Below are 72,089 nucleotides of genomic sequence, written 5' to 3' on the forward strand. Positions count from 1 at the left end.
TTTATTTTGTTTTCTTTCCTGACAAAACGTATGTAAGTTAGTCATATTTACCGCCAACAGGTTCATAAGTCATGTGACAGATTTATAAATATACTAATATTGTCAGGCATCTCTACAGAGCACATGTGGGCTGAGACCAAGTTTAAAGCAAGTCACTAACAAATTACTAGCGGGAGAATATATAGGTGTTGCCTGAGTGAGTTAGCATCAAATGAGCACACGCCCCAGAAACACCATCACCCGGACTTGGGAGGTTGTATTTCATGATCCCTACACGAATAATCTCTATTACGGGCTCACCATAGCCCGTGCTACATGGACACTTCGTCCTGAGTAGCTAAATCTTTAACAACAACAACAACGAATAATCTCAAACAAACACACTCCCCTCGGCAGGTTACATTTCATGCTCCAGACACGAACACTCTCAAATATATATATAAGCCAGAGAGAGCCACACACACACACACACACACACACACACACACACACACACACACACACACACACACACACACACACACACACACACACATTAGGAATGCATTAGGAAGTGATGTGGTGGAGGCTGACTCCATACACAGTTTCAAGTGTAGATATGACAGAGCCCGATAGGCTCATGAATCTGTACACCAGTTGATTGACGGTTGAGAGGCGGGACCAAAGAGCCAGAGCTCAACCCCCGCAAACACAACTAGGTGAGTACACACCTACACCTCTGGGTAACAGAGCCGAAGCAAACAATGGAAGCGTTTCCAGGCTGTCACGAGCGATAATGGCGTGGCTTACACCCCGGCCACACCATGATGGGGGCGACGTAAGGCCAGTGTACCGTGCCTGGAGGACCTGGTCCACACACACTCAAGAACCAGACGGCTCTCGCCTCCTTGCTCAGGATTTAAATATTACGATATCTCGAGCGACACGTTATCGGTGTTCCGACGAAGTGAATTAATGGAGTACCAATATCGGGGCCGTATATATTGACATGCAAGCGGAGTGTTTTCATGCTGTGAACCGCAGTCGTGTGTTCGTAGGGCTGGCTGGAGTGTTTCAAGCGTAGGATAGACGAATGGATGGATATACATATTGCCGCCACGTATAGGCCAATAGCAGCTTTGGAGAGTCTTGTATTCTTTTGTTCTTAGTGTATGTGTATTATTGATTTGCTGCCGGCTTTATTGCAGGAATGTATAATACATTTTATACATGATTAAAGTATGGAGAAGAATGAGGAGGACGAAGTAAAGATAGCAAGATCAAACAGAATGCAGGCGAAGACAAACGTGTCTACAAGAAATACGATAAAACTAATGAAAGATAAAAATGAATGGAAAAATAATTCATACAAAAAAAACTATTCCAAGCCTAATAAAAAAAAAAAAATAAAAAAAAAAAAATAAATAAATAAATAAATAAATAAATAATATAACGTAGTTACTACTAAAGGCCATGAAGGACCTACAATAATAATACAACATGTCAACAATACCCATAACAAAGTATGAATAGCGTACATACTCTATACATGTTCAAAGGACATACTCATTAATATGTGTATACATAAGCACTACTATGCATACTCATTACTGTCTATAAGTATCAGAATACAATCGTTAAAGTACAATTGAAATAGCTAATTTGAATGTGTATGTGTGTATTTACTATATATTTACGATTTATGTCTGCAAAATCGGGCTACTAGCTCTTGGACCGGGCCTCTATGCCCATTTGTTTCCGCCTCCGCCGGGAATCGATTCCGGGCCATTAGGACTACGACCCCCGAATGCTGTCCACTCAGCCGCGGGGCTCTAAATTATTATTATTATTATTATTATGTGTGTGTCTGTGTGTGTGTGTGTGTGTGTGTGTGTGTGTGTGTGTGTGTGTGTGTGTGTGTGTGTGTGTGTGTGTGTGTGTGTGTGTGTGCGCGCGCGCGCGTTTTCGCCTGTCTGGATATGTGCTGAGCATCCACGATCAAATATGCAGCCACGCACATACGCCAAATTTACAACAACACCAAATTAGCATATGTAACATGACTATATAACAGCGTTGCAATAATGCAAGTGGGGCCCCTCTTATGGGGGGGGTCCACAGGGCGCCCAGCCCCCCTAAACACTGTAATGCACAGCAATAAAGCATAAATCACTCTTATCGGTATCCCAAACCGCGTTCACTACGAGGGCGTCCAGTGAGGCGGGCCAAGGAAAGCATTAAGACACATCACGAAACTCCGGCTAAGACTCAACGTCTCCATTACTGCTATCAAGATGATAGCAAGTTACCCCATGTTATCGGGAGGCTGTTATGTCGACACCTTGTTAATGTAATCAGAAAAAGAAACTTAACAAATAAGTTTAAAGCGTTTTTTTTTGTACAATGTACAAGTATGAACACACACAGAGATCACACTAACGTGATGCATCAAATGAACAAATCCATAAGGGCAGTGACGAGGATTCGAACCTGCGTCTGGGAGCATCCCAGTAAGTTCAGTAGAACTTCGGTTTCAACCCTTTTACCCTGTCGTAGCTCAGTCGATTAAGGCAGTGTCTGGGATGCTCCCGGACGCAGGTTCGAATCCTCGTCACTGCCCTTGTGGATTTGTTTACAAGTATGAAGAACTAGATCTGTTCTTCACAATGCACAAGAATGATGCACTAAATCTGTTCTTCACAAAGCACAAGAATGAAGAACTAAATCTGTTCTTCACAAAGCACAAGAATGAAGAACTAAATCTGTTCTTCACAATGCACAAGAATGACACTAAATCTGTTCTTCACAATGAACAAGTATGAAGAACTAAATCTGTTCTTCACAATGCACAAGTATGAAGAACTAAATCTGTTCTTCACAATGCACAAGAATGACACTAAATTTGTTCTTCACAATGCACATGAATGAAGAACAAAAAAAAATTTCTCCCCTACGAGTTACAAAGGTGTACAAGGTTTAGCACTATTTACACTCGTCAACATTCTCTTGCACATAAGGTCGTCCCTCCCTCGTACCTGCTATACCATTAACGTCTTAGTCACGACGGCGCTCCTGGGATAACACTGTCTTGCACCATTTGATGTAGTGACTCTCAGACCAGCTTGATGATATAGTGACTCTCAGACTAGCATGATATAGTGACTCTCAGATTAGCATGATATAGTGACTCTCAGACCAGCATGATGTATAGTGACTCTCAGACCAGCTTGATGTATAGTGACTCTTAGACCAGCTTGATGTAGTGACTCTCAGACCAGCTTGATGTATAGTGACTCTCAGACCAGCATGATGTATAGTGACTCTCAGACCAGCTTGATGTATAGTGACTCTCAGACCAGCTTGATGTATAGTGACTCTCAGACCAACATGATGTAGTGACTCTCAGACCAGCATGATGTATAGTGACTCTCAGACCAGCTTGATGTATAGTGACTCTTAGACCAGCTTGATGTAGTGACTCTCAGACCAGCTTGATGTATAGTGACTCTCAGACCAGCATGATGTATAGTGACTCTCAGACCAGCTTGATGTATAGTGACTCTCAGACCAGCTTGATGTATAGTGACTCTTAGACCAGCATGATGTATAGTGACTCTCAGACCAGCTTGATGTATAGTGACTCTTAGACCAGCATGATGTATAGTGACTCTTAGACCAGCTTGATGTATAGTGACTCTCAGACCAGCTTGATGTATAGTGACTCTTAGACCAGTTTGATGTATAGTGGCTCTCAGACCAGCTTGATGTATAGTGACTCTCAGACCAGCATGATGTATAGTGACTCTCAGACAAGCATGATGTATAGTGACTCTCAGACCAGCTTGATGTAGTGACTCTCAGACCAGCTTGATGTATAGTGACTCTCAGACCAGCTTGATGTATAGTGACTCTCAGACCAACTTGATGAAGTGACTCTCAGACCAGCTTGATGTATAGTGACTCTCAGACCAGCTTGATGTATAGTGACTCTCAGACCAGCTTGATGTATAGTGACTCTTAGACCAGCTTGATGTATAGTGACTCTTAGACCAGCTTGATGTATAGTGACTCTTAGACCAGCTTGATGTTTAGTGACTCCTAGACCAACTTGATGTATAGTGACTCTCAGACCAGCTTGATGTATAGTGACTCTTAGACCAGCTTGATGTATAGTGACTCTCAGACCAGCTTGATGTATAGTGACTCAGACCAGCTTGATGTATAGTGATTCTCAGACCAACTTGATGAATAGTGACTCTCAGACCAACTTGATGAAGTGACTCTCAGACCAACTTGATGTATAGTGACTCTCAGACCAGCTTGATGTATAGTGACTCTCAGACCAACTTGATGTATAGTGACTCTTAGACCAGCTTGATGTATAGTGACTCTCAGACCAGCTTGATGTATAGTGACTCTCAGACCAGCTTGGTGTATAGTGACTCTCAGACCAACTTGATGAATAGTGACTCTCAGACCAGCTTGATGTATAGTGACTCTCAGACCAGGTTGATGTAGTGACTCTCAGACCAGCTTGATGTATAGTGACTCTCAGACCAGCTTGATGTATAGTGACTCTCAGACCAGCTTGATGTATAGTGACTCTCAGACCAGCTTGATACAGTGACTCTCAGACCAGCTTGATGTAGTGACTCTCAGACCAGCTTGATGTATAGTGACTCTCAGACTAGCTTGATGTATAGTGACTCTCAGACCAACATGATGTAGTGACTCTCAGACCAGCTTGATGTATAGTGACTCTCAGACCAGCTTGATGTATAGTGACTCTCAGACCAGCTTGATGTATAGTGACTCTCAGACCAGCATGATGTATGGTGACTCTCAGACCAACATGATGTAGTGACTCTCAGACCAGCTTGATGTACAGTGACTCTCAGACCAGCTTGATGTATAGTGACTCTCAGACCAGCTTGATGTATAGTGACTCTCAGACCAGCTTGATACAGTGACTCTCAGACCAGCTTGATGTATTAAGCTTTAAGCTTGGTAATGAGCTGGGCGGAGGTTGCGACACGTGGTTTTTGCACAGGAAAATGCAGCTATTTCTGGCTGTGATGGCACCAGTCAGCGTGGTGAGAGTTCAGCCCGCGCCCCTCCTAAACCTTCCTTCTCCCACAACGTCTAGAAACCGCCGTACTAAAGTGCACTTATCCTGACCTACCAGAGAACCTAAAACAGAAAACGGGATAGTATGGCTATTTCGGGCGAGCCGCTACTATTTTATATTCCGATAGTTTTTGAGCCTTAGGTGTCGTATACGTCAAAAATGCGACGTTCTATTAGCAGGAGCGGTTGAAGCGTTGTGGGGTGCCATGGTTCGTATCCTGATTTGTGGCATCCTGCCAATGGCGTGATAAACCAGAAATCCTGTTCTTTCGATTTGACACTATGTAAAAATATTTATATATGTATACAACAGTTTTGCCTAATATGAAACGCGTGAACCCAAACCTAACGTATCGAGGCCGCTGCATAGAAAACGGTAATATTTGCGAGCGCTTGAATTGTTACTAATCCTTCACATTTTTAACGGATTGGTCGATTCTATTAAAAAAAAAAAAAGGCGACGTATTAGGCAAGAAAACGGGTTGAAAACAATTTTATCCTCCTTTTTTCTGTCATATATATTTTTTATTTACATTCCATTGAGACTGTTTATATTTGGTGTAACTGTCTTCACCATAAAACTTTCCTACACACCAATAAACATTTCTTTTTACACACCCAATTTGCATTTCACGTTGGGTGTCCCTCGAGCACATTGTTGACTCCTGACATCTTGGCCCCCCCCCATCCTTGTCCTGCACTCACTCCTACACCTAAACAATCCTCCTGTTGGCCAGATAATATTTTAACTTTCTGTCTTACAAGTGGATGAACGGTTGAAACAAGAGGTTTACAAGTGGATGAATGGACATAACAAAGGGGGGATATTAATAGGGTATTAAAAGTATCAACACAAGACAGAACGCGAAACCCTATTTTTCCTATTTAGGAAAAGGAAACCCTATTAAACCCTATTTAGATTATGCAGTTCAGTTTTGGTCGCAGTACTATAGAATGGATATAAATTCACTTGAACGTGTCCAGCGTAGGATGACAAAGTTAATTCCCCAAATTAGAAATCTTTCATATGAAGAAAGATGAACAAAGCTCAAGTTGCATTCACTGGAAAGGCGAAGAGTTAGGGGTGACATGATAGAGGTTTACAAGTGGATGAATGGACATAACAAAGGGGATATTAATAGGGTATTAAAAGTATCAACACAAGACAGTATACACGAAACAATGGGTATAAATTGGATAAGTTTAGATTTAGGAAAGACTTGGGTAAATACTGGTTCGGTAACAGGGTTGCTGATTTGTGGAACCAATTACCGCGTAACGTGGGGTCTCTCGATTGTTTCAAGCGCGGGTTGGACATGTATATGAGTAGGATTGGGTGGTTATAGATAGGAGCTGCCTCGTATGGGCCAATAGGCCTTCTGCAGTTACCTTTGTTCTTATGTTCTTATGTTCTTAATATGAGGTCGTAATATATATATATATATATATATATATATATATATATATATATATATATATATATATATATATATATATATATATATATATATATATATATATATATATATATATAATGTTAAGGTCTCACACTCTTGCCCATTATGTTCTTGATGGCCCGTTGATTAATGTATATAGAAACACTGAGATAAGGACTGTTCCTGAACAAATAGCCTGGATGTGTCACGACGGAAAGGTTGATGATATTCTGGAGAGATATAAGAATTTTGCACCAAGACTGTAATCTTTTGTTGAATTATCTGCATGTCTCTTGCAAATTGTCTATACAGTATACCTAAGTCATAAAAGTATTTGTGTGTACGTCTGATACCATACTACTTGTGTAAAGGAGGAAATGTAGATGTTTATCTCTCAGAATGTTCGGTAATATGTTTATTGTTTGTGATGTGTGTCTATATACGTATGAACACGATGTACTGAACGGGGGTGAGAATAGCTTGAGCTACCTCATCCCTTTTGCGTGTATTTTACCTCAATAAACTTATTTCAATTTCAATTCCACCACAAGAGGTAAACTCTCACCTCCTCGATCCCTCCAAGACCAAGTTATCTCCTGTTTAATGGCCTACTGACATTGTTGCTATTTCAGATTTAACTACTCAGGACGAAGTGTTCATGTAGCACGGGCTATGGTGAGCCCGTAAGCCTACTAGCTGACACTGCCATCTAAAGATATATTTCCCCAAACACGCCTCAACCCGTCTCTAATTACTTATGTTACTTATTACTTAAATTACTTATATGGCCCACTTAACCCCAACTACTAGCTCGATAAAGACTTCGTGCACTTAACCACCGCAGTGAGAAATTATCCATCAAGTTTTTTGAGAGGTAAATGTCAAAATACGTCAGCATCGTGATTGAAAGTTGAGACACGAGAGGAAAATGTATAATTTCGTATAATATTAGGAAGTAGCATCACGAGTTGCTGAGGAAGCCGGCTGACAGCCGACTGGCGGGTAGCAGACAGGTTGAAAGCAGTGGGGCAGGCGCAGGAACGAAAGCAGACAGCAGAGAGTGGGGGGGGGGGACAGGCAGGGAATGGACGGGAGCAACAAAGAGATTAGCGAGCAGGCAAGAACGCAGGTAGGAATGAAAGCAGACATACAGGCAGGGAAACAAGGCAGAGAGTGACAGCAGAGAAGGCAAGCAAGCGAGGAGTGGAAGCAGATAGCAGATGGAGCAGACAGAGAATAAAGGCAGACAGACAGCAGAGAGGGCGGGCGGAGAATGAAGGCAGACAGACAGCAGAGATGGCGGGCAGAGAATGAAGGCAGACAGACAGCAGAGAGGGCGGGTAGACGGATAACGAGGACAGACAGACAGACAGCAGAGAGAGCAGCCAGCTTGATAACTCACCTCGTAACTACCCTTTCTCACGCAGCAGACAACAAGCACCAGGAAAAGCAGCGTAGTGCCTGGGGGTTACTGTGGTTCCCCAGGAGCTCCCGCTGGCCAGGTCCGGGCTCCTGCCGCTTTGGTAACACCTCTCCTTCCTTGTGGGGATATGTGTACGTATGTATATATGTATGTATGTATGTATGTAACGTGTGGACAAGCGAGTGTCTGCATGGGTGAATGTATGTAGGTAGGCAGCAGGTGAATGCCCCGAGGGGAAACAAAATTATGTCTTGGGGTTGTGAGAAGTTATTTACACAAGAACAAAAGAACGTGAGGAAGGACTTGTCCATCGTAGAAGGCTGGACAAGGAACGACTCATGCCGCAGATACAAGTTTCTACGACAAATCATTCTAAAAGTGTTCACAGCAGCTTGGAGAGGCAGCAACCATGTGCTGATTCTGATACAAAAAAGTGTGCAGATATCTGCCATCACACTACGATCCAATTAGTTTAACAAATGCAACAAGTACATTCACAAGGATCATGAGAGATTCGAACTCCGTCTTCAAACGTACGACACTGTTATCCTACCAACCTGGCCTAGGATATCCACAATAAGGCTCTCAGGGGTCGACCAGACCACACACTAGAAGGTGAAGGGACGACGACGTTTCGGTCCGTCCTGGACCATTCTCAAGTCGATTGTGACCTTGAGAATGGCCCAGGACGGACCGAAACGTCGTCGTCCCTTCAGCTTCTAATATGTGGTCTGGTCAACTTACTTTAGCCACGTTATTGTGACTCTCAGAGGTCCCTAAGTGGTACCCCAGTGACGTTAAACCTTCCCCCAGGAGCAAGACTAAGTTATCTGGAGGTATTTTACTCCCTCCTCCTTCCTTGACATATAAGATGCAAGCCTCACTGGTGGGTGCAATAAACAAAATGTTGTTATCCCCGCTACTGGGGGAGTGCATCTTATTAGCAAGAAGCTGCATGAAGCAATAATCGCAAATTGAATCTGTAATCATCTTGAAGCAGCGGACAGAGGTAACGCGGCGATACATTTTATTCTGATCTACGACAAGCCTTTCTTCACCCTTTTCACATTCAATATTAATTATATATGTTGACGCAGATAGCATCGGAGCCCACCTGATTCGATATCGTCGTGTTAACAGATATAATCAACCCTTAAGGTTATCTTGAGATGATTTCGGGGTTTAGCGTTCCCGCGGCCCGGTCCTTGACCAGGCCTCCTATTTGTTACACCCCCCACACCCCCAGGAAACAGCCCGAAGCAGCTGTCTAACTGCCATGTACCTATTTACTGCTAGATAAACATGTGCATCAGGGTGAAAGAAACTCTGCCCATTTGTTTCCGCCTCCACCGGTGATCGAACCCGGAACCTCAGGACTACGAATCCGAAGCGCTGCCCACTCAGCTATCAGGCCCCTCCTAACCCCGGGAGGAAAATCACACGCGATGAGCCAAAGAAGGCCGCTCTATGCCCTACAGTGTTCCTAATACACACACGTTAACGATCGTAAATAAGTAACTATGTAGAGCATCTACATAGATGCAGCTATTTACATATTACATCTTATTATTATTACATCTACATAGATGGTGCCTATTACATATTCCCTGGATGGTTCAGGGCAAGGAAAGGAAGATCTTAATAAGGAACGGTTTGCTTATTAAGGGCTCAGTGTTGGCAACTGAAATTGGTGTACCTAGTGTCCAACCTGTTCTCGCATTTGCTTATAGTCAATATTGGCTTATTTAATAAGTGCATATGTGACATACTAATTGATTGTGAATATTTTAGTTTACCTTGAAAAGCTTCATAGAAAACACCGACCTCACCTAACCTTCTTAGTATGTTAAGATAAACTTATTATTGCTTCTTATTTACAATTATTACTTAACCTATCAATGGTATAGGTTAAGTAATAATTGTAAATAAGAAGCAATAAGATGCTTATCTTAACATACTAAGAAGGTTAGGTGAGGTCGGTGTTTTCTATGAAGCTTTTCAAAGTAAACTAAAATATTCACAATCAATTAGCATGTCACATATGCACTTATTAAATAAGCCAATATTGACTCTAAGCAAGTGCGAGAACGGGTTGTTAGGTAAACAATGGCATTATAGACCAGCTCAATATTGCTGATGTTGATCATTCTGTTTGTAATATTATTCTGGGGAAGAATGATTATCAAAGACCTACGACAGCCGTATGTTTACAGCACCTGATGAGGTTATTGGAGTACTTGGCTCTACATTAGAGGCATTACCGGTTGAATACTAATATATACAATTAAATCAATTACATCGGAATAGCGTTCGTCTGTGGTGATCTGGGACGCTGGTTCGATGCCGCCGGTCAGAATACTAATGCTGTTCCACAACTTTGTCGCCTCCCTGGAAACACAAACCGAAACTGTCTCTATTTTCCGCTTGTTACAACTTGAAATAAAGTTGTTACATCTTGGCTTAACGTGTTTATGACGTATTAGAACGTTGTTACAACTTGCTATATTGGTTGTTATAACTGGTTAGGAAGTGTTAAAACTTGTTCGAACGTTGTACCAACGTCGTAGTTTCGGTGTGTGTTTGGCGGGCTCTCGCAGATAACTGCAGAACGAAGCTAAATTCTCCTAAAAACATACACCGAAGGATTAGAGTTCTTAAAGACCCCAGCATCACAGACCTTCCTTAGGGGAGTCGATAGATTAAAGATGTTATAATTCTGTTAGTAATTATTTATATTTACAGTAGGTAAATTACCAACAGATTCAGAACGCCCGACCTAACCAATCTATTCAAGAAATTACATTATTTAATAACACCAATTTATATCTGAGAGCATACAGTCCATGATAATAAAGTATGAAAGACAGGCGTCTGCGGACAAGCATGACGGGTGGGAACCTTTTTTGGGGGTCCCTTTGAGCCAATAATAAATTATAGAACTTGTAAAGAATTAAAAGCAAAAATTCGTCAAGCCGACACATTAATTAAAATCACCGCGTGCAAAACTGCTTGCAATAACCTCATGTTAACGCTGTTCACAGTCATGGGGAGTGGCTGTGAGTCCCTCTGGTCCCACACGTCCTCATACCTCGTCCCTCTGGTCCAACACGTCCTCATACCTCGTCCCTCTGGACCAACACGTCCTCACAACTCGTCCCTCTGGACCAACACGTCCTCACAACTCGTCCCTCTGGACCAACACGTCCTCACAACTCGTCCCTCTGGACCAACACGTCCTCACAACTCGTCCCTCTGGACCAACACGTCCTCACAACTCGTCCCTCTGGACCAACACGTCCTCATACCTCGTCCCTCTGGACCAACACGTCCTCACAACTCGTCCCTCTGGACCAACACGTCCTCACAACTCGTCCCTCTGGACCAACACGTCCTCACAACTCGTCCCTCTGGACCAACACGTCCTCACAACTCGTCCCTCTGGACCAACACGTCCTCACAACTCGTCCCTCTGGACCAACACGTCCTCATACCTCGTCCCTCTGGACCAACACGTCCTCACAACTCGTCCCTCTGGACCAACACGTCCTCATACCTCGTCCCTCTGGACCAACACGTCCTCACAACTCGTCCCTCTGGACCAACACGTCCTCACAACTCGTCCCTCTGGACCAACACGTCCTCACAACTCGTCCCTCTGGACCAACACGTCCTCATACCTCGTCCCTCTGGACCAACACGTCCTCACAACTCGTCCCTCTGGACCAACACGTCCTCACAACTCGTCCCTCTGGACCAACACGTCCTCACAACTCGTCCCTCTGGACCAACACGTCCTCACAACTCGTCCCTCTGGACCAACACGTCCTCACAACTCGTCCCTCTGGACCAACACGTCCTCATACCTCGTCCCTCTGGACCAACACGTCCTCACAACTCGTCCCTCTGGACCAACACGTCCTCACAACTCGTCCCTCTGGACCAACACGTCTCTTTGGACCAACACGTCCTCACAACACGTCCCTCTGGACCAATACGTCCTCATAACTATATACACATTTTTAGTTTATCGACCAAACCGTTCAAAATGCAAAGTATAATTAGTCTATATTAAAGCAGCAGAATACTGACGTTATCCGTCCATCTGTCACGAGAGGTTGGGTGGGCTGCTTGGGTTCGTCCGTCCCTTGTTAGACAGAACAGTTGCCATTTTGTACGGAGAGACAACTAGAGAAATCGAACCGCAGGCAACAGGCTGAGGGCATAGACAGACCTGTCTCTGCCGCAGTCAGTGAGTCCAGCATCCTGTCTACACCTCCGTCCCACCATGCTGTCTACACCCTCCGTCCTACCTTACACAAGTCTTGTTTACGGCAGCTTCAGAATCTATACCTAGAAAATATAATGTCTCTGAGGTTGCAACCTCGGCTGCATAATGTTTGTCCGAGGTTGCAGGCCAAACGCTTGGGAATAGCCTCCCCCAATCTTCCAAGATGACCCATGTTGGGTAGGGGAGTGTCATAGGCTAGTCGGTGTCCAGTCCAGAGAGAGAGAGAGAGAGAGAGAGAGAGAGAGAGAGAGAGAGAGAGAGAGACAGAGAGAGAGAGAGAGAGAGAGAGAGACAGAGAGAGAGAGAGACAGAGAGAGAGAGAGACAGAGAGAGAGAGAGAGAGAGAGAGAGAGAGAGAGAGGAGAGAGAGAGAGAGAGAGAGAGAGACAGAGAGAGAGAGAGACAGAGAGAGAGAGAGAGAGAGAGACAGAGACAGAGAGAGAGAGAGAGAGAGAGAGAGAGAGAGAGAGAGAGAGAGAGAGAGAGAGAGAGAGAGAGAGAGAGAGAGAGAGAGAGAGAGAGAGAGAGAACAGCCGGGTACCACATCTAGTCCGCTATAAACATTAGCAGCAAAATCCTATATTACCAGAAGCAAGAGCCTATATAAACCGCATAATGATCCCATATAAAGAGCAGCATGAGCCTATGTAAACAAGAGACTGATCCTATATAAACAGTAGGATGACCCCCATATAAACAGGAGCTTCAACCTATATAAACTAACACAAATATTCGACAACTGCAGCAGTCCCTCTCTCTCTAACCCTTCGTAGCCAGCACCAGACTGATAATCTCCCCCCTCCCCCCCACTCCATCCATCCCAACCTATCCCCCCGCGCCCCCCCCCCCTTCGCTCCATCCACGCACACGCAAAACCAATCGTGACCAATTACCGAGTCCCATCCTCTGGCCCAACCATCCATAAGCTTCCTTCGAATCACTCTAACCAATCCCCCCCCCCCCCTGGCTAATCCTCTTCCTGCTGTCCGTAGGTCTCTCTCTCTCTCTCTCTCTCTCTCTCTCTCTCTCTCTCTCTCTCTCTCTCTCTCTCTCTCTCTCTCTCTCTCTCTCTCTCTCTCTCTCTCTCTCTATCCTAGGGGGGGAAGGCTTTAATATTTTTTTTTAATATCTGAAATTATAGACAACTGTGAACAGCTTCAGTAAATTGCTTTCCAATAATCAGTATGGAAGGTGGTGAAGGGCAGGGAAGGTGGTGAAGGGTAGGGAAGGTGGTGAAGGGTAGGGAAGGTGGTGAAGGGTAGGGAAGGTGGTGAAGGGTAGGGAAGGTGGTGAAGGGCAGGGAAGGTGGTGAAGGGTAGGGAAGGTGGTGAAGGGTAGGGAAGGTGGTGAAGGGTAGGGAAGGTGGTGAAGGGTAGGGAAGGTGGTGAAGGGTAGGGAAGGTGGTGAAGGGCAGGGAAGGTGGTGAAGGGTAGGGAAGGTGGTGAAGGGTAGGGAAGGTGGTGAAGGGTAGGGAAGGTGGTGAAGGGTAGGGAAGGTGGTGAAGGGTAGGGAAGGTGGTGAAGGGTAGGGAAGGTGGTGAAGGGTAGGGAAGGTGGTGAAGGGTAGGGAAGGTGGTGAAGGGCAGGGAAGGTGGTGAAGGGTAGGGAAGGTGGTGAAGGGTAGGGAAGGTGGTGAAGGGTAGGGAAGGTGGTGAAGGGTAGGGAAGGTGGTGAAGGGCAGGGAAGGTGGTGAAGGGTAGGGAAGGTGGTGAAGGGTAGGGAAGGTGGTGAAGGGCAGGGAAGGTGGTGAAGAGTAGGGAAGGTGGTGAAGGGTAGGGAAGGTGGTGAAGGGTAGGGAAGGTGGTGAACGGAACGGAACTATCAGGGGGAAAGCGCCAAGCCATTACGACCATATAGCACTGGGAAGGGGTCAGGATAAGGATTGAGGATGAGACGGGTGGAAAGGAGTTCTGCCCAACTACCCGGACGGTCGGGGATTGAACGCCGACCTGCATTCAGCGAGACCGTCACTCCACTGTCCAGCCCAAGTGGTTGGGCAGGATGCTGGTGAAGGATGAGGAAGGTGCTAAAGGGTGGGGGAAAAGGTGTTGAAGGGTGGTGAACAGCAGCATCAGGTGACAGGAGACGTACCGTGAGCGTCTCTGTCCTACCCGTGAATTGAACCCGGGTCCTTGGGCTTGTGAGCCGACGACGTATTTCATATTATTCGTATTATTAGACCTCACACTTATCTAGTATAAGTACTTGGAAACTGCCTTGCTACGGGCTCACCATAGCCCGTGCTACTTGGAACTTTTTCACACACAGAGATCACACTAACGTCATGCATCAAATGAACAAATCCACAAGGGCCGTGACGAGGATTCGTAGTCGTAGCTCAGTCGATTAAGGCAGTGTCTGGGAAGCTCCCGGACGCAGGTTCGAATCCTCGTCACGGCCCTTGTGGATTTGTTCATTGGAACTTTTTGTTCCAGGTAGCGAATCTTAAACAACAACAACAATAGCCTCATCAAACAGCGCAGACATCCGAAAGAAATATTTTAAAGCCTAAAATCTTTGGGCATAAAAGATATACAAAAAAGAGGGCCACAGAAAAGCAGCAGTTGACTCGTACAACTTACGAGTCAACTTCCATGTTCAAAAATCGCTCAACAGATTTCCTATCAAAATGCGAATTGAGGAACCAAATAATACATCTCTTCCGTCACGAGTTTTAAACAATTCTGAGCCTCCAGTTGATTTCGGAGAAAGTTTAGCCGCTCAAGATCCACAGGAAATTTTCAATCATCTTGAAGGATACATTGCGTGTCGCCCCCATCTCTCAGGAGTGGCGTTTGGTCAGGGGAGGAGGGGGGGGGGGTGTACTTGGACAACCCTTAATCACTAGACGTGTACGACAATCTGTGTGTAACTGTCTATACGACAGACTGTGTACAGCAGTGTGTCGCTCACACAGGTACGACAGACAGTAAGACAGGCTTCCAGTACTACACGCAACACGTCACATTGTGGACGGTTGTAAGAGGAGATACCGTCACTTGCCTATTCTCGTGTCGACGGCTTTTAGGAACCTGTCTGAGAGTTCCTTAAAACTACTGTGCTAAAAAAATAAACATATAGGAACTTTCTGATAGCAGTAGTCGGTGTGAAACTCAATACGAGCTGCTTCGTATAGGGTCTACTGGTGATCTGCTAATTCATACTCTCTCTCTCTCTCTCTCTGTTGTACTCACCCTGACGATAAGTAACTTCACAAGTCAACGAGTCAACGTACACTACCTGAAACATAAAAAAATCAATATTAATTTCACGCTATATTTATAAATACTATATATATATATATTTATAAATACTATATATATATATATATATATATATATATATATATATATATATATATATATATATATATATATATATATATATATATATATATAATGTCGTACCTAGTAGCCAGAACGCACTTCTCAGCCTACTATGCAATGCTCGATTTGCCTATTAAGCCAAGTTTTCATGAATTAATTGTTTTTCGACTACCTAACCTAACCTAACTTTTTCGGCTACCTAACCTAACCTAACCTATAAAGATAGGTTAGGTTAGGTAGGATTGGTTAGATTCGGTCATATATCTACGTTAATTTTAACTCCAATAAAAAAATGACCTCATACATAATGAAATGGGTAGCTTTACCATTTCATAAGAAAAAAATTTGAGAAAATATATTATTTCAGGAAAACTTAGCTTATTAGGCAAATCGGGCCTTGCATAGTAGGCTGAGAAGTGCGTTCTGGCTATTAGGTACGACATATATATATATATATATATATATATATATATATATATATATATATATATATATATATATATATATATACATAAGATAACACTAAGAGTTCAACCATTTAATTGGATGATTAAACTCTAACAAGTGTTCCATTGTAGATCCTTTATGGAAGAAAATAATTTCATCGGGCTTAATAAACTACACAGATAATATCTAAAGCATCAGCCCAAGAATACATAAGCTTGACGCAGTTGTAGTTAAGACTGAATGAATGATTCACATGAATAATTAATATTTTAGTGTTACTGTCCGTTTGATGTTATTCGATGACAGAGTTTACATTGTTTAATCACACACACACTTTTCACACAGAGATATTAGAAAGAACTTTTTTAGTGTCAGAGTGGTTGACAAATGGAATGCATTAGGAAGTGATGTGGTGGAGGCTGACTCCATACACAGTTTCAAGTGTAGATATGATAGAGCCCAGTAGGCTCAGGAACCTGTACACCTGTTGATTGACGGTTGAGAGGCGGGACCAAAGAGACAGAGCTCAACCCCCGCAAGCACAACTTGGTGAGTACAACTAGGTGAGTACACACAGAGGCGGGACCAAAGAGCAAGAGCTCAACCCCCGCAAACACAACTAGGTGAGTACACACACACACACACATTGGTCCACTCCTGTATCTTGGTTGTGTTGCCAGACTGATGGTAATTGTTTTCCTTTGCTAAATATAAATTCCAGTGGTTAACTTACAATATCCTGTAACACATCAATCTTACACACCATACTTCAGGAACAGGTAGACGACAACACGTGAAGTGTCAAGTGTGTGTGTGTGTGTATACTCACTTAGTTGTGTTTGCGGGGGTTGAGCTCTGGCTCTTTGGTCCCGCCTCTCAACCGTCAATCAACTGGTGTACAGGTTCCTGAGCCTATTGGGCTCTATCATATCTACACTTGAAACTGTGTATGGAGTCAGCCTCCACCACATTGCTTCCTAATGCATTCCATTTGTCAACCACTCTGACACAAAAAACTTCTTTCTAATATCTCTGTGGCTCATTTGGGCACTCAGTTTCCACCTGTGTCCCCTAGTGCGTGTGCCCCTTGTGTTAAATAGCCTGTCTTTATCAACCCTGTCGATTCCCTTGAGAATCTTGAATGTGGTGATCATGTCCCCCCTAACTCTTCTGTCTTCCAACGAAGTGAGGTTCAATTCCCGTAGTCTCTCCTCGTAGCTCATACCTCTCAGCTCGGGTACTAGTCTGGGGCCAACCCTTGAACCTTTTCCAGTTTAGTCTTATGCTTGACTAGATATGGACTCCATGCTGGAGCCGCATACTCCAGGATTGGTCTGACATATGTGGTATATAATGTTCTGAAAGATTCCTTACACAAGTTTCTAAAGGCCGTTCTTATGTTAGCCAACCTGGCATATGCTGCTGATGTTATCCTCTTGATATGAGCTTCAGGGGACAGGTCTGACGTGATATCAACCCCCAGGTCTTTCTCTCTCTTTGACTCTTGAAAGTATTTCATCTCCCAGTGATACCTTGTATCTGGTCTCCTGCTTCCTACCCCTATCTTCATTACATTATATTTTCTTGGGTTAAACTCTAACAGCCATTTGTTCGACCATTCCTGCAGCTTGTCCAGGTCTTCTTGAAGCCTCAAGCTGTCCTCCTCTGTCTTAATCCTTCTCATAATTTTGGCGTCGTCAGCAAACATTGAGAGGAATGAGTCTATACCCTCTGGGAGATCATTGACGTATATCTGTGTGTGTGTGTGTGTGTGTGTTTGTGTGTGTGTGTGTGTGTGTGTGTGTGTGTGTGTGTGTGTGTGTGTGTGTGTGTGTGTGTGTGTGTGTGTGTGTGTGTCATTCTCTTACATGTTATAAACAACTTCAATTTTGATTAATTTTCAAGCCTTCTTTTATGAATGGTTGTTACGGCCCTATTGGGTCGCTACTGGGTTCTTTCTCTGATGTTATTAGAGTTTGGATATCCGGCCCCAAGCTAGTAGTGGCTTTCAAGGGGTGTGTTCCGTAATGCAAGTAAATTAAAGGGGAAGGGATACAAATTCTCTAAATTAAATATATAATTACCATCACCATAAATAAATATATAAATTATCACACGGGGGGTATAAACACTATAATGTACAATATGGTCTTCCTCTGAAGACGCGGAGTGTTCCACGGTGCTCAACGATGCTTAGCCCTTGGTTCTCTTCTTGTGGCCTCACGATGAATCCGTAGATTCTCTAGACGAGTCTACCCCGGCCACAGGCCAGCCAAATCACAGTCCCACTGGGTGCACCGTCGTGGAGGCCTTCAACCACAAATCCAGCCTGTAGCTGGCAGGTTCTAATCAGCTACGCTGCATAGGCCACTCCACGACCGATACTAGGGTTGCGAGCCCTAGGCAGGAGCCTCGTGTGATTCCACAGATCACTCTCCTCACCACAACACCCCAGTGGCTAGTCTTCTCCGCCAGTCAGCCCCGGGTACGACAATCCCTGGTTCTGCCACCTCACAGGCAGGCTAACACAAGTGTTCATCCGGGGGGGTGACTCACAGCTTCTGCAGCAAATGCGTGAAGATACTACAGCTGCCTTGGGTAGACTGATCCACCGTCCGATTCAGCAGTCCCAGGTCGACTCTGTAATCAGACACGTCATCAGTATTAGGGACACCCTAGGGTACCTCACTTACAGGCTTAGACACAAACGCCCACCTATCCACTCCATAGATGGCGTTGCTGTCTAAGCGTCACCTCACCAGAGGTCAGCAGCGGCTATGTTATGAGCTGATCAGGACGGGAAACCAGCCCCTGTGGCCGGTATATCTCGTCCTCACTAGATGGCATCGTCCATTTGGAGGGGGTTTCGGGAGCTGACCCACGGATGGCGTGGTCGTCACTGCTCCGTGCTCAGACGCTGGGCTCGGGTCCGTAACAATGGCCTTAAGAGAAAAAAAGTATAAGCTTAACAGGTCATATGAAAAGAAGAAATATTATCTGCTTACCAAGTCATCCGAAATGAACCAGAATTGATAAGTTACGACGGGATCTGAAAAGACCAAAAATCTTACGACGTGATCTGAAAAAAGACGTTACAGCATAAATGTGCCGTACAGCAGAAAAGTTTGGCCAGCATAATTGTGGCGGGCAAACTTGTGGTTCTCGTCATTTTAGGCCAAAGGATAACTTTCGTGTATTACTCGGTGATTGTGTGTGGACAAAAAGAACACCCAGACGTTTCAGGATTAATTGCCCAGGATTACCCATCCTAGGCCCAGATTCACGAAACAGTTACGCAAGTACTTACGAACGTGTACATCTTTCCTCAATCTTTGACGGCTTTGGTTACATTTATTAAACAGTTTACAAGCATGAAAACTTCCCAAACAACTGTTGTTATTGTTATAAACAGCCTCCTGGTGCTTCGGAGCTCATTAACTGTTTAATAATTGTAAACAAAGCCGCCAAAGATTGAGAAAATATGTACAGGTTCGTAAGTGCTTGCGTAACTGCTTCGTGAATCTGACCCCTGGACAATTAACTAGAGGGACACGGAGCGAGAGCTCAAGATACGCTCCTAAGGCTGGACTTCGTGTGCCTGTAGCTTCGTGTAATTAAACCTGTAGTTTATACGCCAATTACAACGATAAACGGTAGTTTTTACACCGGAGACTCAACCAATTTATAACCCAATAATGTGAAGCCTCTAGAGTACACACAGCTCACTATGGTTGACAACTATGCTAAAATGCACAAGACTATGAACGCTGTCATTGTTCACTCACTTCTCCTGATTTTGCCACTCCGTTAACAATGCAACTGGCTTTTCCCCTAACCAGAAGCGTACAAACCCAAGCAACCCACCTAATCTATCGAGGCCAAGTCCTAGAAAACGTCAATCGTTTGGACTAATACGTCGTATTTTTTTAACGGATTAGTCGATTATGTTGAAAAATGCCACCTATTGTGGGAGAGGAAGGGTTGTATTGTGCGGGATTATCAGCCTTATGGAATACAACCCCATGTTGATCAAGAGCCAAGATTCATCAAGTCTTTACGAAACCAGTACATCTTTACTAAAAAAAAACGATTTTGCTCATATTTATTAAAACGTTTATGAATTCCAGCGCACTATACGAGGTTGTTTATAACAATAATAACCTTGGGTTGTGAAGTTCCAAACTCGTAAACTGTTTAATAAATGAAAACAAAGTCGCCTTGATTGAGGACAATTGACCCAGAGAGAGACAAGTCCAAGAAATCCCCTCTATAGAGCGATGGGTAATCCCCTCTCCCCGGGTTTGAGCAATTTGTAAATGGAATTTTTATAAACAAATATTATACCCAGGATTTTACCCTCGAATTTGGTGTGGTATAGGTACGTTGACGATATTGTATGCCTGTGGCCGGTTAACCATATCTTGAGGTTATCTCGAGATGATTTCGGGGCTTAGCGTCCCCGCGGCCCGGTCCTCGACCAGGCCTCCTTTTTGTTACACATCCCCCAGGAAGCAGCCCGTAGCAGCTGTCTAACTCCCAGGTACGTATTTACTGCTAGGTAACAGAGGCATCAGAGTGAAAGAAACTCTGTCCATTTGTTTCCGCCTCCACCGGGGATCGAACCCGGAACCTCAGGACTACGAATCCGAAGCGCTGTCCACTCAGACCCCTTAACCATGACCAAACTGATTTTATCAATCGGCTTAATTCGCTGGCTTTTAACATCTTCAATATTAACATCTTCAAGAGGAAACTAGATAGTTTCCTCCAAGGAGTGCCGGACCAACCGGGCTGTGGTGGGTATGTGGGCCTGCGGGCCGCTCCAAGCAACAGCCTGGTGGACCAAACTCTCACAAGTCAAGCCTGGCCTCGGGCCGGACTTGGGGAGTAGAAGAACTCCCAGAACCCCATCAACCAGGTATCGTCAATTTGATTCACAAGTGAGAATGAAGATGTTCTGCCTTCTTTAGACATTATGATTCATAGAATCTGTAGGAGTTTCAAATACAATGTGTATAGGAAACCTGCCAATGTGTTCTCACGTGTTCATTATTACTCTAATCGTCGTAATCAGGTCTAGCGGGCAGTATTTTCTGAAATGTTTCTCAGAGCCTTGAGAGTTCGCAAACCCAGAATTTTTTGATGAAGAAATAACGAAAATACATGAAATTGGGAAGAAGTTAAAATGCCCAAAATCGTTCTTGGATGTCACGTTTGGGCCACGCAAAAAGGACGTTCCACAAACAAGTTCCCAAGTCTAAACCAAGACTTAAAAACTCACTGAAATTGAACTATCAGGAGAAAGCGCCAAGCCATTACGACTATATAGCACTTGGAATGGGCCATGATAATGATTTGGGATTGGACGGGGGGGGGGGGGGGGAGGGGGGATAGGATGGTGCCGAACCACTTGTATGGTCGGGGATTGAACGCCGACCTGCATGAAGCGAGACCGTCGCTCTACCGTCCAGCCCAAGTGGTTAGATAAAAACTCGCTGGTTTTACGGTATTCTGAAGGACTAGAAAAACTTACCCCAGCCTTGATAAAACCTTAACATTAACCCAGGGTTCAACAATTATTTTAATTACGTTAATTTTAATTAAGAACCATCCCGTCCGTAGCAGGTTGTGTGTACTCCGTCCCTTGCAATAAGTCTGCACTTGTCTACATCGGACAAACTGGTCAATCTCTTTCCCCACGTTTAAAACAACAAACTTATGACACACAGAGATCACACTAACGTGATGCATCAAATGAACAAATCCACAGGCAGATTATGGCAGTGTCTGGGATGCTCCCGGACGCAGGTTCGAATCCTCGTCACGGCCCTTGTGGATTTGTTAACAAACTTATGCTATTAGTACAGCCCAGCACTGCAGTGCATTGTATTTACATTCCAGTTTATGTGATTATTCAATCGACTTGAAGGAGGGGTACAATTGTATTGTTAAAATTAATGGTTTCGTTGAATAAAATGTTGATTGAGTCTGATCAACAGTGTACCAACAGCCTTAATATAAGCCCTGGCATGTACAAATTAGATCCCCATATATCAAAGAGTGCCGGACCAACCGGGCTGTGGTGGGTATGTGGGCCTGCGGGCCGCTCCAAGCAACAGCCTGGTGGACCAACTCTCACAAGTCAAGCCTGGCCTCGGCCGGGCTTGGGGAGTAGAATAACTCCCAGAACCCCATCAACCAGGTATCAACAAGGTATACACTTCAATATAACACGTTAATACAATATAGCATCCATTAACCAGTGTTCATTTATTTATATATTTTTTTTATTTCCAACCGGGGACAATTATACACTACTCTCCAGAGTTTTTGTTGATTCCCTTAATGCCACTATGAGAGAAAGGATCATTTGTATTAAAGTTATCCTTAGTTCAATCTTCCCTACTCCTTTTTCATCCCTATTTTTCCATAAGGTAAGGTTTTATCCCCTCATTTCTTGGTGGTCAGGTGACCTGTCTCTCCCTGGGGGCGGGTTTAAGGTCTGTCTGTCCACCACGTTCCCCTCTTCATTCTGGCTCTGATGAAAGCGAATTGAGCCGAAAACGCGTTTAGCATTCTTTAATTCTCCACATGTTGTTTTTCCGCATTTTTGAATCAGTGTTTTTGTGATCGTATTATGCATATATATATATATATATATATATATATATATATATATATATATATATATATATATATATATATATATATATATATATATATATATATGCCTAAGGCACAACTCTCCTAAACATGAGAGTGAAGTATACAACTTTACAAACACTTTCCCACCAGGAGACTCGAACCCTAGCCAGCACAGAAGCCTTCCAGCAACTGGCATAACAGGTACGCCTGTGGTGGAGTGGGTTAAGGCGTACCTGTTATGCCAGTTGCTGGAAGGCTTCTGTGCTGGCTAGGGTTCGAGTCTCCTGGTGGGAAAGTGTTTCTAAAGTTATATATATATATATATATATATATATATATATATATATATATATATATATATATATATATAAACTACTGACCCTCCGCAGTACACAACCCACAACAGTTGCCTAACTCCCGGGTACCTATGTACTACTAGGTGAACAGCGACATCATGTTGAAAGGAAATGTGCCCAACCATTTCTGCTTCGCCCGGGGATCGAATCTGGGACCACTAACCCGGGATCCCAGTAGAGGAGAGTCGAGAACCACAGTACAAATGGTATATTGATTGATTGATAAAGATTAACCCACCCAAGAGGTGGCACGGGCATGAATAGCCCGTAGGATGGTATATTATGGCTGGAAGACTTATATACAGTGCACGGGAGACATCTGCCGTCACGCAGGGTGCAGTCGCACCTCCACAGATCTCCAGTATCAGCTCTTGATACTGGTAATGGCTCAAAAGGGCTACCACTTACGGGCTATTCATGCCCGTGCCACCTTTTGGGTGGCTTAATCTTCATCAATCAATCTATATATAGTGCTTCGGTATACTCCTTCGGCCAAAAGATGAGGTATTACAAGTGATATTAAGTGTGTGTAGGAGCGGGTGGATGAGTCGTGAAGAGTTGGGGAGGGAAGGGGGGCGGGTGATGAGTGACGGGTGAGCGTGACGGGGTACTCACAGGCCTGAGTATCCCGCCACACCCACCGCAGTGATGCACCTGACGGTATAATGACGGGTGGTGGTGGATGATGGACGCCTCTTCGTCACATCCACCCGCATCCGTCACCTCCTCACCCCCCCCCCCCCCCCCGTCTCCTCCACCACATTGGCTACTTGTGTCTCCTCACAAACACAGGGCACTCGTCCCTATAACCTTGACCAGACAGGGTACTCGTCCCTATAACCTTGACCAGACAGGGTACTCGTCCCTATAACCTTGACCAGACAGGGTACTCGTCCCTATAACCTTGACAAGACAGGGTACTCGTCCCTATAACCTTGACAAGACAGTATACTCGTCTCTATAACCTTGACCAGACAGTATACTCGTCTCTATAACCTTGACCAGACAGGTACTCGTCCCTATAACCTTGACAAGACAGGGTACTCGTCCCTATAACCTTGACAAGACAGTATACTCGTCTCTATAACCTTGACCAGACAGGGTACTCGTCCCTATAACCCTGACAAGACAGTATACTCGTCTCTATAACCTTGACCAGACAGGGTACTCGTCCCTATAACCTTGACAAGACAGGGTACTCGCCCCTATAACCTTGACAAGACAGTGTACTCGTCTCTATAACCTTGACGATATATATATATATATATATATATATATATATATATATATATATATATATATATATATATATATATATATATATATATATATATATATATTTATATATATATATATTAATAATAATAATAGATTTTACTGTTCAAAATATATTAAATGTTTAGGCTAAAGTGACGTCAGTACTAAATGCGTGGATAAAGGCTATCATCTAAGATAGAAATCTTAATTCCATAGACAAACCAAATGTCATGCATGACCAAGCTGAGCCCAGCGTGCAGGCTGCTGCCCTCCCGACTCCTCATCTAAAATATATATATATACATTACACATAGGAGCAAATACGTTTTGGATTTTATTCCACGTTCATATACAATATAAATGTTGAATGTTGTTAGTGGAGGTCTGCTGGGGTCTTACCAGTGCAGCTGGGGTCAGGGGGAAGGTACCAGTGGAGCTGGGGATCAGGGGGTCTTACCAGTGCAGCTGGGGTTAGGGGGAAGTACCAGTGGAGCTGGGGTCAGGGGGTCTTACCAGTGCAGATGGGGGTCAGGGGGTCTTACCAGTGGAGCTGGAGTCAGGGGGAAGTACCAGTGGAGCTGGGGTCAGGGGGTCTTACCAGTGCAGCTGGGGGTCAGGGGGTCGTACCAGTGCAGCTGGGGTCAGGGGGGTCTTACCAATGGATCTGGGGGGTCACTGGAGATTTAACAGCGAAGCTGAGAACAGGAAGACATAACTCCACGAGAGACATGCAAAGTTGAGGACCATTATTCCACTGTTCAGGAACCTAGAGAAATAGACATACCAGGACATCCTTCACCGTGAGACCAGTAATAAAGTGTACAACACCGGCATGGAACCCCACCCCCCTGCTTTAGCTCATCCCAAATAAAGCCAAAGCAATGGGATTGAGATAATGTAATAAGAAAAACAGATCAGTAGCACTCCTCCTGTTGACCAAAAACATCTTAAAGAATCTGAAGGAGAAGACATGGAACGGTGTGTACCACTAACCTCCAGATACCCGTTGAATTTAAGCCATCAGCAGCACATAAACATGAATATAGATGTTGTAAAAAAATAACTGAGTGCCGGTTATTAAAAAAAACAGACAAGGTTGAGCTTGTCAAGCCCCTCAAGCAGGGACAAGCCCCTGTTGAGCTTGTCAAGCACCAAGATTGAACTTGTCAAGCCCCTTAAGCAGGGTCAAGCCCCTGTTGAGCTTGTCAAGCCTCAGGTTGAGTTTGTCAAGCCCCTCAAGCAGGGTCAAGCCTCTGTTGAGCTTGTCAAGCCCCTTAAGCAGGGTCAAGCCCCTGTTGAGCTTGTCAAGCCTCAAGGTTGAGCTTGTCAAGCCTCAAGGTTGAGCTTGTCAAGCCCCTTAACCAGGGTCAAGCCCCTGTTGAGCTTGTCAAGGCTCAAGGTTGAGCATGTCAAGCCCCTCAAGCAGGGTCAAGCAGGGTCTTCTTCCCCCGCTGTTTAATGCAGGCCCGTTCTAGCCTGTGGGTTCGCTAGATAGTAGATAGTTAAAAAATAGTTATTATAGTTAAAAATAAGGCTCGAACCTGGACAAAGTCGCTGGCGAGGTAAGGACGAGCGTGCTACCGCCACGTCAAAGGGAGTTGTGAGGGCAAAGGAGGTAAATGAACAAATCCACAAGGAGCCGTGACGAGGGTTCGAACCCTCGTCACGGCCCCTTGTGGATTTGTTCATTTGATGCATCACGCTATTGTGATTCCTGTGTGTAAAGGAGGTAAATTACACACACGAGTTGTCAGTTAAATGTGTAAAAGATTCAGACAGCAAAGATGTGCCACTCAGGATGATTGATGATTAAGATGTCTTCCAGGCACCGAACATGTGCCTGGAAGACATCCTGGAAGACACACACACACACACATACACAAACACACACACACACACACACACACACACACACACACACACACACACACACACACACACACACACACACACACACACACACACACACACGGGCGCGTACGTTTCCTATCCTCACATTAGAGACACATTACATGTAAGTGATGTGAATTCAAGATACCATAATAACACTGGCCCAATCTAGCTACATTTCCAAGGCCTCCGAGGGGCGGGAGAAAGCCCCCAGCAGAAACCTCGTGAGCTTCACCCTGAGGAGAGGCAGCCGTTTCAAGATGGACTGGATTTCCACCAACAAGATTTGTGAGACAGCTTGATGGTTTCAAGCGATGCTCAACTCTGGGATTTTTTTTTATGTTAGCCTTTAATAAGCGCGAAGATTACATACCAGTGCCCGGAGAGTGTTATATGTGAAACAGACACATGGCACCGCCAGAGGAGCAGGCGGGAGAGAGGGAGGGTGAGAGTATGGGAGAGAGAGAGAGAGAGAGAGAGAGAGACAGAGAGAGAGAGAGAGAGAGAGAGAGAGAGAGAGAGAGAGAGAGAGAGAGAGAGAGAGAGAGAGAGAGAGAGAGAGAGAGAGAGAGAGAGAGAGAGAGAGAGAGAGAGGAGGGTGTGTGTATATATATGTATATATATATATATATATATATATATATATATATATATATATATATATATATATATATATATATATATATATATGCGAACAAGCTTGAATGGTCCTCAAGCATATACGCGACTGAAAACTCCACACCCCAGAAGTGACTCGAACCCAGACCACCAGGAACACAATGCAACTGGTGTACATGGTACCTTAACTATGACCTTAACCATGTACAGTCACTGCTTGACCATCAGTGACTGTACAAAAGACCACTTGACCATCATTTGTACGAACACTGATGGTCAAGCAGTTAAGGTACCATGTACACCAGTTACATAGTGCTCCTGGTGGTCTGGGTTCGAGTCACTTCTGGGGTGTGGAGTTTTCAGTTGCGTATTGGCTTGGGAACCATTCAAGCTTGTTCGCATTTGTGTTGCTCACGTGGCCCCACAAAATGAGGTGATTCGATGAAATAACTATGCCCGGGAGCCGGTCGGCCGAGCGGACAGTACACTGGATTACTGATCCCGTGGTCCCGGGTTCGATCCCGGGCGCCGGCGAGAAACAATAGGCAGAGTTTCTTTCACCCTATGCCCCTGTTACCTAGCCAGTAAAATAGGTATCTGGGTGTCAGTCAGCTGTCACGGGCTGCTTCCTGGAGGCCTGGTCAAGGACCGGGCCGCGGGGACACTAAAGCCCCGAAATCATCTGAAGATAACCTCAAAAAGATTACCATCAAAGTGCCGTCGGGACGATGGGGAATTAGCCTCGGCTACCATCGTCTTTTGTACAGTCACTGATGGTCAAGCAGTTAAGGTACCATGTTCCCCAGTTGCATTGTGCTCCTGGTGGTCTGGGTTCGAGTCACTTCTGGGGTGTGGAGTTTTCAGTCGCATATATGCTTGAGGACCATCGTCAGGACTTGAGGATTTTGTTCTGATGCCTTAAAGCGTTTCGTAAGGCTTCTTACATTTTCAAAGACTTGGTTTATACATAACATATATCATGCTTATATTTGTTTTGGGTGAGGTGATATGACACAAAAGTTTTGGGTGAGGTGGGAATAAATTGGATATGAAAACATAAGAATGGAAGTAACTACAGAAGGCCTTTTGGCCCATACTTTCTCTTGCTGCTTCTATATTGGTTCGGGGTCTTGAAGTGGGTAGAATATAGTTATGCAGTAATTGGCTGTTGATTGCTGGTGTTGACTTTTTGATGTGTAGTGCCTCGCTGATGTCGAGTCTCCTGCTATCGCTGTATCTATCAATGATTTCTGTGTTGCTTGTTTAGATTTCTCTGGTGATGGTCTGGTTGTGAGAGGAGATTATATGTTCCTTGATGGAGCCCTGTTGCTTATGCATTGTTAATCGCCTGGAAAGAGACGTTGTTGTCTTGCCTATATACTGAGATCTTTGGGGCTGACAGTCCCCAAGTGGGTATGTGAAGGCATAGACGACGTTGGTTTCCTTCAAGGCGTTCTGTTTAGTGTCTGGGGAATTTTTTCATGAGTAGGTTGGCCGTTTTTTTTGTTTTTGTAGTATATTGTCAATTGTATTTTCTGATTTGTGTCTGTAGGAATAACGTTCCTATTAATAATATCTTTCAGGACACTTTCCTCCGTTTTATGAGCCGTCGAAAAGAAGTTCCTGTAAAACAGTCTAATAAGGGGCACAAGTGTTGTGCTAGTTGACTCTTCAGAGATTACATGGCGTTTCACCTTTCTTTTATGACATCTTCAACATAACCGTTAGAGAAGCCGTTGTTGACTAGAACCTGCCTTACCCTACAGAGTTCTTCATCGACTTGCTTCCATCCTGAGCTGTGACTGAGAGCCCGGTCGACGTAAGCATTGACAACACTCCTCTTGTACCTGTCTGGGCAGTCACTATTGGCATTGAGGCACATTCCTATGTTTGTTTCCTTAGTGTACCTTACCTTGAGGTGCTTCCGGGGCTTAGCGTCCCCGCGGCCCGGTCGTCGACCAGGCCTCCTGGTTGCCGGACTGATCAACCAGGCTGTTGGACGCGGCTGCTCGCAGCCTGACGTACGAGTCACAGCCTGGTTGATCAGGTATCCTTTGGAGGTGCTTATCCAGTTCTCTCTTGAACACTGTGAGGGGTCGGCCAGTTATGCCCCTTATGTGTAGTGTAGACTGCAGTGTGCAAGCCTCCGTTCCTATCCCTGACTGTTACATCTAGAAACAGCAGCTTCTCATTATTCTCCATCTCGTAAGTGAAAGTTAACACAGAATTCTGCTCGAATGCCTCCTTCAGCTGCTGCAGACGTCTGACATCAAAAGACACAAAAGAAGGTTACCACTAAAGACACCTTGCAAGCGGAATTCCATAAACTGGAATGTAAAAACAAAGCACTGGAGTGCTGGGCTGTACAAATAGCATACGAATGTTGTTTTAAACTCGAGGAAAGAGACTTACCTGTCTGGCCGATGTAAACACATGCACACTCATTACAGAGGATGGAGTACACACAACCTGCTACCAACGAGGGCGAGTTCTTAATTAACATGGACTTAATCGTATAATCATTTTTGAACACTGGGTATTGTATTCTGTGTTGTATTCACTCGTGTCTTTTTGTTGTATTCACTCGTGTCTCTGTGTTGTATTCACTCATATAAATGTTATAAGTAAAAAAATAAAGAATCCTTAATTTATCATTTCAGTGAGCGAGCGAAATCATTCAGGCCGTTCACCCATAATGTCCTACACCGTACCCATGTTGTGAGGCTCGTATGATTGTTGTGCTATGATTGTACGATTGTTATGAGGTGATTGTATGGTGGTTATGCGATGATATGCTGATAGGTTGAATAATTGTTATGTGAAGATTGCGGAATTGCTAAGCGATAATTATATAACTGTTGATAGGAGTGTAGAATTGCTGAGTGATGATTGTATACCTGTTACCTAATGGTTGTATAACTATTAGGCGAGGTTTCTATAACTGTTGTAAGAGAATTATATAATTGTTGATAAGAGTTGTATCATTATGTGGTGATTGTATAATTCGTATCTGAGATTTATGTAATTCTTTAGCGAGGCTTGTATAACTTATTGGATTTGTATAATTATTATTAGGATTGTATAATTGTTATGAAATTTATTGCATATTTGTTTTAAAAAGATTGCATAATTGTTGCAATGATCCAACCCCTTCTATAATTGTTATATAAGGATTGTATAATTGTTATCGGTATTACACGTTTATTATTTCGAGAAAATCGTTATAAATCGCTATTAACTTCTTAAGTACACCGCAAGATTTAGCTCGGCTTTTAAAAAGAGTAACATTCCATTTACCAACCGAGTGTTGACCAGCCATTTCTAAAATGCTGGAGGAATTAAGAGTATTTTTGAGAGCCTTACCACGACAACTTTACCAAGAAGCTACAGGTGGACAAAGATAGTCTGGACACAGACACAGACACAGTGTCTGGACACAGACACGCTCAGCCTCTAAGAATCTGTTAGCAAGCAGCTCAAAGAAACCGGAAGTCGCTTATATCATTCCTTCGAGGATGGGAAGGCTCTCTATTGGACTCTTGACTGTCAAGAGAGAGAGAGGACGTTATATACTCCCTATCCAAGAGGACACACAAGAGGCATTCATCAGTCAAGAAAGAGTGAAGAAATGTGGGGGCGGAGGCGGCTCATCCTCTTGATGCTGCCGTCTTCAAAAGACACTTGACAGATTTTCGAAGCCCTGTGGATGGGCTTTAAGGACGCTAACACGGCACGTTGATTTTCCACTGATCGTTTTATCCCAAGTTGGTAAGAGCAGGAACACCTTACTGAGTTTGTCAACATTTATATATTTATTGATTTATATTTGGATATCTTTATTTGTATCTTTATTTATTGATTTATATCTGTGTGTGTGTGTGTGTGTGTGTGTGTGTGTGTGTGTGTGTGTGTGTGTGTGTGTGTGTGTGTGTGTGTGTGTGTGTGTGTGTGTGTGTAAATCACGAAAAAAATTAACAAGAGATGAAAAAGAGAAAATATATAACCATGAAGAAAATATTTACAAATATTTAATCACGAAAGAAAGATGAAACAATAAAAAGACTTGAAGACGTTCGTGTCAATTAACACATTTTTAAGATAACAATCAATAAATTACAGCACTTAAATATATAAGCGGGAAGGTGAGGGGTGAGGAGGGAGGGAATTATCACGAGAAAGTCCCAAGCCATTATGACTGGGTGAGGTGTAAAATAATGCCGTTGTAATATTGGTTCATGAACATAAGATAAGAACATAAGAATAAAGGTAACTGCAGAAGGCCTATTGGCCCATACGAGGCAGCTCCTATCTATAACCACCCAATTCCTATCTATAACCACCCAAGATCACACTGCAGAAGACCTAATGACCAATACATGTGAGTTCTTAAAAGCCCTAATGGAACCTCGGTGTATTAATCATCTTGCAAAGCTCGTTTTTAATTTGTAAATTAAAAAATGGATAAAAATTGTACCAACCATTACTAATATTCATAGTGTATGGTTTTGTAATTTGTATTAAAGCAAATTCAATAATGTTTCAATTGAACATGTTTTTACAATTTGTTATTGAAGAAGATCTCTCCCAATTAATTTGGTGAACATTTTCTTACAAATGAACAAATAAGCATTAGATAATCGACCACTTCTTACAAAAGATTTATGGCAGTAAAATTCAACATTTTAAATCTTTAGAATGATTTATATAAAATGTATTACAGTCTTTTACATGGTATTTTGTAAAGATACATTTATCATTACCAGCGTTGTTTCAAACTAATAATTTTCAAATAGTAATTTCATAATTTAACACCATATGTACATAAAAAGAACTTTCGAGGTCTTAACAATATTTTCGAGTCCAGGAAAATATGATAAGCATAACAGTTTTTTGATCGACATTTTTCAATGCTGATGCTCTTATAACAAGCATGTTGAAGTTTTCTACGACAATTGAAATTGAAATAAGTTTATTGAGGTAAAATACACACAAAGGGATGAGGTAGCTCAAGCTATTCTCACCCCGTTCAGTACATCGTGTTAATACATACATAGACACACATCACAAACAATAAACATATTACCGAACATTCTGAGAGATAAACATATACATTTCCTCCTTTACACAAGTAGTATGGCATCAGACGTACACACAAATACTTCTATGACCTAGGTATACTGTATAGATTCTACGACAAGCTTCCAATAAACTTCCTGGATAACAAAGCTTGAAACCAATAGAATCAATATTTTCAAAGCCCTTATCTAAAAACTCAGAACTAACAATTCCCGATGCTCTTAGATACACGAAGGAATAAAAAGAGATTTTTAACACTATATATATGTCTAGAGAAATAATAACCATATGATAAATTGTTGGCATGTTTTCTGTAAACACTAAACTTTAGAGAAAAATCTTCCCTATGAATTAGGATATCTAAAAATGGCAGACATTTATCAATTTTTTGATAAATGAAAATTATCGAAGAGATGACATGATCATTTATTGCTAAAGGTTCATCTGAATTTACATCAGATAGTCAAATACATAAAATATCAACAGCATTGGAAAGCATTAGAAGGATTAGTTCCAAATCTGCACACAGAAAAAAAAACACGACATGAGACCAAAAGGCAAGGCAGGATGTGCAAAATAGCCCAACTGAAGAGCAGAGATGCAATAAGTACGCTGAGTGAGAACTCAATCAACATTAAAGGCCCAAGACTTTTCAATACTCTTCTCCTACACATTCGGGGCATAACTGGCCCACCTCTTGCCGTGTTCAAAAGAGAACTCGACAGGTACCTTTCAAAGAATACCTGATCAACTAGGCTGCTGGCAGCCACATCAAACAGCCTGGTTGATCAAACCAGCAACCAAAAGGCCTTGTCAAAGACCGGGCCGCGGGGACACTGATCCCCGAAATCGTCAGCAGGTACGTAAGTAGTCCTAAACCTACCTGGTGGAATCATTCCACCTAAACCATGAAATGATTCCACAGGTAATTTTGCAAACAGATGTCTTTAAAAAAATCATATACAAGATTGAAAGCAATGGAAATAATGGATTCCCAATTGTCATTCCAAAAGTCTTTACATAATACTCACTATTAAAAGTACATTTTACATCCTTTTATACAAAGTTTTATAAGATTGACAATGATATCAGAAGACAGATACATAGTTCATTAATTCACGAGTAAAGTAATCAAGAATATCATCAACAGGAACTTTTGTAAATAAAGTTTGTTGATATTGTCACAGGACCTCAGAACTTTTCCCTTCCCAATACCCAAGCTGTCGATGCAACTCTCTGCTTTACCGTCACTTTTCCCTTCCCAATACCCAAGCTTTCGATGCAAGTCTCAGCTTCACCGTCACTTTCCCCCTGCGTCCACCTGCCTTTCACTCTCATGCCCGATTTTATCTCTATTCCAGGCTTGGGTCACACCCTCCGCTGCCTTATTGCCAATTTCAGAACGTGTTCCGGGTTACTCCTTGAGGGGAAAAAATAGATGATACGAAATTATTGTTCTCTATGACGCTGATGTTAAGACCCGCGTGCCCTTCCTCCCGTCTAGCCTCTTCTTAACTACCTAAGATATGTATAAACTGTGATGTAACACGATAGTTTCTTCGACATGAGTGGGGACATTACTCATGTCGACGTTATGCCCTCGACATGAGTGGGGGACATAAGATCTATTACTCGGTTCTCTCTCTGCCCAGTCTGAGTATTTCTTCAAAACCACCATCTTCTTCTTCTTGAGGTTATCTTGAGATGATTTCGGGGTCCCGCGGCCCGGTCCTCGACTAGGCCTCCTTTTTGTTACACCTCCCCCCTTCCCCTAGGAAGCAACCAGAAGCAGCTGTCTAACTCCCAGGTACCTATTTACTGCTAGATGAACAGGGGGCATTAGGGTAAAAAAAAAAATCTGCCCATTTGTTTCCGGTTCCACTGGGGATCGAGCCCGGAATCTCAGGACTACGAATACCGAGCGCTGTCCACTCAGCTGTCAGACGCCCCCCCCCCCCCCGTCACTCACCTCGTTGTCGTTCTCTCTCTCTCCATAGTCATGGCCATGTAAGGTCCAGCCTGTAATGCAATAGTTTCTAAACGTTATTACGGATTAAGTGTCTTATTTTGCTGGCAATGCCTTCGTACTATGCTCATATTTGTGACACTCTTATGTGGTTAATGTACTGTACTTTTTTGAGTGTAAATTTGCACAATTATAAATGCACCACATTTTATGATTAAAATTCTTTAATCTGATCTGATTTGGTATAATCAAGTCATCAAATATTGGAATCGGAGTTGTCTTCTATGGTAAGTTAGCTCGATTCTTTCTTCTCAAAGAGGACATTGTTTACCAGGTGGAGGAGATGTTTCTTCGAGGAGTCGGTACTCAAACAATATTATTAATCAAACTGCAGGAGGTCTATTGACTCATACAAGGCAGCCTATATTTATAGCCACCTAAACTCGTTCATATTTATGCTTCACCTTCTCATGAAATAATTCAGTGAACGTTCAGTTCACTTCACGTTCAGTTACTACCCTCCTCCCACGTTCAGTGACTCCCGAACATTCAGTGACCCCCAACACGTTCAGTGACCCCCCCCCACGTTCAACGACCCCCCCCCACGTTCAGTGACCCACTCCGTTCAGTGACCCCCATGTTCAGTGACCCTTACGTTCAGTGACCCCCCCACGTTCAGTGACCCCCACGTTCAGTGACTCTCACGTTCAGTGACCCTCACGTTCAGTGACCCCCACGTTCAGTGACCCCCACGTTCAGTGACCCCCACGTTCAGTGACCCTCACGTTCAGTGACCCCCACGTTCAGTGACTCTCACGTTCAGTGACCCTCACGTTCAGTGACCCCCACGTTCAGTGACTCTCACGTTCAGTGACCCTCACGTTCAGTGACCCTCACGTTCAGTGACCCCCACGTTCAGTGACCCTCACGTTCAGTGACCCCCACGTTCAGTGACTCTCACGTTCAGTGACCCTCACGTTCAGTGACCCCCACGTTCAGTGACTCTCACGTTCAGTGACCCTCACGTTCAGTGACCCTCACGTTCAGTGACCCCCACGTTCAGTGACCCTCACGTTCAGTGACCCCCACGTTCAGTGACCCCCACGTTCAGTGACCCCCCACGTTCAGTGACCCTCACGTTCAGTGACCCCCACGTTCAGTGACCCTCACGTTCAGTGACCCCCACGTTCAGTGACTCTCACGTTCAGTGACCCTCACGTTCAGTGACCCCCACGTTCAGTGACTCTCACGTTCAGTGACCCTCACGTTCAGTGACCCTCACGTTCAGTGACCCCCACGTTCAGTGACCCTCACGTTCAGTGACCCCCACGTTCAGTGACCCCCACGTTCAGTGACCCCCACGTTCAGTGACCCCCACGTTCAGTGACCCCCAATGGACTGTATGGGTTCCCACTGTCGCCCACAGGATGGGTATGGGTTCCCACTGCCGCCCACAGGATGGGTATGGGGTCCACTACCACTCACAGGATGGGTATGGGGTCCACTACCACTCACAGGATGGGTATGGGGTCCACTACCACTCACAGGATAGTTATGGGGTCCAGTACCACTCACAGGATGGGTATGGGGTCCACTACCACCCATAAATTGGGTATGGGGTCCACTACCACCCATGAGATGGGTATGGGGGCTATCACCACTACCACCCACAGAATTAACACTGGGGGGGTCCACACACAGCCAATCAGAGGATGGGTGTGTAGAATACAACGAACGAACTAAACGAAATTCTGATCCCCCTACAGCGTTCTTCACACCCATCATACACAACATTATACATTTCCCCAACGCTTGAGTTATATATATATATATATATATATATATATATATATATATATATATATATAAAACGTACAAGAAAAACAAGCTACAGTATTTGAAAATACCTCAGAAAAAAAAATAACCCACGGTTGAGTGGAGGATTCACCCCGGCGCCGCCCCCATCCCAGGCACCTGGGATGGGGCTCCCAGCATCTCAAAAACCAACAGAGCTGTCTGATCTGTGTATCGCGTGAACGGGGAACATCAGACGTGTTCTGGTGAAGGCTGCTTGCCAAAACTTGTTGCAAGCATCACGGACATTAAATATTGAACCAGGCATGCAACGTTATATTGATGGGGAGGGGGGGGGGGAGAGCGTGAGGGGGGGGGGGGGAATGGGGGGTGGGGGGGGGGTGAATGGGGGGTTGGTTGGTTGAAGATGTGAAATTGCAATCACCACTTCGACACAGAATCACTTAAGAGTTGTTGCGGCTTAGTAACAGGTAATATTTAAAGCCTTTTCATCCTATCAAAATAAAATATGGAACTTTTGTTGTACTCATAATAAAAATACCTGCCAGAGGGAGGTAGAATAGCTGAGGGTGTATGTGTGTGTGTGTGTACTCTCCCGAGTGCTGGAGTACTATCACTCTACGCCGCCTAGCAAACAGCTAAACTTTAAGAAGAGTGAAGGTGCTACTCGCCACACTTGGAGGTCAACCCTTGTTGACCTCTCAGCCACGGCAGGTCACCTCCGGGAGGTCAGCAATTACCCAGAGGTCACGACAGCTGTAGCAACGCGCAAAGTCCTGATGCTCTCCCACAACTTGCAACCAAATCCCCTGACTTCTGCCCCTTGCAACCCGTCCTCTCACTGATTGCGTCGTAGGTCTTACGGATTCGACCAATCCGGTCAAAATTGTTATTATTAAAATTTTAATTGACAAAATTAATTACAATTTTGCCTAATCTGAGGATTTCGATTATGTCTTATTAAAGTGAGGATAATGCTGGTATTCACTGCCACGCAGGACAGAGGGTCATACACAAGACAATAGGCCTAAATCGATATATTAGTACAAATTAAAGCACCGTAATATTCACGGTGCTCCCATTTAAAAATGGTAGACATATTCTAGAGCTGATAAATGAGCAGTGAGGTAATTTTATCTAGTTTAAAGACCTAAGCTGATCAGAGGGTGATAGTGAAGAAATGGGAGAGATGTCTCTCACACACTCACACTCACGCTCACACACACACACACACACACACACACACACACACACACACACACACACACACACACACACACACACACACACCACACACACACACACACACACACACACACACACACACACACACACACACACACACACCCACACACACACACATATACAAAAAGGGTGACAGACAAGAGGCACTGAACTACAGGCCAGTGTCCTTAACTTGTATACCATGCAAGGTGATGGAGAAGATTGTGAGAAAAAACCTAGTAACACATCTGGAGAGAAGAGACTTCGTGACAACCCATCAACATGGGTTCAAGGAGGGTAAATCTTGCCTTACAGGATTGATAGAATTCTATGATCAGGTGACAAAGATTAAACAAGAAAGAGAAGGGTGGGCGGACTGCATTTTTTTGGACTGTCGGAAAGCCTTTGACACAGTACCCCATAAAAGGCTGATGCATAAGCTGGAGAAACAGGCAGGAGATAACTGGTAGGGCGCTCCAGTGGATAAGGGAGTACCTAAACAATAGGAAGCAGAGAGTTACAGTGAGGGGTGAGACCTCAGACTGGCGTGAAGTCACCAGTGGAGTCCCACAGGGCTCTGTACTTGGACCTATCCTGTTTCTGATATACGTAAATGATCTCCCGGAGGGTATAGACTCCTTCCTCTCAATGTTTGCTGACGACGCCAAAATTATGAGAAGGATTAAGACAGAGGAGGACAGCTTGAGGCTGCAAGAAGACCTGGACAAGCTGCAGGAATGGTCGAACAAATGGCTGTTAAAGTTTAATCCAAGCAAATGTAATGTAATGAAGATAGGGGTAGGACGCAGGAGACCAGATACAAGGTATCACTTGGGAGATGAAATACTTCAAGAGTCCGAGAGAGAGAAAGACCTGGGGGTTGATATCACGCCAGACCTGTCCCCTGATGCTCATATCAAGAGGATAACAGCAGCAGCATATGCCAGGTTGGCTAACATAAGAACGGCCTTTAGAAACTTGTGTAAGGAATCTTTCAGAACATTATATACCACATATGTCAGACCAATCCTGGAGTATGCGGCACCAGCATGGAGTCCATATCTAGTCAAGCATAAGACTAAAATGGAAAAGGTTCAAAGGTTTGCCACCAGACTAGTACCCGAGCTGAGAGGTATGAGCTACGAGGAGAGACTACGGGAATTAAACCTCACTTCGTTAGAAGACAGAAGAGTTAGGGGGGACATGATCACCACATTCAAGATCCTCAAGGGAATTGACAGGGTTGATAAAGACAGGCTGTTTAACACAAGGGACACACGCACTAGGGGACACAGGTGAAAACTGAGTGCCCAAATGAACCACAGAGATATTAGAAATAACCTTTTTAGTGTCAGAGTGGTTGACAAATGGAATGCATTAGGAAGTGATGTGGTGGAGGCTGACTCCATACACAGTTTCAAGTGTAGATATGATAGAGCCCAATAGGCTCAGGAACCTGTACACCTGTTGATTGACAGTTGAGAGGCGGGACCAAAGAGCCAGAGCTCAACCCCCACAAGCACAACTAGGTGAGTACAACTAGGTGAGTACACACACACACACACACACACACACACACACACACACACACACACACACACACACACACACACACACACACACACACACACACACACACACACACACAACTTATACCATTATCCATGGTTTAATAGGGCATGTATGGAAGCAAGGGGACTGAACAAAAGGGCGTGGAGGAACTTCCGGAATAACAGAACACCAGAAAGCAGAGAGAGATACCAGAGAACCAGGAACCAGATCTCACCATGGGTACTGAAAGAGTGTGCAGAGGCACTTTGCTTGCAACTCTCCATAGTGTATGTAGGTCACTGGAGACGGGAGACCTACCAGAAATATGGAAGACGGCGAATGTGGTCCCAATATACAAAAAGGGCGACAGACAAGAGGCACTGAACTACAGGCCAGTGTCCTTGACTTGTATACCATGCAAGGTGATGGAGAAGATTGTGAGAAAAAACCTGGTAACACATCTGGAGAGAAGGGACTTCGTGACAAATCGCCAACATGGATTCAGGGAGGGTAAATCTTGCCTAACTGGCATAATAGAATTCTACGACCAGGTGACAAAGATTAAGCAAGAAAGAGAAGGATGGGCGGACTGCATTTTTTTGGACTGGCGGAACGCCTTTGACACAGTACCCCATAAAAGGCTGATGCATAAGCTGGAGAAACAGGCAGGAGTAACTGGTAGGGCGCTCCAGTGCATAAGGGAGTACCTAAGCAATAGGAAGCAGAGAGTTACAGTGCGAGGTGAGATCTCAGATTGGCGTAAAGTCACCAGTGGAGTCCCACAGGGCTCTGTACTCGGACCTATCCGGTTTCTGATATACGCAAATGATCTCCCAGAGGGTATAAACTCATTCCTCTCAATGTTTGCTGAGGACGCCAAAATTATGAGAAGGATTAAGACAGAGGAGGATAGCTTGAGGCTTCAAGAAGACCTGGACAAGCTGCAGGAATGGTCTAACAAATGGTTGCTAGAGTTTAACCCAAGCAAATGTAATGTAATGAAGATAGGTGTAGGGAGCAGGAGACCAGATACAAGATATCATTTGGGAGATGAAATACTTCAAGAGTCAGAGAGAGAGAAAGACCTGGGGGTTGATATCACGCCAGACCTGTCTCCTGAAGCTTATATCAAGAGGATAACATCAGTGGCATATGCCAGGTTGGCTAACATAAGAATGGCCTTTAGAAACTTGTGTAAGGAATCTTTCAGAACATTATATACCACATATGTCAGACCAATCCTGGAGTATGCGGCTCCAGCATGGAGTCCATATCTAGTCAAGCATAAGAACAAACTGGAAAAGGTTCAAAGGTTTGCCACCAGACTAGTACCCGAGCTGAGAGGTATGAGCTACGAGGAGAGACTACGGGAATTAAACCTCACGTCGCTGGAAGACAGAAGAGTTGGGGGGGACATGATCACCACATACAATATTCTCAAAGAAATTGATAGGGGTAGATATAGACAGGCTATTCTGTTTTCCAGTGTCGTAAGGTGCATTTCTCGCAGCTTTACCTCGTAACTCAAGCCTCTTAGTTCTGGGACTAGTCTAGTGGCATACCTCTGAACTTTTTTGTGACCTGGATGGACTTTTTTGACAGTGTACGGGTCCATTTTGGGACCTGTAGTCTGCGATCTGGTCTGACTTGTTGAAAGTCCAGCAGATCCAGTAGATACTTTACCCATAAACTGCTAACAAGCTTATAACAAAATACAGAATCTCAAATGATTCATAATTATATATATATATCTATATATATATATATATATATATATATATATATATATATATATATATATATATATATATATGTATTTTCATGTAGGGTAAATAATAGTTGTTATGTATTAACTAGCAGCTATGGATCTATTGCCTAGCAACTATTTCCTTTGAATTATTACCTAAGAACTATTAAGCATAACTATTTAACTAAAAGTAACACAAGCATAAGTATTTAACTTAAGGTAACAAAAGGATAACTACTTAACTAGTTATGAGTAGTGAAATATGTGACTAGAACCGTCCCAAACCTAAGGAGAACCTCGGTGCATCGAACTCGGTCATAGTCAATTATGGTTGTTTTACTTTTTGTTAGTTATGGTTGTGTCATTTACAGTTAAATTGGTACGCTTATGTTACTGTTAGTTAAAAAGTTGTGTTTATGTTACTCTTTAAATAGTTATACATGTGTAAATTTTAAATAAAATATATACATTGTGCAAAACATTTAATTTTATTCTCCCTATGTATGAAAGATTTTCAAAGCCTGCCAAAGTGGTGTTTGCTTGTTGCTTAGTCCCCAGGTCTGCCAAAGTGGTGTTTACTTGTTGCTTAGTCCCCAGGTCTGCCAAAGTGGTGTTTACTTGTTGCTTAGTCCCCAGGTCTGCCAAAGTGGTGTTTGCTTGTTGCTTAGTCTCCAGGTCTGCCAAAGTGGTGTTTACTTGTTCCTTAGTCCCCAGGTCTGCCAAAGTGGTGTTTACTTGTTCCTTAGTCCCCAGGTCTGCCAAAGTGGTGTTTGCTTGTTGCTTAGTCTCCAGGTCTGCCAAAGTGGTGTTTGCTTGTGGCTTAGTCCCCAGGTCTGCCAAAGTGGTGTTTGCTTGTTGCTTAGTCTCCAGGTCTGCCAAAGTGGTGTTTGCTTGTGGCTTAGTCTCCAGGTCTGCCAAAGTGGTGTTTACTTGTTGCTTAGTCCCCAGGTCTGCCAAAGTGGTGTTTGCTTGTTGCTTAGTCTCCAGGTCTGCCAAAGTGGTGTTTGCTTGTTGCTTAGTCCCCAGGTCTGCCAAAGTGGTGTTTGCTTGTTGCTTAGTCTCCAGGTCTGCCAAAGTGGTGTTTGCTTGTTGCTTAGTCTCCAGGTCTGCCAAAGTGGTGTTTGCTTGTTGCTTAGTCCCCAGGTCTGCCAAAGTGGTGTTTGCTTGTTGCTTAGTCCCCAGGTCTGCCAAAGTGGTGTTTGCTTGTTGCTTAGTCCCCAGGTCTGCCAAAGTGGTGTTTGCTTGTTGCTTAGTCCCCAGGTCTGCCAAAGTGGTGTTTACTTGTTGCTTAGTCCCCAGGTCTGCCAAAGTGGTGTTTGCTTGTTGCTTAGTCCCCAGGTCTGCCAAAGTGGTGTTTGCTTGTTGCTTAGTCCCCAGGTCTGCCAAAGTGGTGTTTGCTTGTGGCTTAGTCTCCAGGTCTGCCAAAGTGGTGTTTGCTTGTGGCTTAGTCTCCAGGTCTGCCAAAGTGGTGTTTGCTTGTTGCTTAGTCTCCAGGTCTGCCAAAGTGGTGTTTGCTTGTGGCTTAGTCTCCAGGTCTGCCAAAGTGGTGTTTGCTTGTGGCTTAGTCTGCAGGTCTGCCAAAGTGGTGTTTGCTTGTGGCTTAGTCTCCAGGTCTGCCAAAGTGAAGGCAGACTCCCGCACTGCCCAACATGTTCCGTAATTGTGTGGAACTTTAAAGGTGACCGGGTTCACACTAATTGCTATTACAGGTAAGAAAAACGGCAATTACAATCATAAATGAATTATCAGCTCTTATATTTATGATACAACGAACAAAGTGAAGCGAATCCCGAACGAAAATGATCTTCATCAAGCAAAAGCTTCTCAGGGGAAAAAAAACAGCTTCGCCACTATTGAGGAAAAAAAAAAGTCCATGCTTTTATATTACGCGCAAATCTTTTTTTTTCAAAATTTGTATCTTCGATTAAATATGATCGCAAAAGCTTATTTTGGGGGATAAGGGTTGTGGTTAAGGGAAAGTCAGAAACTCGCTACATTAACCAATTTATCGGAAAGTCAGAAACTCGCTACATTAACTAATTTATCGCCGCATTTGTAATCCGAAAGAAATTTTCACGAGAAGCTCGAGCTGAAGGCGCCGGAATACTGGCAGCAGACACGAACACATAATGGGGGAGACTTGAGATAACCTGGTCTGGGTTCGAGCCCTGAGAGCCGACCCCTTCCTGACCTTCCACACTCGCACAAACCTTGCAACCAACCATCACATACCATTTATGCAAGTTTGCAAGCGCTCTTGCAACACATAATATACCCCTCCATATCAGACAGTATCTTGCTACTATATTAGATGCTATAAGCAAATTATCAGTTGTCATCTGGCGCTGGGCTTCAATAACCTGCGCGGGATTAAACGATATTTTCCAACATAAAATGATAATATTTGTACCGTCTCTTTGGGTCGCTGGTACAAAAGATGGTTTGTTGCAGCCATTATTAATTTTGTTGATGGCGTAAAGCAAAAACCCCCTAAAACCAATTTTTAAACACTCCTAGGCCTCGAATAGAATATATATATATATATATATATATATATATATATATATATATATATATATATATATATATATATATATATGTATATATATATATATATATATATATATATATATATATATATATATATATATATATATATATATATATATAAATATATATATATATATATATATATATATATATATATATTTACAAAATATTAGGTCTATGATAACATATATTAGGCCCAAGATAATATATATGGGGTTCTTCAGTTACTTTTTAAAGTTGTTTAATGTCATTTGGGTTAGTTTAGTAATACAAGACTTTAAACTATTTTGGGGGTCCAAGGCATTATTAATACCATTTTATGGTTGAGTGCTCAATAACCTACTGCACAATATGATTTTATTTATTTATAAATACAAGAGTTTTTTCATTCTTGTACAGCCACTAGCACGCATAACGTTTCGTCCAATTAATTAATTCTAATTTTCACACATACACACACATATACCCAGGAAGCAGCCCGTAACAGCTGTCCAACTCCCAGGTACCTATTTACCGCTAGAACAGGAGCATCAGAGTGAAAGAAACTCTGCTCATTTGTTTCCACCTCCGTTGGGGATCGACCCGGACCCTTAGGACTACGAACCCCGAGCGCTGCTCACTCAGCCGTCAGACCCCTATCAGATCAGATGTAGAACAGAGTTCTAACTCTGTCTATGTAAGGCAGACGAGAACGCATGAATGTTGGTTAGCATTGTAAAGGCATTACAGTCACCTTCTGTGGTTGAGTGATTAATACCTCACTACACTATATGATGTCTAACGTACCTTTAACCCTGTCCACGGGGGGGGGGGGGGGGACTGAAGAATATATATATATATATATATATATATATATATATATATATATATATATATATATATATATATATATATATATATATATATATTAGTATATTTTGGTAGCAGTCTTTCCTGTAGACATATATTATTAAATATGACCGAAAAAGTAAGATTAATAATTCTAACACGAATTTTCTCAATCTTTCGTACATTTCTTTTCACTGTTGGAGGTAAATCAAAAATCAATTCTCCAAAATTCATTTTTATTTCTAGTCTGACGCGACACGGGCGCGTTTCGTAAAACTTATTACATTTTCAAAGACTTTAGTTCACAAATACACAACTGAATAGAACTTACGTATCTCCGATTTTATATCTACATTTGAGTGAGGTGGAAGGGGTGATGTGGCATTAACACAAGACAGAATAAAGTGTGGTATTAATAGGGTATTAATACTCTTGTTCTGTCTTGTGTTGATGAAATTAATACCCTATTAATACCACACTTTGTTCTGTCTTGTGTTAATGCCACATCACCCCTTCCACCTCACTCAAATGTAGATATAAAATCGGAGATACGTAAGTTCTATTCAGTTGTGTATTTGTGAACTAAAGTCTTTGAAAATGTAATAAGTTTTACGAAACGCGCCCGTGTCGCGTCAGACTAGAAATAAAAATGAATTTTGGAGAATTGATTTTTGATTTACCTCCAACAGTGAAGCGTAATGTACGAAAGATTGAGAAAATTCGTGTTAGAATTATTAATCTTACTTTTTCGGTCATATTTAATAATATATATATATATATATATATATATATATATATATATATATATATATATATATATATATATATATATATATATATATATATATATATATATATATATATATATATATGTCGTACCTAGTAGCCAGAACGCACTTCTCGGCCCACTATGCAAGGCCCGATTTGCTCAATAAGCCAAGTTTTCATGAATTAATTGTTTTTCGACTACCTAACCTACCTAACCTAACCTAACCTAACTTTTTCAGCTACCTAACCTAACCTAACCTATAAAGATAGGTTAGGTTAGGTTAGGTAGGGTTGGTTAGGTTCGGTCATATATCTACGTTAATTTTAACTCCAATAAAAAAAAATTGACCTCATACATAATGAAATGGGTAGCTTTATCATTTCATAAGAAAAAAATTAGAGAAAATATATTAATTCAGGAAAACTTGGCTTATTAGGCAAATCGGGCCTTGCATAGTAGGCTGAGAAGTGCGTTCTGGCTACTAGGAACGACATATATATATATATATATATATATATATATATATATATATATATATATATATATATATATATATATATATATATATATATATATATATATATATATATGCTGGCTACGCTTCTCAATGAATAGTCACCACGTGCAGGCGATGAGTCACAATAACGTGGCTAAATTATGTTGACCAGACCACACACTAGAAGGTGAAGGGACGACGACGTTTCGGTCCGTCCTGGACCATTCTCAAGTCGATTGTGCCTTCTCACAATCGATTTGAGAATGGTCCAGGACGGACCGAAACGACGTCGTCCCTTCACCTTCTAGTGTGTGGTCTGGTCAACAATAGTCACCGCGTCTGTCGTAGAAAATAGACTAAAAACCATCCAATTCTGAATATTTAACCAAAGAGTTATTTTCAGTGCATACGCTCGCTTCAAATTCACAGATTTCCAGCATAGGTAAGTAAGATAATTATCAGGAGAAAGCGCTAAGCCAGTATGACTATATAGCACTTGGAAAGGAGTGAATATGATTTAGCCATAGTGAGTCTGACTGAAATCATTGGAAGCATTGAGTGCGTTCGCTCGAGGTAGTTTTGGCTGCTTGTAACTCTTGTAGATACAGCAACGCCTCCCTCCACTCTCTGCTGCCTCCTTGTGGTCCTGTCTCAGCACGGGCTTCCTGCAGGCTGAAACACGGCTTTCGGGGCAGGCTGGAACGTGGCCTTTGGGACAGGCTGGAACGTAGCCTTTGCGGCAGGCTGGAACGTGGCCTTTGGGACAGGCTGGAACGTGGCCTTTGCGGCAGGCTGGAACGTGGCCTTTGAGACAGGCCACGTTCCAGCCTGTCTCACATGGCCTTTGGGACAGGCTGGAACGTGGCCTCCATCCCCCACGACCATAAAAGCTTTAAACTCGCATTATCAACGACTCCCAAGCGTCAGACGAGGTAAAATAAATATTAAGCGAGCCTCAGAGACGCAGCGGGGGCGGCGGCGGACGCGGGCGGGAACAGTCGTCCAGTGACCCGCCTGGCCGCTCCTCCCTCTATCTTGTTCTAAGCAGAGACAAATTAGCTATAAATCTAATGGAACTCGCTTATCTCGACTCGGGGTATTACCCGACACCTTTAGTAAGCAACGCTCAAGAACTCTCAAACAGACTCTTGATGCGCCTCAACCGCTTACTACACATCCTAAAACGATTGTACTTACACCAACTGTTTGGTCAAATGTACAAAATTAGGTGTTACAAGTACAATTACTTTAGGAGAATGGGTTGTGCGCTTATAAACATTGTTAACAATTATTGGTGGTGTGTGTATGTGGTGTACAGCTGGCTATTAAGGCACAGGCTGAAGGTCGCGGTGAAGCAGTGCAGGGAGCACCAGCACTGGACCCGGGATGGGCGGGACCGAGGGCTGAAGACATCTGTTCCTTCAGCCGGAGGGCTGAAGATTATATGTTCCTTGACGGAGCTCTGCTGTTGTTTGTGCAAGCAAACACCCAAAACAAATACAAAGCATGATGTATGTTATGTGTAAACCGAGTCTTTGGAAATGTAAGAAGGCTTACGAAACGCTTCTAGGCGCCAGACCAAAAATAAAAATGTACAAAATGAATTTTGGAGAGTTAATTTTTCAATTACCCTCGACAGCGAAGAGAAACGTAAGAAATATTGAGAAGATTCGTGTTCGAATTATTAAACTTACCCTTTCGTACCCTACCCTATTAACTACCCTACCCTTACCCATATCCATATTCAACCACACACACACATATATATATATATATATATATATATATATAATATATATATATATATATATATATATATATATATATATATATATATATATATACATATATATATATATATATATATATATATATATATATATATATATATATGTTTCATTTAATTAAAAATGCCCTATATATATATATATATATATATATATATATATATATACATATATATATATATATATATATATATATATATATACATATATATATATATATATATATATATATATATATATATATATATATATATATATATGTTTCATTTAATTAAAAATGCCCTATATATATATATATATATATATAGGGCATATATATATATATATATATATATATATATATATATATATATATATATATATATATATATATATACATATATATATATATATATATATATATGTTTCATTTAATTAAAAATGCCCTATATATATATATATATCTATATATATATATATATATATATATATATATATATATATATATATATATATATATATATATATATATATGCGTAAAGAACTATGACACATTAGAATGAATCCATGAAGCGCAGAGACACAGATCTTTGCTTGGCGATATAGAAAAGACTTAGATGAGAGAGGCGCACACACACACAATGAGGTATGAACTACGAGGAAAGGCTAAAGGAGCTGAACCTCACATCCCTGGAAAACAGAAGAGTAAGGGGAGACATGATAACCACCTACAAAATTCTCAGGGGAATTGACAGGGTGGACAAAGACAAACTCTTCAGCACGGGTGGGACACGAACAAGGGGACACAGGTGGAAACTTAGTACCCAGATGAGCCACAGAGACGTTAGAAAGAATTTTTTCAGTGTCAGAGTAGTTAATAAAGGAATGCATTAGGCAATGATGTGGTGGAGGCTGACTCCATACACAGTTTCAAATGTAGATATGATAGAGCCCAATAGGCTCAGGAACCTGTACACCAGTTGATTGACAGTTGAGAGGCGGGACTAAAGTGACAAAGCTCAACCCTCGCAAGCACAACTAGGTGAGTACAACTAGGTGAGTACACACACACACACACACACACTAGGGGACACAGGTGGAAACTGAGTGCCCAAATGAGCCACAGAGATATTAGAAAGAACTTTTTTAGTGTCAGAGTGGTTGACAAATGGAATGCATTAGGAAGTGATGTGGTGGAGGCTGACTCCATACACAGTTTCAAGTGTAGATATGATAGAGCCCAGTAGGCTCAGGAATCTGTACACCTGTTGATTGACGGTCGAGAGGCGGGACCAAAGAGCCAGAGCTCAACCCCCGCAAGCACAATTAGGTAAGTACACCCACCCACACACACACATACACGACCTTTCCTTGTCTCACGGGAACGGCGCCTCTGAAGCCATCATTAACTCCACACAGGTCAAGGGCAGGTTGGCCGCCCGCTGGCCAACATACTCCCCCCCCCCCCCACCCCCCACCCCCCTCCTTCTAAACCTCCATTGCTACCAATCAAAATAATTTTACACGCCGAATTACCATTTCGCCGGACCAGTGACCCTCATGCCACGAACAATATGACGAAGAGACCAAAAAAAGAGCAGAAACTAACATATGGAACCAGATCGTAGAGAGCCAAGAAGGAAGGTTTATGGTTCCCATGGACGCTGTGGGCGAGATCGATGACTGCTTTCAACACCTTCGACTTCGCGAAGCCAGAGAGGGATCGCCTGCGTCAAGCCAGAGACGAGCGTCTGCGAACTCGTAAAGCCAGAGATGAATTACACACAGAAATCACAATTGCATGATGCATCAAATGAACAAATCCACAAGGGCCGTGACGAGGATTCGAACTCAGTCGATTAAGGCGGCGTCTGGGATGCTCTCGGAGGCAGGTTCGAATCCTCGTCACGGCCCTTGTGGATTTGCCAGAGAGGAATGTCTATAAACTGGTGACAGCAGAAGGGCGGAAGAACTATCAGGTCCAGGGGCCAGATTCACGAAGCAGTTACGCAAGTACTTAAGAACGTGTACATCTTTCCTTAATCTTTGACGGCTTTGGTTACATTTATTAAACAGTTTACAAGCATGAAAACTTCCCAATCAACTGTTCTTATTGTTATAAACAGCCTTCTGGTGCTTCGGAGCTCATTAATTGTTTAATAATTGTAAACAAAGCCGCCAAAGATTGAGAAAAGATATACAGGTTCGTAAGTGCTTGCGTAACTGCTTCGTGAATCTGGCCACAGAACCCTAAGCCACACTCTGCAAGACGATTTTCAATTTCTTTCTTTATTATGCACCCCATACCCATCTCGTGGGCGGTGGTGTAAAGGATTACACAGGCACATAATCGGTTCAGGAACTGAACCCTCTAGTTCGTTTAGCTAAGCAAACAACAATCTTTTGACGCTAGTTACACAATTATTAATGTTACATATACATGTACACATTCTCATACATACATGTACACATACTCATACATACATGTACACATACTCATACATACATGTACATACAAGACGGAAAAGCCAATTTAGAATATAACACCGCCAAAAACACTTGAAAAGTAAAACCAGTAATAATGCCAAGGCTAATTAACGACCGGCAAGATCCCAGGATGACTAATTAACGACCGGCAAGATCTTGGGGAAGACTAATTAACGACCGGAAAGATCCTAGTAAGACTAATTAACCACCGGCAAGATCCTAGTAAGACTAATTAACCACCGGCAAGATCCCAGGAAGACTAATTAACGACCGGCAAGATCCTAGGATGACTAGTTAACGACCGGCAAGATCCTAGGATGACTAGTTAACGACCGGGAAGATCCTAGGATGACTAGTTAACGACCGTAAAGATCCTAGTAAGACTAATTAATGACCGGCAAGATCCTAGTAAGACTAATTAACCACCGGCATGATCCTAGGGAAGATTAATTAACGACCGGCAAGATCCTAGGGAAGACTAATTAATCACCGGCAAGGTCCTAAGAAGACTAATTAACAACCGGTAAGATCCTAGTAAGATTAATTAATGACCGGCAAGATCCCAGGAAGGCCAATCAACAACTGTTGCAAACAACACAAATTGCCTGTTATACAGGGGGATAATTTATTCTCATTTATTCTAATACAGGACAAATTTAAATCCTCGTGAAAAAAATTATGAAAACCTAATTTACAATAGAAAACAGAAACAAAAAATCCACAGACGAGGAAGTAAAGTGTGATTAGGAAAAAAAAGAATCTTTGGTCGAGGAAGAAAAGCGTGAATAAAGAAGTGAGAGAGAGAGAGAGAGAGAGAGAGAGAGAGAGAGAGAGAGAGAGAGAGAGAGAGAGAGAGAGAGAGAGAGAGAGAGAGAGAGAGAGAGAGAGAGAGAGAGGGAGAGAGAGAGGGAGAAGGAGAGAGAGAGAGAGAGAGAGAGAGAGAGAGAGAGAGAGAGAGAGAGAGAGAGAGAGAGAGAGAGAGAGAGAGAGAGAGAGAGAGAGAGAGAGAGAGAGAGAGAGAGAGGGAGAAGGAGAGAGAGAGAGAGAGAGAGAGAGAGAGAGAGAGAGAGAGAGAGAGAGAGAGAGAGAGAGAGAGAGAGAGAGAGAGAGAGAGAGAGAGAGAGGGAGGGAGAGAGAGAGGGAGAGAGAGAGGGAGAAGGAGAGAGAGAGAGAGAGAGAGAGAGAGAGAGAGAGAGAGAGAGAGAGAGAGAGAGAGAGAGAGAGAGAGAGAGAGAGAGAGAGAGAGAGAGACAGAGAGAGAGACAGAGAGAGAGAGAGAGAGAGAGAGAGAGAGAGAGAGAGAGAGAGAGAGAGAGAGAGAGAGAGAGAGAGAGAGAGAGAGAGAGAGAGAGAGAGAGAGAGAGAGACCTTTACATACAGAAAGAAGAAAATACTAACTGCTGCAAGAATCATTAATCACAAACTTTCAGCAATTTTTTCCTGGGGTGGGAGATGGCAGGTCACATTTGCGGCTGAGAAGACTCAAGCGATGATGATAACTAGACTGCACATGGCGAATCGGACAGAACTGCAAATGGGTGTCAAATCCCTAGAGTTCACAGAAGAATTTGACATCTTGGGAATGAAGTTCGACTCTTCAATGACAATGAAGAGCCATGTGCTAAACCTAGCTAAAAAGGCAGCCAGGAAACTTACAGCACTACGGCGCATCTCATATCTTCTTGTCAGCAAGGGATGCAAAACCTTATATGAAGCTCAAGCTCGCTCTCATCTTGAGTATGCACCCCTTTCCTGGATTGCCTGCCCCCCATCTTTCGTCAGACTGTTGGACAAAGTGGAGAGACGGGCTAGAAGGCTTATCTGTAGTCTTGACCAAGTCTGGTGGGAACGGTCTGAGCATCAGAGCCTGCAACACCGTCGGGACGTTGTTGGTCTTACTGTTATGTACAAGGCCAACATCCTCAAAGTTCCGCACTTGGCCCAACTCCGTGGAGTACCAGTAGTTCCCACTCGTAACACTAGGCTCTCAACCTTCAACAGTCTCATGCTGGAAGTGCCATTCTTAAGAACATCACTCCATCAGCGTTCATTCCTTCCGAGACTTACTCGCATCTGGAACTTGTTCGCTCAACAGATTGATACACGGGAGATCAGGTCAACTGTTCACATGAAGACTCTGGCACACAGCTGGCTACAAGCTCATCCTGTTCCTTATATGATTGTTACTTAATGTTTTTTTAATGAATAAAGGCTATTCCTTCTAAAGCAAAAAATACCAGGCTCATGAAATAAATGGGCATCTAGGAGTAGGTTTCAACTTAGCTTACATAAGTTAATATATGATAGTTGCCAATGTGTTAGTTTCAAAGTATACTCTTATGAAATAAATGAGTTTCTAGGTGTAGGCTTCAGATGAGCTGAGGTAGGATAACAGCTCTTGCTTGCAGTTTCACTAGGTATGTTATTAGGCATCCCTTATGAATCCTAGTCTTAGTTTACAAAGAGAGAGAGAGAGAGAGAGAGAGAGAGAGAGAGAGAGAGAGAGAGAGAGAGAGAGAGAGAGAGAGAGAGAGAGAGAGAGAGAGAGAGAGAGAGAGAGAGAGAGAGAGAGAGGCCATCACCGTTGGTCACTATTATGATAAACTGTACTTGAAGTATGATGACGTTGCTGGAGGGAGCGAGGGTGTGGGTACACACGCCCTGGCCCGCCTGGAGTGTGGGTACACGCCTCACACCCTCACCCATGTTACTCTAACATACCCATTGATGGCTATTCTTAGAAACATGGGATAAGACCTGTTCCTGAACAATAGCCTGGAATGTGTCATAATGTGAAGACTGATGATATATATATATATATATATATATATATATATATATATATATATATATATATATATATATATATATATATATATATATATATATATATATATATATATATATATATATATATATAAGAATTTTGCATCAGAGAATGGAAATTTTTGAGGATTTTTTATCTCTATGTCTAACTTGTGTATTATTAATATTCACGAATATTTTTGTTCTCAGTTATACAAATATTTATATACATTTGTGTGCACGTTTAGTATAATATCTCAGGAAGAAATGTACGTTTATCACTAGTTATGTTAAATATGTAAATGTTAAAATAAATGTTAAATTTACTAGAATGGTTTGTATAATAGAGAGAACCTTATATGTTCAGAGTTTCTTAACTGTACAAATGAGGTGGTAGAAGTGCTAGGAATAAAAATGTATAAGATTATATAAGTATATTATATATTATATTATATATTAAAGAATAAAAATAAGATTAGTTAGTCTAATAAACAAACCGCAAGAATCAACGGTTGACGAATTGACAGAACAGATTAATAAAATAGAGACTAGCCTCGATAATCTGCCAAAGTCAATACCAGATATTAACTTCCTACGAGATTTCAATCTGATCAATCTAAGATGCAGAATAGCAAACAATAACATTTTACCAGGAAATCTATCTGGATATAATCAACCACAGGCCAGAGAACTACTTCGATTTTATGACACAAACTTTGTCACTCAACCAGCAGATAACAGAGCCAACTAAGACTGAAAATATTCTAGACCTGATCTTAACGAACACTGAAGAAATAATCAGATATTAAAATATCAGATGCCACATACTCATATCACAAGCTCACTGAAGTTCAAACTAACATCAATACCCGTAACAGATATAAAAAAAAAACATGATGAAGCGAGAGAGGTTACTCACTGAACTCAGTTTTAATAATAAAAGGACAGACTGGGCAAAATAAACATAGAACAACTTACAAACATTCAATGGGAAACTGTTCTAAGTAACAAATCTCCCACACAAGGAATGGAACAACTGGCTGCCGAAGTATATAAAATTGGTTTCAAACCTGTTACTTTCCTTACGGGCTATTCATGCCCGTGCCACCTCTTGGGTGGCTTAATCTTTATCAATCAATCAATCTGTTACTTTAACGGAAATGCTCCAGCAGACACGACTATCCCTACAAAGAAAGAAAAATTTAAACATGGAGACTGAAGAAATAAAACAAAGACTGAAATAATCCTATCAGAGTGAAGAAATGCAATTGGAACAGAAAGCCAGACAAGAGAAAGAAAAATCCTAAATATTTCTTCACATATGCGGAATCGAAATCAAAAACCTCCATTAGTATTGGACCTGTGCTTACAGGTGAAGGTTCATACACAGAGGATGACAAAAGAAATTTGTGAAATTTAGCAGGCCAATAAACAGTATGAAAATGGAAGATCCAGACAGATCCGGGAGTACAGAGAACATATTATGCGTGATATTCAAACCCCTAAAAATATAACTAATATCAACACAAACTTTGCAGATTATGAAAGACAATTTGACAGCATGTCCATGCACTCAGCCCCAACTCCAGACTCCTGGAATACAACATTTATAAAGAACTGTAAAGTGTCAGTACCACAAGCACTCAGTGTAGTGCGGAGAAAAAGCGTGAACTCAGGGGAGATACCAGAAGCTTTTAAATCAGCAGATACAGCTGTCCTTCATAAGGGAGGGAGCAAAGCATTGGCTAAGTATTATAGACCAGCCGCACTAACATCCCACATAATAAAACGTGTTTGAGAGAGTGATCGGGAATCAGATCTCCAGTTTTATGGAGACCAATGACCTCCACAACCCAGGCCAACATGGATTTAGAGCGGGATGATCATGTTTTTCGAAGCTACTGGATCACTATGACAAAATTAACTTGTACGTTAGAAGACGAGCAAAATGCAGATGTGGTATACACGGACTTTTTAAAGGCATGTGATAAATGTGACCATGGAGTGATAGCCCACAAACTGAGGTCAGTAGGAATAACAGGTAAAGTAAGACGATGTATATTTAATTTTCTGTCAAACAGAACGGAATGTGCAACAGTCAATGAAGTAAAATCGAATCGGAGCGCAGTTAAAAGCTCTGTACCTCAGGGTACAGTCCTTGCACCACTCCTTTTCCTTATTCTCATATCAGATATAGACAAAAATACAAGTCACAGCTTCGTGTTCCCTTCTGCAGATGGCACAATAACCAGCAAGAAAATTACTTTTGTAGATGACATTGAAAACTATTAATATTAAGTTTACAATTGGGCAGCAGAAAATAATATGATGTTTAACAGTGATAAATACCAGGTACTTAGGTATGGTAAAAATGAGGTCCTTAAACATAATACAGGGTACAAAACCCTGTATTATAACCCATCACAATGGTTGTACTCTTCAAAACACTTGTGCTGTCCTGTCTTTAGTACTGCTCAGTACTCACTTCCCCCTTCAGAGCAGGAGAGATTGCTGAAATAGAGGGAATACAGAGAACACATACGGCACGCATAGACGCGATAAAGTACCTGAATTATTGGGATCGTCTCAAAACTCTCCAAATGTACTCTAGAAAGACGACTAGAGAGGTACCAAATTATATATACATAGAAAATACTGGTGAGCCAGGTCTCAAATCTACACAGTAAAATAACAACATACTGGAGTGAAAGATATGGAAGAAAATGCAGAACAAAACCAGTGAAGAACAGGGGTGCCATAGGCACAATCAGAGAACACTGCATAAACATCAGAGGTCCGCGGTTGTTCAATATCCTCCCAATGAGTATAGAAAATATTGTTGGAACAAAATTGGAAGTCTTCAAGGAAAAACTGGACAGTTTTCTACAAGAAATGCCGGACAAACTGGACTGTACTGGATATTTGGACCTGCGGGCCACTCCAAACAACAGCCTGTTGGACCAAGCTTTCACAAGTCAAGCCTGGGGACCGAGCTTGGGGGAGCAGAGAAACGCCCACAACCCCATCCGGGTACAATCCAGGTACTAACATATTTGTGATGTGCAAAAATATATATGAATACATCTTCAGACTCCTTCTGAAGATGTATTAATATACGAAAGTACTTAAGGAAATTCCTGTTTCAATTTTTCTCCGTGGTCTGACACTGTCACACTTTTAATCACGTGTTTATTTTCGTGATTTACACACATATGAATACTTTGTGTGGAGCGGGGTGAGGATGGCTCCAGCCAACTCACCTCCGAGTGTGCATTTATATCTAAAATAAACTGACTTATATTTCACATGTCTGCAGGAAGGTATACAAATGTAGCAGTGAAGATTGAATGATTAATTCCCGTGTTCTGGGGTAACCGGGCGGCCGTAGTGAGGACTTTATGATAGTGCTGGTAGCTCCTGTGCCAGGTATGTTACGGGCTCACCATAGCCCGTGCTACTTGCCCCGCTCCTGTGCCAGGTAAGTTACGGGCTCACAATAGCCCGTGCTACTTGCCCCGCTCCTGTCCCAGGTAAGTTACGGGCTCACCATAGCCCGTGCTACTTGCCCCGCTCCTGTGCCAGGTAAGTTACGGGCTCACCATAGCCCGTGCTACTTGGAACTTGTTCCGAGTAGCTGAGTCTAAAACACCAGCAACAACACAATCTATGTAGAGCAAGACACCATCTATGTAGAGCAAGACACCATCTATGTAGAGCAAGACACAATCTATGTAGAGCAAGACACAATCTATGTAGAGCAAGACACAATCTATGTAGAGCAAGACACAATCTATGTAGAGCAAGACACAATCTATGCAGAGCAAGACACAATCTATGCAGAGCAAGACACAATCTATGCAGAGCAAGACACAATCTATGCAGAGCAAGACACAATCTATGCAGAGCAAGACACAATCTATGTAGAGCAAGACACAATCTATGCAGAGCAAGATACAAACTATGTAGAGCAAGACACAATCTATGTAGAGCAAGACACAATCTATGCAGAGCAAGACACAATCTATGTAGAGCAAGACACCATCTATGTAGAGCAAGACACAATCTATGCAGAGCAAGACACAATCTATGTAGAGCAAGACACAATCTATGCAGAGCAAGACACCATCTATGCAGAGCAAGACACAATCTATGCAGAGCAAGACACCATCTATGTAGAGCAAGACACCATCTATGCAGAGCAAGACACCATCTATGCAGAGCAAGACACAATCTATGCAGAGCAAGACACCATCTATGTAGAGCAAGACACCATCTATGTAGAGCAAGACACCATCTATGCAGAGCAAGACACAATCTATGCAGAGCAAGACACCATCTATGTAGAGCAAGACACCATCTATGCAGAGCAAGACACCATCTATGCAGAGCAAGACACAATCTATGCAGAGCAAGACACAATCTATGCAGAGCAAGATACAATCTATGTAGAGCAAGACACCATCTATGTAGAGCAAGACACCATCTATGCAGAGCAAGACACCATCTATGCAGAGCAAGACACCATCTATGCAGAGCAAGACACCATCTATGTAGAGCAAGACACCATCTATGTAGAGCAAGACACCATCTATGTAGAGCAAGACACCATCTATGCAGAGCAAGACACAATCTATGCAGAGCAAGATACAATCTATGTAGAGCAAGACACCATCTATGTAGAGCAAGACACCATCTATGCAGAGCAAGACACCATCTATGCAGAGCAAGACACAATCTATGCAGAGCAAGATACAATCTATGTAGAGCAAGACACAATCTATGTAGAGCAAGATACAATCTATGTAGAGCAAGACACCATCTATGCAGAGCAAGACACAATCTATGCAGAGCAAGATACAATCTATGTAGAGCAAGACACCATCTATGTAGAGCAAGACACCATCTATGCAGAGCAAGACACCATCTATGCAGAGCAAGACACCATCTATGTAGAGCAAGACACCATCTATGCAGAGCAAGACACAATCTATGCAGAGCAAGACACCATCTATGCAGAGCAAGACACCATCTATGCAGAGCAAGACACCATCTATGCAGAGCAAGACACCATCTATGCAGAGCAAGACACCATCTATGCAGAGCAAGACACAATCTATGCAGAGCAAGATACAATCTATGTAGAGCAAGACACAATCTATGTAGAGCAAGATACAATCTATGTAGAGCAAGACACCATCTATGCAGAGCAAGACACAATCTATGCAGAGCAAGATACAATCTATGTAGAGCAAGACACCATCTATGTAGAGCAAGACACCATCTATGCAGAGCAAGACACCATCTATGCAGAGCAAGACACCATCTATGTAGAGCAAGACACCATCTATGCAGAGCAAGACACAATCTATGCAGAGCAAGACACCATCTATGCAGAGCAAGACACCATCTATGCAGAGCAAGACACCATCTATGCAGAGCAAGACACCATCTATGCAGAGCAAGACACCATCTATGCAGAGCAAGACACCAGCTTAAGACTGTAAACCCACCATAATCCTCAGTCACATGAACCCATACCCACGGTGCTAAGACTCACCAACTAGACCCACGAATAAAAATATATATAAGGTCCAGCAGACATAAAATCATTTTCAACAGCTGTCAATGGGCGCTAAATGTATTTATGCCGTGGCGGCGGTTGAGGTTCACACCCATGATACACGGTGCGATAACACTGTCACCTGTGTTAGACCACATCTCTCCTCTCGCTGCTAAGGACAGATCACCAGCATTCATCATCGTTAGCCACGCCACAACACCGAAAATACCAATGCAGCCATAACGATTCTCGACGTGTAAAATTGTTTGGCGTTGGAAGCACTGATTTTCAATTTCGTGTGTGTGTGTGTGTACTCACCTATTTGTGCTTGCAGGACCGAGCATTGACTCTTGGATCCCGCCTTTCCAGCTATCGGTTGTTTACAGCAATGACTCCTGTCCCATTTCCCCATCATACCTAGTTTTAAAAGTATGAATAGTATTTGCTTCCACAACCTGTTCCCCAAGTGCATTCCATTTTTCCACTACTCTCACGCTAAAAGAAAACTTCCTAACATCTCTGTGACTCATCTGAGTTTCCAGCTTCCACCCATGTCCCCTCGTTCTGTTATTATTACGTGTGAACATTTCATCTATTTCCACTTTGTCAATTCCCCTGAGTATTTTACACACACACACACACATTGTGTGTGTGTGTGTGTGTGTGTGTTCATATATATATATATATATATATATATATATATATATATATATATATATATATATATATATATATATATATATATATATATGTATGTCGTACCTAGTAGCCAGAACGCACTTCTCAGCCTACTATGCAAGGCCCGATTTGCCTAATAAGCCAAGTTTTCCTGAATTAATATATTTTCTCGAATTTTTTTCTTATGAAATGATAAAGCTACCCATTTCATTATGTATGAGGTCAATTTTTTTTTATTGGAGTTAAAATTAACATAGATATATGACCAAACGTAACCAACCCTACCTAACCTAACCTAACCTAACCTAACCTAACCTAACCTAACCTAACCTAACCTAACCTAACCTAAACTTACCCAATTTACATCCACTACATAAAAAAAACACTAATAACAATACATATAAATCCTGGAAACCTGGTTGCTGATCTTTGGAACAAATTACCAGGTTAGAATAACATACACGGGTCCACTGGAGTGTTTCACGCGCAGGTTATACTCATATATATTAATGAGTTTGAGTTTATATAAATAGAAGTTGCCTCATATGGACCAACTTCTGCAGTTTAATATATTCAGCTGTTCAGTCACTCATTACACAATTACTGCCAAGACAAGCATATTACTTCCCAGATGAAAAGTTATCACAGCATTAGTAATCATTGTGTGACAATCATTGCAGCACTCCAAGGCATTCCAATACCATTAGCATTATATATTATAATGCTGCTTCAACGTCGTGGTTACGTTAAGTAATAATGCTGCTACAACGTCACTGAAACGTTATGTGTTTGATGAGCTGTGCGTGGTCTGCTGGGGCCGTGCCCGACCTGCTGGGACCGTGCCCGACCTGCTGGGGCCGTGCCCGACCTGCTGGGACCGTGCCCGACCTGCTGGGGCTGTGTCCGACCTGCTGGGACCATGCCCGACCTGCTGGGGCCGTGCCCGACCTGGTGGGGCCTTGCCCGACCTGGTGGGACCATGCCCGACCTGCTGGGGCCGTGCCCGACCTGCTGGGGCCGTGCCCGGCCTGTTGGGACCGTGCCCGACCTGGTGGGGCCGTGCCCGACCTGCTGGGACCATGCCCGACCTGCTGGGACCGTGCCCGACCTGCTGGGACCGTGCCCGACCTGCTGGGGCTGTGCCCGACCTGCTGGGACCGTGCCCGACCTGCTGGGACCGTGCCCGACCTGCTGGGGCTGTGCCCGACCTGCTGGGACCGTGCCCTACCTGCTGGAGCCGTGCCCGACCTGCTGGGGCCTTGCCCGACCTGGTGGGACCATGCCCGACCTGCTGGGGCCGTGCCCGATCTGCTGGGGCCGTACCCGGCCTGTTGGGACCGTGCCCGACCTGGTGGGGCCGTGCCCGACCTGCTGGGACCATGCCCGACCTGCTGGGGCCGTGCCCGACCTGCTGGGGCCGTGCCCGGCCTGTTGGGACCGTGCCCGACCTGTTGGGACCGTGCCCGACCTGGTGGGGATGCCCGACCTGGTGGGGATGCCCGACCTGGTGGGGATGCCCGACCTGGTGGGGCCGTGCCCGACCTGGTGGGGCCGTGCCCGACCTGGTGGGGCCGTGCCCGACCTGGTGGGGCCGTGCCCGACCTGGTGGGGCCGTGCCCGACCTGGTGGGGCCGTGCCCGACCTGTTGGGGCCGTGCCCGACCTGGTAGGGCCGTGCCCGACCTGCTGGGGCCGTGCCCGTCCTGCTGGGGCCGTGCCCGTCCTGCTGGGGCCTTGCCCGACCTGCTGGGACCGTGCCCGACCTGCTGGGGCCGTGCCCAACCTGCTTGGGCCGTGCCCGACCTGCTGGGACCGTGCCCGACCTGCTGGGACCGTGCCCGACCTGCTGGGAAAGTGCCCGACCTGCTGGGAAAGTGCCCGACCTGCTGGGAAAGTGCCCGACCTGCTGGGAAAGTGCCCGATGGACAGTACTGGGTGTGGAGTGGACAGTACCGAGCTGAGCAAACTGCTCACTCGTCATAGGCCGGGATTCATCAAGCCTTTACGCATCCACTTGCGAAACCTGTACATCTTTCCTATATCAAGACGGCTTTGTTTACATGTATTAAACAGTTCACGAGCTTGGAAACTTCACAACCCAAGGTTATTATTGCTATAAACAACCTCGTATAGAGCTTCGGAGCTCATAAACTGTTTAGTAAAGTTAAAAAAGCCGCCGGTGATTTAAGAGAGATGTACAGGTTTCGTAAGGGGTTGCATAAATGAAACCTGACCCCCCTTGGTTTTTAAGTGTTTAAATATCTAGTAATTCAATTAGTCTCTTTATATATTATTTTTTGTAATTAGGGTTAATTTAGGTCTAGTTTAAATCCAACCCCTCTTCCCTGGGTACCTATCCACTCCACCTCTCTCACCCCTGTGCCTATCTAATCTATTTTTGAAATATTTTAAACCTGTCTATAATACTAGCTACCAGCCTATTCCTCACACACACACACACACACACACACACACACAGCTATATTCCCAGACCAGTACTTCTCTATGTCTAAATCAAAATTTGTCTACACTGTGGCCTTACCAAATGCAAACTGTGAGCAAACCTCTTGGTACACCTCGCATCACTATGATAGATGTAAACAATTTGAATTAAGAGGTAACAGGATTGGCAAATACTTTCGGCAAATGTATTTCACTGAACAGAAATGTTTGCAAAGTAGACAGTGCACATAGGTGATTCCAACCTATCAATTACCCTCCCCCCCCTACTGGGTGTAAGGGGGGGGAGGGGGAGGGGTGCATGATAGGCTAATTAAAATTATATGTAACCAGCTCAGCCTTCATGTAAATCGGTTAGTTTTAAGATCTCTTGAGGTCCATGAACCAATTATATGCGGCTCTGAAACCCGTCCGGCGCTCATCTCGAGCATGGGTATGAGGTTGATAATAAACTAATTCAACTAAGCACTGAGGGCCTCGGGCATTTGAGGTCAGGGGGAAGGGGGGGGCGGAGGAGATTTTATGAGGGTGTCAGGGACGGGCCGCCCCACACGCCTGACGTGGGGCCTTCACCCGCCTTATACGCTGTGTTTATGCTGTAACCCAACAGTGAAACATGGCCCATCATGCTTAGAGAGAGAGGAGGGGTGGGGGGGATTACACCTCTCCACCCCCGCCTGGGATACGTGGCCAGTCCTGCACATACACACACACACACACACACACACACACACACACACACACACACACACACACACACACACACACACACACACACACACATTCAGGTGGAAACTGAGTACCCAAATGAGCCACAGGGACGTTAGAAAGAACTTTTTCAGTGTCAGAGTAGTTAACGGATGGAATGCATTAGGCAGTGATGTGGTGGAGGCTGACTCCATACACAGTTTCAAATGTAGATATGATAGAGCCCAGGAATCTGTACACCAGTTGATTGACAGTTGAGAGGCGGGACCAAAGAGCCAAAGCTCAACCCCTGCAAGCACAAATAGCTGAGTACACACACACACACACACACCATCACGGCCATTTAACATTTCCCAACGTCAAGAAACTGTCGTGCTAAAGTGCCCTTATCCTGACCTACCAGAGGACCCAAAACAGAAAACGGAACAGTATGTCAAATTTCGCGAGCCGCTGCCAATTTCCAGTACGACGATTTTTGGCCTTAGGAAGAGTATACGTCAGAATGCGACGTTGTATTAGGAGGACGGGTTGCCCCCCCACCACGGCCGCCGACGGAACGGTCCATATAGACCGCGCCTGCCCGCCTGGACTGGATACTCCGGCCGTATAAACAAGTCGCTTCATATCTTAATTACATTCACATTTCACCGGCAGTGACTTGTCAGCACACATCACTCTCAAGAGGTCATTGTACGCTGACTTGTGACTCATTATCCCGTGTTGGGCACTTTCTCCCTCCTTTATTGGTCATTATCTCTCTCTCTCTCTCTCTCTCTCTCTCTCTCTCTCTCTCTCTCTCTCTCTCTCTCTCTCTCTCTCTCTCTCTCTCTCTCTCTCTCTCTCTCTCTCTCTAACAACGCAGCCTCTTACAAACCACCACACCACAAACTAGCTCAAACAATGCCATGTTTACCTTTGTGGATCTAATGACATCCTTTTTAAAAATAGTGATAGTTTGTGGCGTGGCGTGGCGCCAAACCAAGCTATAGGTAATCCGCCTCCTATAACAGCCACTTTATGTAGCTAGGTTAATCCCCCTAGCAATCTCTCGTTCTTACCACCTAGCTAGTTGCAGGGTCGGCGTTCGATGCCCGATAGTCCCAAGTGGTTGGGAATCGATCTTTCACTCCCTCCTATCCTCATGTCCCTACCAAATACTGTGTAGTCATACTGGTTTACTATATTTCACCTCCTTCCTCCCTTCCTCTCCCTAGTGCTATATAGCCATACTGGCTTAATGCTTTCTCCTGATAATTATCTAACCCAACCTTCCCCTCCAAGTGCCACACAGTCGTATAGAAAGTGGAGGGTTCAGGAGCTAGGTAAGGGTGACAGTTACCTGATATCAGGTGGATAGTGTTGATGTTACGAAAGCCAGATTTCGCAAAAGATTTTGAGGTGATGATCAGTAGGAATTTATAGCCAAGAATGTAATGCATTCGATATACGAAATGTACGAAAATAAGTTCCTGGAATCCATTTCAAGAAGTGTTAGCAATATAACACTTCATGTTATTCTTTAGCTTTTGCTACGGCTCTATTTAGATTATGCAGTTCAATTTTGGACCAATAGGAGCTGCCTCGTATGGACCAATAGGTGCTGTCTCAGATGGGTCAATTGGACCAATAGGAGCTGCCTCGTATGGACCAATAGGTGCTGTCTCAGATGGGTCAATAGGAGCTGCCTCGCATGGACCAATAGGAGCTGCCTCGTATGGACCAATAGGAGCTGCCTCGTATGGACCAATAGGAGCTGCCTCGTATGGACCAATAAGAGCTGCCTCGTATGGACCAATAGGAGCTGCCTCGTATGGACCAATAAGAGCTGCCTCGTATGGACCAATAGGAGCTGCCTCGTATGGACCAATAGGAGCTGCCTCGTATGGACCAATAGGAGCTGCCTCGTATGGACCAATAGGAGCTGCCTCGTGTGGACCAATAGGAGCTGCCTCGTGTGGACCAATAGGAGCTGCCTCGTATGGACCAATAGGAGCTGCCTCGTATGGACCAATAGGAGCTGCCTCGTATGGACCAATAGGAGCTGCCTCGTGTGGACCAATAGGAGCTGCCTCGTATGGACCAATAGGAGCTGCCTCGTGTGAACCAATAGGCCTTCTGTGGTTTATTTTATACTTATGCTCGTCCTATGTCCCCTATCCCCCCCTCCCCCCTTACTCAGGAGAGCCTCGGGGAGCCGTCACCTGACTACCTGTCCGGCTTAATTGACAGGCTGTCTGCACCCCCCGTCAGAGAGACAGGCTCCGGCGTGCCTCCCGTCCCAGCTTCCGCCGTGTGCTCTATACCCGCCGCTCATCTGGTTCCCATTATCCGGCTGCTGTCGAGTATATTAATTTCCTGCTCTTGCTGATTCTATTATTTTCCTGCAGCCGAGTCTATTATTTTCACGTTGCTGCTGATTCTGTTGTTTTGCTTCAGGGGTTTCTTTGGAGGGTCCTAGGAGGTGTGGGGAGAGAGAGAGGGGGGGGGGTGACGCTGAAGGGCCTCCTAGGAGCTGGGGGAAGAGGGAAGGAGAGAGAGATAAGAGAGATACGTGAGAGAGAGAGAGAGCGGGTGATAAACTAGGGGGCGGCACTGCTATGACTGGAGCAGAGAGTGAAGATTACCAGTGAGTGCACCAGAGTGTGAAGGGTAAGGGGGGGACCACAGGAGAGAGAGAGAGAGAGAGAGAGAGAGAGAGAGGGGGGGGGGAGAGAGAGAGAGAGAGAGAGAGAGAGAGAGAGAGAGAGAGAGAGAGAGAGAGAGAGAGAGAGAGAGAGAGAGAGAGAGAGAGAGAGAGAGAGAGAGAGAGAGGGGGGGGAGAGAGAGAGAGAGAGAGAGAGAGAGAGAGAGAGAGAGAGAGAGAGAGAGAGAGAGAGAGAGAGAGAGAGAGAGAGAGAGAGAGAGAGAGAGAGAGAGAGAAAGAGAGAGAGAGAGAGAGAGAGAGAGAGAGAGAGAGAGAGAGAGAGAGAGAGAGAGAGAGAGAGAGAGAGAGAGAGAGTGTGTGTGTCACTACTCACCATTACTGGCAAAATTCTCAAGTCATTAATTGCTCAACAAATGATATTTTTTCTTTGATCATCATCGGCTAATTAGTGATCGACAGTATAATTTTATAAAAGGCCGATATGCTGCTGATCTCTTGCTAAACCTCTCCACTAAGTGGCATCAGTCACTAGAAGAGTCCAAGATCAAGTGTTGTTGCTCTAGGCACAGCAGGAGCCTTTGATTGACTCTGGCACTCTGGATTAGTAGTGAAGCTTCAAGCACTAGGCCTCTCAGGCTCCATCTTAGAGTTAATGAAAGACTTACCTTCAAGAAGATACTCTCAGGGTTGTCCTCATATGGAGCAGACTCTGAAAGTCTCTCAGGTGAGTGCCAGGGTCACACCTCACCTTCCTCCCAAATATTCAAGTCTTGTATTTAATTTATTGTACTTTTGAAATTGTGCTGATTAACACGAAACCGCTTAATGATTTCTGGTTTCATATTTTCTTCGTGCTTAAATATTTTTACAATATTCATCACATGTGAATTTCATCGCGATTTACACACACACACACACACACACACACACACACACACACACACACACACACACACACACACACACACACACACATATATATATATATATATATATAAAAAGGGAAGGGAGTACCACCTCTAGCTGGAAGAAGGGGGACCCATAGCCTCGGAGGAAACCACGCATAACGCATTAGAGGTAATGTTTAGATCCCCTCCAATACAGTTTCTGTGTGCTTTTCTCCTACCACCCCCTTCCTTGAATATTTTTTGTGCTTTATTATGCATTTGATGGTTACAAGATATACATGGGTTGATACAAAAATAATAATGCAAAAAGGTGCTTAAAGGTTATGGATCTCTTGAAGAACACAACAATATATATATATATATATATATATATATATATATATATATATATATATATATATATATATATATATATATATATATATATATATATATAACTCACACTTGATCAAATATTTAAAATGTAAATATAATAAAACACGGCTGCCGTGGAGCGTGCATAAAATGCCCAGCTAAACTTGAACACAGTGCGACACCCAAGCCTCCATCTCTCACCCCCACAACACCCCAAAGTGTGTACTTACAGGTAAAATATACCTCATCCAAAGACAGCGTTGCTGTCCAAGCCTGCTATCTTCCCCCCAAAACAAATTGTGTATGCATGATCAATTGACACGCATGAACCAATCTCTCGGGGGTAGAATATTGTGAAATTTTTTGAAAATTGAAGGAAAGGGTCAACTTTTCAGGCTAATAAATCCAAGGGTCATGTTAAGAACTTCATTGAAGGTTGTTAACTTTGGGAGACTGGTTCTGATCCTTAATGTGAGTCTTTATCATATTCCCGAAGGAACTCAATATTTTATTGTAAGTTCACTGAGGATTGGAGACAAACACGGAGGTTAACAGCATGAAATTGAATTGTTAGTAAATTGTCATAAAATAGTATATTGAATTGTCATAAAGTCTTTGACACAATATCACATAAGAGACTGGTGCGTAAGTTGGAGAAGCAGGCAGGTGTAACACATAGGGTGCTCTGTTGCTTAGGCACACATAGGGTGCTCTGTTGCTTAGGCACACATAGGGTGCTCTGTTGCTTAGGCACACATAGGGTGCTCTGTTGCTTAGGCACACATAGGGTGCTCTGTTGCTTAGGCACACATAGGGTGCTCTGTTGCTTAGGCACACATAGGGTGCTCTGTTGTTAAGAGTACCTAAGCAACAGAGGAAAGCGAGTCGCTGTGAGGGGGGGAGAGGGTTCAGTATTAAGACCTATACTGTTTTTCATATACGTAAATGATCTTCCGGAGGAAAATATTCATTCCTCTCAGTGTTTGCTGATGATGATAAGATTATGAGAAGGCTTAAAACAAGAGATAGGTAAAACAAGAGACTACAAGATGACCTGGACGATTTGAACAAATGGTCCAACAAATGGCTAATACAGTTTAAATCCAGTAAGTGCAAAGTAATGAAACCAATCGTAGGCAGTAGGAAGCTGGATACATGGTATGAAATGGGAGATGAAATCCTCCTAGAAACGGACAGAGAATGATCTAGGGGTTCATACCACACCGAACCTGTCTCCTGAAGCCAAATTTAAAATAATATCATCAGCAGCAAATGCTAGACGGACCAACATAAGAACTGCCTTTAGAAATTGTTTTAAGGGAATCTTTCAGAATCTTGTAAAACACAAAAATCAGACCAATCCTGCAGCTCCAGCACGGAGTCCATTTGTAGTCAAATACAAGTCGAAGTTAGAGAAAGGTAAGCCACCAGACAAGTCTCCGAGCTGAGAGAAACAGAGGAGTTAGGGGAGACATGATTACCACATAAAAAATGGCCATGAGAATTGCTAGTGTGGATGAAGAAAGACCATTAAATAGGGTGGTACTCGTAAAAGGGAACACGGGTGGAAACTGAGTAACAAAAGGAGCAACAGAGACATAAGAAATATTTTTGTTAGTGTCAGATAAGATAACAAATGGAATGCATTAGGAAGTTACGTAGTAGAGGAAGACTCCATGCCAGTTTCAACTGTGTATAGAGCTTGAAAAGCTCCAGCATTTTTCAAGCTTTTCTCAAGCTTTTTTCAAGCTTGAATATCTTGAAAATTGAAAAGCTCCAAGACTGAAAAGCTCTTTCACAATCCTCAGCTTGTGAAAGCATCTTAATCACCTTCAGTAGTTATTAAGTGCTTAATAACACACTAGTTTCTTTTGCAGCAATTTTATCCCATACATGCTATTTTACCCCCACATACATACTGTATATATGTATGTATGTGTATACAGGATATGTGTAAGCTGGTCAGAACTGTATTTCGCCTTTGTAAACGCACATTAATGACACTATGTAAAAGATATCTCGAACACTGGTTATCTAGAACAGACTTAAGTCTGTGTATTTATGTCTTGAACATCTTAAAAGACTACAATCACCTGCGGTTGATTGTTCAACAAATCACTGAACTATATGCTTAACAGATCTCTCACCCTGTCCATGGAGGACAGAAGAAAATGTATATATGCTGGTTAGCATTGTAAATATGTGGGCCACGTCTGTAGTAGAACAAAATCAATTGTAGATATGATAAGAGCCCAGTAGGCTCAGGAACCTGCACACCATTTGACTGACAGTTGAGAGGCGGGACCAAAGAGCTGAAGCTGAACTCTCGCAATCACAACTCTGTAAGTACACGCACGCACGCACGTATACACATAGACATACACACACACATATTATTGGGCGCCTAGTGGCTGAGTAGACAGCACGCTGGATACGTAATCCTGTGGACCGGGGTTCGATTCAACAGGGGTATCACCCTGATGCCCCTGTTACCTGGCAGTAAATAGGTATCTGGGAGTTAGACAGCTGTTACGGACTGCTTCCTGGGTGTACTCACCTATTTGTGCCTGCAGGATCGAGCATTGACTCTTGGATCCCGCCTTTCGAGCCATCGGTTGTTTACAGCAATGACTCCTGTCCCATTTTCCTATCATATCTAGTTTTTAAATTATGAATAGAATTTGCTTCCACAACCTGCTCCTTAAGTGCATTCCATTTTCCCACTACTCTCACGCTAAAAGAAAACGTGTGTGGGTGTGTGTGTGTTAAAAAAACACAGTTGATTGATTGACAGTTGAAAGGCGGGCTGTAGGAGCAGAGCTCAACCCTCGCAAGCACAGGTGAGTACAAACAAACCAAAACACGGAAACAAGAACACAATAACATAGACAGAGAACATGAAGGCACAAGGACACCCCCCAGCCCCACTACCCCCACCCCCACACACCAGAAACAACGCCCAGGGTGACAGGAAAGATGTACCTAACATAACACAGTAATGAAAGCCACCAACAGGGATTTACAGCAGCGGCCTAAGAGGAGAGAGAACACGGGAGAGAGAGAGCGTGTGTGTGTGTGTGTACATTAATGTTCCCTTCATAAACTGAAGGAATCAGCGGGAAGGTAGGACGGTATTTTCGACTCTATTCGGGACAACATTTATCATCTGGACATAATCTACTGAAGAACGTGTCAGAAGCACCACCATGATTTATACAACGATTTCTCAATGTGTGTGTGTGTGAGAGAGAGAGAGAGAGAGAGAGAGAGAGAGAGAGAGAGAGAGACGCCTCGGATTGGAATCGAACCCGGGTATGTGGATTGAGAATCCCGAACGTTGACCACTCGGCCGCAGAGACCTGTGTGTGTGTGTGTGTGTGTGTGTGTGTGTGTGTGTGTGTGTGTGTGTGTGAGTTGGTGCGCGTGCGCGTGTATTTACTTATAGTTTGGAGGTCTAAGCTTCAGCTCCTGGGCCCGGACTTTCCAAACTATCGGTCGTGCAATGCAGAGATCACTGATCCCTTTGTCATTCGACATATCTCCATATAAGACTGTGAACTGATTGGTTGATAGAGCGACGGTCTCGCTTCTCGCAGGCAGGTGTTCGATCCCCGAGGGTCCAAGTGAGTGGACACTTGAACCTTGGTAACACTTGCTTACGTCATTGTGACTCATCTGTCTCCAGGCTACAAGCGTGACCTCTCGTTCCAAGCGTGACCTCTCGTTCCAAGCGTGACCTCTCGTTCCAAGCGTGACCTCTTGTTCCAAGCGTGACCTCTTGTTCCAAGCGTGACCTCTTGTTCCAAGCGTGACCTCTTGTTCCAAGCGTGACCTCTCGTTCCAAGCGTGACCTCTTGTTCCAAGCGTGACCTCTTGTTCCAAGCGTGACCTCTCGTTCCAAGCGTGACCTCTTGTTCCAAGCGTGACCTCTTGTTCCAAGCGTGACCTCTCGTTCCACGCATGCGCCTTCGTTACACTGCTGAACCTAAACATTTTACCGCGATTTAGTTCATCGCTAACTCTAAGTATTTTGCATGTCTCTATCATGTTCTCTCTAATTCTTCTTTCTACTAGTGTCATTAAGTTTAGCCCTTGCAGCCTATCTTGGCTTCTCAATGCCTTTAATTATGGGAAAACTCGTGAAGGAATCTTTGTACGTTCTGTTTTTTAATTAAGTGGGGGGCTCCAGTCTGGTGCTGCTTACCCCAAACGCTTGGAGTGGACGGTAGAGCGACGGTCTCTCTTCATGCAGGTCGGTGTTCAATCCCCAACCGTCCAAGTGGTTGGGCACCATTCTTCCCCCCTCAAATCTCAAATCCTTATCCAGACCTATTTTCCAATTATCTAAGTGTTATATAGTTGTAATGACTTCGCGCTTTATTTTGAACACATTAAGGCTTGGATTTCAGAATTCTGTCCTAATGTTCGCCGACTTCGCATACGTTGCTGATATCATTCAGTTGGTGTGTACCTTCAGAGATATTTTTTTATATTTCTTCAAGAATTTTCTTCTCTCGCTGAACATGGTAGCTGCCTCTCTCTCTCATTATGTATGCCTCCTTATTCCTGTCTCCATCTTCATTATTCTGCACGTATCTGGATTGAAGTCTATTAGCCATTTGTCCGACCTTGACTGCAACTGATCCAAGCCATCCTGGAGCCTGGTACCGTCCTCGTTTTTCTTTGTCATATGTATGTATGTATGTATGTATGTATGTATGTATGTATGTATGTATGTGTGTGTGTGTGTATGTATGTATGTATGTATGTATGTATGTATGTATGTATGTATGTATGTATGTATATATGTATATATGCCAAGGAAACTCTCATGGGTTCAAACACTGACCTTATTGAAGGCCAATTATATTATTGCTATATCCCCCCTTTCATTTTTACTCCAGTGTCCTATCCATTAGGTACTTCGTCACTCAATTAAATAATCTGCCATTTACCCTCGTCCTAGATCTTACACTCCTACACAAGTGTCTTACGTGGGACATGAAAACAATATTTGTCAAATATTGATACTGTTCTTAAAAGATTTCCCCATTTTGCACCCGGAAGATAACGTAAGCTTTTAAGGGTTGACAGATGTTAATCTTCTTGTTTGAGGAGCTGTTCACTTGAGACAGTTAAGCAAGTCCCAGCTGTGTCTGGGTCCAATTGACAGGATCAACAACCCAGCGGGTTTTCTCCCTATTGGGGAGTGTTGTACATGCTGTTATAGCGGTGTGTCCACTCACAAGATGAGTGGCGCTGCCCAATAAACTCGCCCCTCCGGGCAAAATTTAAATTTATTTACTGTCAAATACTTTCTGATAGTCTGATAACATGCAATCTACCCGCCCTTTCTCTTCTTGTGTGATATCATGCAGTCATTCCTACCATTAAACTCCAGTAGGTTCGTCAGGCATGATTTCCCTTTCCTGGACCCCTTGTTATAACGCTTTGATGTGAAGTTCATTCTCACAAGATGATCCAGTGTCTCCTTCATGTCATTGGGCATAATATGCTTGCTAAGGGCACTAGGGGGTAGTTTAGTGGTTCTGGGCATGTATATTGCTATACATATGTGTAGTATATGTATACACATGTATTTCTTTCTCCTTTCAGCTATTCGGTGAGTCCGCTCCCTCAATTTGCCACTCCGTTAAAAATGCAACAGTTCTACAACCATGTCGTAGCTCAGTCTATTAAGGCAGCGTCTGGGATCCTCTCGGACGTAGGTTCGAACCCTCGTCACGGCCCTTGTGGATTTGATCATGCAACAGTTTTGCCTAACCAGAAAGCCGTGTAGTAAGGCAACCCACCCAAGCCTATCGAACGATGCCAATGCATAGAAAACGTCGATATTAGAGCGCTTGGACTTTCACTCTTATGTCGCCTTTTTAACGGATTGGTCAATTCCGTCAAAAATGCGATGTATTAGACGATTGGACGGGATGATTTGGTACCACCCCAGTGTGCTGCTCGAGTCTAATATATAATATATAATAAATGTTTATGTATCATTATATAATGTATTAATGGTGTTTATGTATCATTATATAATGTATTAATGGTGTTTATGTATCAAAACTACAGCACATTAAATAAATAAATAAATATATAAATAAATAAACAAATAAATAAATAGAGAAAGAAAAAATAAATACAGAATCAAGGAGATAAAACACCTTACAGGCAAAAAGAAAAAAAAGAAAAAAACCACATCAAGATAAGAGGGGAAATAATGTCACGTGACATCACACATATTTTCACGTTGTTTCTCACCACGAAATGTTTATATATTTTCCTCGGCCATTGTAGTACATTGTGTAGTGTTGTGGTACACTCTGGGGGGCAGTGTGAGGGCGTACAAACATGTACTCCAGTACATTGTATGTACTCCAGTACACTGTATTAAACTAGGGCAGTGTGATACAACTATGTACTCCAGTACATTGTATTAAAATAGGGCAGTGTGATACAACCATGTACTCCAGTACACTGTATTAAAATAGGGCAGTGTGATACAACCATGTACTCCAGTACATTGTATTAAACTAGGGCAGTGTGATACAACCATGTACTCCAGTACACTGTATTAAAATAGGGCAGTGTGATACAACCATGTACTCCAGTACATTGTATTAAACTAGGGCAGTGTGATACAACCTTGTACTCCAGTACATTGTATTAAACTAGGGCAGCGTGATACAACCATGTACTCCAGTACATTGTATTAAACTAGGGCAGTGTGATACAACCATGTACTCCAGTACATTGTATTAAACTAGGGCAGCGTGATACAACCATGTACTCCAGTACATTGTATTAAACTAGGGCAGCGTGATACAACCATGTACTCCAGTACATTGTATTAGTCATCAAGGATATCTGAGACAGAAACATGTACTCCAGT

At 43.3% G+C, this 72,089-nt stretch overlaps 2 protein-coding genes across 2 annotated transcripts; one reads left to right on the top strand and one right to left on the bottom strand.

Moving 5' to 3' along the window:
- Positions 1–28,855: 28,855 nt before the first annotated feature.
- Positions 28,856–46,555, bottom strand: LOC138349925 (bromodomain-containing protein DDB_G0278469-like). The gene is made up of 4 exons (XM_069299917.1): positions 46,546–46,555; positions 40,750–41,870; positions 39,986–40,113; positions 28,856–29,054 (listed from the first exon to the last, which is right to left on the bottom strand). The coding sequence occupies exons 1-4, from the start codon at positions 46,553–46,555 to the stop codon at positions 28,856–28,858; spliced, it is 1,458 nt and encodes a 485-aa protein (XP_069156018.1).
- Positions 46,556–53,734: 7,179 nt separating this feature from the next.
- LOC138349926 (zonadhesin-like) lies at positions 53,735–57,375 on the top strand. The gene is made up of 2 exons (XM_069299918.1): positions 53,735–53,912; positions 55,544–57,375. Exons 1-2 carry the CDS (start codon positions 53,735–53,737, stop codon positions 57,373–57,375), a joined length of 2,010 nt encoding a protein of 669 aa, XP_069156019.1.
- Positions 57,376–72,089: the final 14,714 nt, after the last annotated feature.

This window comes from Procambarus clarkii, chromosome 43 (genome assembly GCF_040958095.1).
Source record: "Procambarus clarkii isolate CNS0578487 chromosome 43, FALCON_Pclarkii_2.0, whole genome shotgun sequence".
NCBI classification, from domain to species: domain Eukaryota; kingdom Metazoa; phylum Arthropoda; class Malacostraca; order Decapoda; family Cambaridae; genus Procambarus; species Procambarus clarkii.

What these genes read in the sequence shown, in the direction of transcription:
- LOC138349925 (XM_069299917.1), bottom strand. An exon ending in ACCTGGGGACTAAGCAACAA is followed by an intron (nt 40,114 to 40,749) that starts GTAAACACCACT and finishes GCTTGTTAGCAG; the next exon opens with TTTATGGGTAAAGTATCTAC. An exon ending in GGTCACAAAAAAGTTCAGAG is followed by an intron (nt 29,055 to 39,985) that starts GTATGCCACTAG and finishes TTTTGATGTCAG; the next exon opens with ACGTCTGCAGCAGCTGAAGG.
- LOC138349926 (XM_069299918.1), top strand. Translation starts at nt 53,735, where the DNA reads ATGGATTTAGAGCGGGATGATCATGTTTTTCGAAGCTACTGGATCACT. An exon ending in GAGGTCAGTAGGAATAACAG is followed by an intron (nt 53,913 to 55,543) that starts GTAAAGTAAGAC and finishes CAATCTATGTAG; the next exon opens with AGCAAGACACCATCTATGTA.